A 72,089-nucleotide genomic window follows, 5' to 3' on the forward strand; every position below is an offset into this window, starting at 1 on the left:
GGGGACCAGCCCCGTATTCACCCAGTAGGATGCGGAAAACCGCCTAAAAATCACATCCAGGCTGGCCAGCACACCGGCCCTCGTCGGTAATCCGCCTGGCGGATTCGATCCAGAGCCAGCGCGCCTACCCGAGTCCAGGAAGCGGCGCGTTAGCGTTGTCGGCTAACTTGGCTGGTCATTTGTCAGAGTCACTATGACTGTTTCTGGCATTTTCTACATATACACTTAGTTGTAAGTGGTTCTTGACGGTTTTAATGAACTATCAAAAACACAACATACGTAAGTTAACTTCTTCAAAAACAAGGCAATTTTTGTTTCTTTTTTATATTAATTTAAATGGTAATTACAACCAGCTGTGAATTTTGGAAAAGTGCTCATTCCTTCAAAAGCAGAAACATTTTACCATGTTTATGACGTCAGCAGTGCCAGCATGAATGTTCTTCCTAATTACCATGTGGCTTAAATAACAAAGTTCTGTGGAATTCGAAATTTGTTACCTGCGTGAATATACGCAAATACGTATATCTACCAAATACGTATACCGCTAAGAAATACCTTCATCTCCTTGCAGTACACTCTAATAGCTGAAGACGTTAAGAGGAATCATATCTGAATGACACGTTTAATCAACGCTTATATAGATTAGTTTTAACAGTATTACTAACCTGCTGTACACACAAAGTGCGCGTTTTAATGCCCGTAAAATAGACAATTATAATCTGAATTTGTAATTTTACTGTCTTTTAAAAACTATTTTAATAACTTGATGTGTTTTTTTAACTTTTATTTCTGTGAACGCCCGAAAAGCATGTGATATTTGCCATAGTTTTGTGACAGTAATGTTTTTCGTATTACAGTAGGGTTCATGCAGTAGTTCAACGAAAGCGCATATCGATAGGGCTTTGACTCGCTCGACAATAAATGACATGTGTTGCTGTTTAATCTTAGAATATATCTAACCAGGAAGATTACGTTAACTGTACACAACCAGCTCACTGCAGCGATATACAGTCCGATAGTTGTAATGTGTAGCCGTGGACTACATAATTTATCACGCTGTAAATTGGACTTATGAATTTATTTTATTGCACGCTAGTGTAGCAGATTATATTTCCAGAGTTCTCAAGATGCTCGTGTCGGTAGAGTGAAACATGTCAAAATAAAGAAAAAGTTACGTGGTACTTGTGGTTGCTCTGCAATTTTAATTTATAACGGTCGCTGTTACCCTGCAGGCTGTGTTTGTGCTCATCAAAGAAGTTTGTGTCTAAGTTTTCAATCGCATTAATCGTCAGATGTGTTCCGTTCATACATGAAAATACGAATATTATTCCAGTCAACGAGAATTTTGTACGTGTTCCGAGTAGATTATCGAGCACGTACATTCACTGCTAATATATCACCCAAAATTACCAGGGCAATATCAGAGTATGGGACAAGACTTTTAAATAACATGAAGAGATTATTAAATCCTTTTTTACACAAAACTGATACTGTTCTACACCTGTGTCCTACCTGGTCTCTGTCTTTCAAAGTGCTTGTCAGCCTGCTTTCTAAACAGCATACTGTGAGCAAACGTTTCCAGCAAATAATACAGTCACTGTAAAGGACAGCTGGATCAGCTACACAGCGTGGTTTTCAATATGGTCTTCCATTGAAAAAGAAGACAATCACCAAATTTGACAAAAGTTTAAACGAAACAGCAGCTTTTATTGTGGTCAACAGCTACCCTTCTGGGTATATTCTATTTATATTTATATCAACTCATTTTTCTAAACGACTGCAAGATATTTTTTCGTCGCAAACATATAAGTTCCGCATAAAGAACAGTTATCGACGGTACGAAAAATAATCTGTGTTGCATCTGTTAATCTTTGAAGTTTCATTTTTTCTTTTGTACTTCTAATATCAAGTTTAATTTAGCTCGGCGCCTCAATGGGCATCCCACTAATCTTCACTACATCTATTGGTAGTAATGGTTGCCCATGAACGTTTAAGGTTACCTCTTTAGCGCTCAAAACTAGCACGTTATGTATCCACATAAATTTTTAAGATCATGTGCAGCACGAAAGTTACAAGAGTTCCAGCTTTTTGCTGTGGCTCCTATAATTCGTATATCATTTCAATTCTGTCCTACAAATTTACAATGTCATGCTTAATTCCATTCAGTACATATTTTCTGTTTTGTTTGAGAAATACCACCTATCGTTATTACCATTTTTCTAATATGTGTTCTCCAACTTCCCATATTTATTACATCACTTTTTTCCTTTAAACTACTCTTCAGAACATTAGTCTACAATTTAGTTATCCTTAATGCTATTTTTGTGCTCTAAATTTAATACGCTGTGGTCTCTGATATGGATGGTTATCAGATCATTCATTTTAAAAGAAACTATTCTGGCATTTACACGATACGGGAAAAAGCAAAGGAAACTTATGTCTGGAAGGCTAGATGGGGATTTGAATTTCTGCACCATCGAAAGCGAGTTCGGTACCTTAATAACTTCGCCTCACCACTTAGTCTGTTACGTGCAAAGCGCTCTTGGTTAAGATATTTTCATGAAAATAATCTTGTCATGTGTGTTTCACGTACGTGGCGAGGTATTTCAAAAGACTTACCGAGTGTAGCTGAATATGTCTGCAAGGCGATAAAATCTGTTGTTCTTAGTTTTCTCCTCAGCTCCTCTTTCTTCTTGGCGCCTAGGGGTTTAGAAAATGAATAATAGGAACAGATGCAGGTCGACCATTTTCGTTTATTTATTTTCGATATTTCCTATGAGTTGGGTAAACAGACTTGACAGTTGAGAAAACAAAATGGCTGTGCTGTGAGTTCCTTACTGCTAACGTATTAACGAACCGGTCGTTTGCCTCATCACATATGTGAAATGTGTGTATGGTATCAGTGGCCAGGGGACCCCATCTTGGATGTTCAGGTGCTTAGTGAATGCCTTTTTATTTGACGCCACTTGAGCAATTTCCACATCGATGATAGAACACACACACACACACACACACACACATACACGCAGTAGTGAGCGGAGAAAATCCCAGACACGGCCTTGAATCAAACATGGGATCTCGTGGTTGAAAGTCGGTAACACTATCCACGAGACCACGACATGCTGACATCGCACATGTGATGCACACTGTATCTTCTTTTTTATGGCGACCACTTACTCCTCTGTATTTGGGCTGATTTCGTTTACTAGTGCCAAAACATTTGGCACGTTGTTGATTTCAGAAAATTAACAAAATTACAATATTCCCCTAATATATCTTGCCGTTCCTCCTCATCTTATGCTGCAATTGTGTTTATTATGTAGATAAGAATAAGTATTATCCACCTTTTGTAAATGAATAGTTTTTCGTTTTTAGCCAAAGGTATTTTACTTATTCGTATTAAATGTCATGAATGCTCTATAATGTAAAAGAAAACTATTTGATTATACATTATCAATTAGAACTCTATAACTGTACTAAGTGATGAATCACAGCTCGATGACTATAAGTAGTTAGATTATTTAATTTTTCTGCCAGGAAACACTAGATGTCGCTCAACAAAATATGAGTGGTTACAAAATTTACAAAACGTTTTTCAAATCCGTAATTAAATCAAGATGATGAGAAAATACACATAGTTTAATTTAATATAAATGTGTAACTATGTACTGCTATGTCAATATACACGAAAAAATTTAATTAAAACTACTATCTGTGTTGTTTCCATGTGAGTACAGAAGAAACTGAAAGATCTAATGAACAATTACCGATTTAAATATATGTGTTCATAAAATAATTAAAAAATTAGATTTTTATTAGTATGGCCCTCATGTTTGACTATGTTTATAGTTATTTGCTCTGCCCCGTTATAATTACAATGACGAAAGGGCTAAAAGCCTTTTTTGAGATCCGTACAAAGATCCAGTACATCAGTGGAGTCCGTATCAGTTGTACCAGATGTAATGTAAACAACTTACATGTGTGAAATAGCTTACAGGTAATTTTAGTTGTCTGCAACATTTACTACAGATAAAACATTAATACATTAAAAATGCGGCAATGTCAATAACTTCTCAGTCATATCTAAGTCTACATCTACATCTACATTTACAAACCGCTGTGAAGTGCATGCCAAAGGATATGTCCCATTGTACCAGTTAATACGGCTTTTTCCTGTTCCTTCATGTACGGAGCACGAGAAGAAAGAGTGACTGAAGGACTCTTTGCGTGCTGTAATTAGTCCTGTTATGTTCTCAACATCCCTACTGGAGTGACCCACTGGGGTTGTAGTATATTACGAAATTCATCACATAAAGCTGGTTCGCGAAGGTTTGAAAATAGTCTTTGTCGGGATTGTTTGCATTTATCTTCAGACTTGTGCTAGTTCCGTTTCTTCAGGATCTCTGTGACACCCATGGGTCAAGTAAACAAGTGACCATCTGTGATGTCCTTCTTTATATCCGTTCGATATCACCTGGCAGTTCTACCCGGTGCAGGTCGCACACACTTGAACAATATTCTAGGATGGCTCGCGAGTGCTTCGTAAGCAGTTTCGTCTGTAGACTGCTGTTTTCCAACTATTATACCAATGAGCCGAATTCTGGAACCTGATTTATCTACGATATCTCTTGTCCCTACAATGGATATATGCACTATTTAATGTTTCATTGAGAAACTGTGGTTCGTTTTCCGGAAAACTGTTCTGTTACTTTTTCATACATTTTGAATTACTAAAGTTATAATTTTCAAAATTGCCGGACTCAGTGAGTGCGTCACGGACGGAAGAGCTAACAAATCTATTCCAAAATGACGACGATATAGCCTTCAGAAATTATAGAAAGAGGTTATCCAGCGCCAGTGAGCGAGCTCCAATTGGCTGTGTCATCCTTAACGAAATACACTGCAAATTTGGAAGAAGAATTGTTAAGCAGCAAGGAAAGTAGTTACCCAGTGTTCCAAAGAGTTATAACGATTTGCCGACAAAGATGTAGGTCTGTAACGCAGCAGACCGGACTTAACGGTGCTTGCCGTGTTTGAGAGTGCTTCGGACTCTGTGCTGCTCGCGTTGTCTAATCACTTGCTGGCAACCTGTAGTAAACACGAGATAGAAGCGAGCCAGCTCCACTGGCTGCCGCTACAGGATCCAACGGCAGCTCTCTCGCCCTCTGTGCCTTTACTAATCTAGCCTTTCAATTACATTTTACTTAATGTCCTCGAGTAAGCCGTAATAAGAATTACAACTGCAGATCAAAGACAGAATGGAGACCTTACATTTGCCTTTCTTGAAATTCTAGGAAGAATACGTTCACTCTGTTTTCATTGTAAAAAATGTGTATATGGCCTTGCGCATTCGTAGATTTCTCCGGGACCTCAATTGATCATCCCCAATCTCGGCTTCTACCAGTTCTTCACTCTTCCGTAAACAATTCGTGCCAGTATTTTGCAGTGTTGACTAATTAAACTTGTAGTTCCACAATATTCATAACTGTCAGCACCTGACTTAGAGAGACTTAACAATTATTTTCAATAGGGACTTGACAAATTCCGTTTCGTTTTCTATATCTAGTGAGTACTGTGAAGATAACTAGTACAAACATTTCACGACGACTTAGCTTGTAAAACAGAATGAAGAAACGTAAACCCACATTCATACCACTTGTAGATACAGAGAAAGTGCTGAGAATTTGATTGGAATATTCTTTGAAATTTTGAAGGTAGAAGACATAAAATACAACAGGCTGCATTCACACTATCCAGTCACATTAATGTGGCTAATTGTCAAAAGCTTGAATAAATATCTTTTGCAGCGCAAACCACTGCGAGACATTCGGGAAGACAGTCAATGAGATTCTGTAAGGTACCGATGGGGATGTGAAGCGAAGCCGACTCCAGTGCCGTGGACAGCTCCGCTACGTTTCTGGTTGAGGATCCACGGCGCAAACCTCCCTATCGGGGTGTTCGCACAGATTCTCGATTGGGGTATAAACCCGGCAGTTTTGTGGCCAGGTGAGTAAGTCGAGTACGGTATATTCATCCCTATGCTCTTCGAACCGCGCACATACACTGCAACCTGTGTGGCACGTTGCTTTGTCCTGCTGGTAGATGCCATCGTTTGGCTGCGTGTAAGGGTGAACATAGTGTCCAAGATGCGTACTTTTCTTCACCCATTGTCGCTTTTAAGACGCGATCACCGAGGGAAAGCCCTCCAACCTGTACCGTTCCAACGATTGTTGCGGGGTGTATGTTTTCAGACATTTCACGCCGCACACGCCAACGGCCATCTGTCCGTGATTCATCTGAAAAGCCCAGCTATCGCTACTCGCTTATCAGTGGACGTCAAGCTGCGGTTGTTGTTGTTGCGGTCTTCAGTCCAGAGACTGGTTTGATGCAGCTCTCCATGTTACTCTACCCTGTGCAAGTTTCTTCATCTCCCAGTATTTACTTAACCTACATCCTTCTGAATCTGCTTAGTGTATTCATCTACTGGTCTCCCTCTACGATTTCTACCATCCATGCTGCCCTCCAATGCTAAATTTGTGATCCTTTGATGCCTCAGAACATGTCCTACCAACCGGTCCCTTCTTGTCAAGTTGTGCCATAAACTCCTCTTCTCCCCAATTCTATTCAATACCTCCTCATTAGTTATATGATCTACCCATCTAATCTTCAACATTCTTCTGTAGCACCACATTTCGAAGGCTTCTATTCTCTTTTTGTCTAAACTATTTACCGTCCATGTTTCACTTCCATACATGGCTACACTCCATACAAATACTTTCAGAAACGACTTCCTGACACTTAAATCTATACTCGATGTTAACAAATTTCTCTTCTTCAGAAACGCTTTCCTTGCCATTCCCAGTCTACATTTTATATCCTCTCTGCTTCGACCGTCATCAGTTATTTTGCTCCCCAAATAGCAAAACTCCTTTACTACTTTAAGTGTCTCATTTCCTAATCTAATACCCTCAGCGTCACCCGACTTAATTCGACTACATTCCATTACCCTCGTTTTGCTTTTGTTGATGTTCATCTTATATCCTCCTTTCAAGACACTTTCCATTCCGTTCAACTGCTCTTCCAACTCCTTTGCTGTCTCTGACAGAATTACAATGTCATCGGCGAACCTCAACGTTTTTATTTCTTCTCCATGGATTTTAATACCTACTCCGAATTTTTCTTTTGTTTCCTTTCCTGCTTCCTCAATATACAGATTGAATAACATCGGGGATAGGCTACATCCCTGTGTCACTCCCTTCCCAACCACTGCTTTCCTTTCATGCCCCTCGACTCTTATAACTGCCATCTGGTTTCTGTATACATTGTAAATAGCCTTTCGCTCCCTGTATTTTACCCCTGCCACCAAAAGCTATTGGCATGGAAATTATAGCAGTCAGCATTGCTTCATGAAACAGTCACCTGCTGTGGACGCCCATAAGCAGCAACGTTCGCCGAACGGTTGTCGAGGAGACATTGTGGGTAGCCCCATGGTGCGGCTGGGCGGTCAGTTGTTCAACAGTTGCTCCTCTACTCCCCCTTACAAATCTCCGCAGCAGTGGTTGTGCGTCATAGTTACCTCGGCGCCGGTTTTGGATAGCGTTATTCTCCCGTGGGGTTTACTTTAACCACGGCGGTACGTTAGCAGCTTACAGACTTAACCGTTTCAGATATGATTCCACACTTGGCCCAAAGCCAAGGTTCATGTCCTTTTGGACGTCTAGATAAATCGCATTACCGCATTACGACAACGACCACACTATTTTTTGTGACCACTTCCTCCCGATACGCATTATACACCCTCCACTGCTAGTGCTGCCACCTGTCTTCTGGGAGTGGTTATTGCACGTAGAGGTCGAACACAGGCGGTGGTTGCGTTACTGTGTCTGGATCGTGTAGAATAGTTGAAGGACGTAAAAGGGAAGCAGTAGTCGAGAAGGGCATAAGACGAGGTTGTAGAGTCTGACAATTTTATTTAAGACGTATATCGAGGAGTAAAGGAAGCAAGGACAAATTTATAATGGCGATTAAATTCCAGAAAGAATAAATAAAAACTTTACCGTTTGCTGATGACGTTTTAATTGCGTCAGAGACACAAAGGACTTGCAAGAGCAGTTGTATGGAATGGTTACAGTCTTGAAAAAAGTTTATATCAACAAAAATACTTAAATACAGTTGTTCTGTCTATAGTTTGTACGAGGTAGTGGGGCAAACCTTGAACGTATCAAACATGTAATAAATGAGTAAAACAAACTCGCTTATTTACATTATATACCGCACTGTAAAATTATAAAGGGCAATGAGAGACAGTCTGCAAATTTTGTGATGGTGTTCCAGGATAGATTGTAATGAGGATTAATTGTTAAGAAAAAAAATTCGATACTCTGTGCCAGCCGGCCGCTGTGGCCGAGTGATTCTAGGCGTTTCAGTCCGGAACCGCGCTGGTGCTACGGTCGCAGGTTCGAATCGTGCCTCGGGCAAGGATGTGTGTGATGTCCTTAGGTTAGATAGGTTTAAATACATAGTTTCTGAGTCTAGGAGATTGATGACCTCAGATGTTAAGCCCAATAGTGCTTAGAGCCATTTGAACGATTTTTACGCTCTGCCGTTTAAGAGTTAAGTTAGGCCATCAGGCCATCGCGCGCCCAAATTTCAGCAGTCTGACGGAGACGGTGTCACCAACGTTTTCTTTCGTTGGTTTCCTAAAACTGAACAAGAGAGTGACATACAAAAATTGGACAAGGGACGGGTAGTAAGGATCGAACCCGACCCAAAGTCTGAGCAGTCTCATGCGTTGCCATCTACGCTGTGAGAACTACTGACACTCATGCATCTCGCAGGCTGCTTGAATTTGTGCGTTCAACGACCTGATTGGCTAAATTCGATTTTAATTAATTCTGAAACAGTAGAACGCATCGATTTTTTGTTTCAAAACTAGTATTTCTCAGCACAGCCTACCTTGCAACACTCTTACAAGACTTTCAGACAGTTACTGACGACCCTGTACGTGTCTTTACGTCTGCTGTGTGTCACTCAAATATATCTGTACAGTCACTGAATATGAATAACGTCGTACAATATTGGTAACTGTCTCATTGCGAGTCTTCCGAAGTCTGCCGTTGCCATCGTTGACAGAATTTCTTGACCCTCCGAGGGTGTTAGAGATCCAACACTTCGTGTTCCCCCTCCCCCCTCCCCCCCCCCCCCAACACACAATTTAATTTTTGATTTTCGTACTCGTCTTTGTTGATTATCTTCTCGCTGTCCTGTTACGGCGTAATTCTAGAAGGACTGATTATGCAGCGACTAGATGTGGCCATCTTGTACTGACTGCGCCGAATCTTCCGACCCAGCGTCCCTATCTTACTGGTCCGGGACTGCCCGCTCTTCTCGTAGAAGGCACGGGCAGCCGTTTCCGTAAACGACGCATTTCTGGTACGTCGTGGTGGAAAGCTCCAGGAGGAAAATCACTAACTAAATGCAGATCCAGGCAAAGAGAAAGGTTATGCAGAGTTTGAAACTCATTCAGAAAGTAGGGCGGTGCCTTAAAAAGACTTGCGGAGGGATATATTTGCATGCCGTGAATAGAAGCGAGACGGCGTACCTCGGCGGCGCCCGCGGTGTCATCCGTAGGAATACGGTGAGCACTATAAGTAGTGGCCTGCAGATAGCACTTGCTGGCGGAGTGTCTAAATGTGTCTCCTGCGGAGATGTGGGCGGCGTGAGGCACGCCGTGTGCGGTCGCCACAGACACCATCAATACCGCATCCCCTGCCCCTCCGCCCTCCTCTCCCCCCCCCCCAAAAAAAAAGATGCGCAGCGTCGTCACTTAGCGAAGGTGCGGGTGATGACATGGAGAATGTCTGTGCCGTGGTGCAACTGATGGATCCAGTGCGGTGACATATGGCGCCAACGAACCAGCGCTTCGACAATCGCCTTGCCAACTACCGGTAACATCTGCAAGATTCCGGTGGTAGGACGTCCATTCAGTGACAGAGACGGGTGCAGCAGAGGCTCTGCTAGGAACACCGACGACTGTGAGGCTGATGCAGGCTCGACGTGCGTGGCTGGCGACCCTGGGAATGGCGACGTGTGTGGTGGATGCGGCAGCCGTTGGGGGCGAGCTCCATGGCAGAGTGGTCTGTTGACCCAGTTAACTGCAGTCTGTTAAAAAATTACTTGATAGCTGATTTCTGTCACTTGGCGCTGCAGTGCCACATCGGCTACCGGTCGGTTAAAGGTGATACGCAAACACGGCGGATCACTTCACAAAGGTTGAAATGCTTTTCTTGTAACGCGGAGTGATGTTGGAAGCTGTTGCCATTAGGTATGGCGGGAACACGAGATGCTCTGTCCACAGTTAATTTTAAATAATCAATGACTGCACTGCGGCAAACAAACGCGATTTGTAGCACTGAATTTACCCTCAGGTCCTAACCTAACCACAGCCTCTTGATGTGCAATGTATCCTAAAAACAGCGGTCAGCAATCCGTTGCAGAGCTATTAATCACGCTTGGTTTGCTCACGGCGATTACAGCTGACCTGTACGAGCGAATTCAGTTAGAGCGCTGAAACATAACTGCAACATCCAGCTTTTTCTATGCGGGCTGACGCGATAAAGACCGATTAGTAAGCTGGAACTCATTTGTAGATTATAGGTGACACGGGAGTATTCTAAAGGAAAAAAGAATTATAGGAAGAAAACTAAGAGCAACAAAAAAGTTAATACAATGATGAAAATGTTGCGACAAAAGACTGAAAATAAAAAAAATTGATTGAAACCAATTAATTGAAAATAATTGTAAGTCATCTTGATAAATATATGGAAATGAAATGGAAATGAAGTCCCATGCTTCTTGACAGAGCGTAGGGGAACTTTGCTGTCTCTGACAGAATTACAATGTCAAGTGCAACTTAACTGTGATAAAAGCAATTATATTACAAACAAGTGGCAAATCGTCGTTTTCATGCCAGAATCCAGCCACATAGCGGTCAGACGGATATCCCCCTCCCCCCCCCCCCCCAAGTGTGTTTAAGACCGCTGTCGGATACCGATTGCCTTTGCTTGTTGTCTCAATCAGGCTAATCCTAATTGTGATCGTTTTAATATCATTCACTCAGCTGCCACGGGGGTCTTTTAGTGTACAAGGCCAGGATCTTGTATTACCGGATGTCACGGAACTCAGTCTTTACTTACACTTGATACCCCACATAAAAATAAGCATGATCATAACCAATTGGTGATAATGATCATTGGCAGAAAACAAAACCAGTATTACAACAGCAGGAGCAAGCACAGTAGCTGACTTGACGTGTTCAATGACTCTCGTGTTGTTGCATGTACAAAGCTTTGCTCAATTACCTATTTCCGTCTACACCTCAGTCATTGTCACATATTAAGATAAAGATTCATTCATAGTCAAACTAACTTCACCACTTATGCGAACGTTACTTTGTCATGATGTTATGCAGATTTAGCCAAAAAGCAAAGCTTAGTTGGTAATCTTGCGGGAGCGCAACTGCCAGCCATCCGTACTGCTTCCCGGTCTAACCGCTAGTCCTCAACAAGACGAACTGTGCGCTCCTTCTCGTCCACTAAACCACTTGTGACGTCAGCCACCATCTCAGCCCTAAAAACACACACATTTTACCTTACACTTTCCCTGTTGCTTTCTGTGCAAATAGACTTTTGATTTTCACTCTCCTGCCAATTTTACTCTGGCCTTCTGCTCTAATTTACTGTTTTTTTTTTTTTCAAACGAACTACTTGTTTACCCTTCAGTTGCCTCTGGTCGGACCAGTCCACCTTCTCCATCCCCAAGGGGTGTCCACCTGTGGATGCTGCGTCGTATTTCTAAGCTACCCCCGGCTTTTCTGTGTCCTTCCGCCTTCACGTTCTTGCAAGTCACCGTGCTGGCCTATCGCGCCCGACTCAGCTCTTATCATAGCCACCTCTGCTCTTGCCGTCCGTCAGTCTGCCATCCCGCTGCATTCTAATCGGCGCTCGCTTAACTAAAAAGGCTGGAACTTCAGTTTCATTGCCCGTACAACAATCGGGTTTATTTCTGAAGCCGCCTCATATTCTTAGGTATCACATGACGTTATTAAAACTATTCCTTATCTGAAGCGTGGTCATTCGTGCATAACACATTGCCACGTTTCAGGCAAATGATAAAAAGTTTTTGCATAATGAACCGCATTCGCAGTCACTGAGAGCTTCGATAATGGGTAAACAAAACTCACTTTTCACTCTATTGTTGTAGGTATGGACATCACTGTTGTTGTCAGGTTTTGTTGGGCTATTTATGACGGATTTCCCCTTTGTGAATATATAGGGTGTTGGTGGCATATGTGCAGACACTTTTATTGATGACTGTGGACAGTGTACTGACCAATATTATATGAGTATTTACTTCATTTGCTAATAATTATATCTATTAGCAGTACTATACATTTAGACTTGTTAGTAACTCAAAGTGACAAGAGCAAGCCATAAATGTTTATTTTCTCCTGAGCATCTCGTTAGATGTTGGTATGTCTTCGCATGGACACAGAACGTCCAACATATATAATAAGGGCTGACAGTCCAACCCCACGACGTCTGGACATAGTTTCATTTGCTTTCGCCACGTGTTGAAGACACTCACCACAGCACTCCTCGAACACCAGACAAGTCGTGCAGTTTCCGAAACGCTGTTACCCAGCCCCCAGGCCATCACAATCTGCCTTCGGTCAAACTCAAATAGATGGCACACCTTCCCCACTCTATACTCGGACAGCACACTCAGTGATACTACACTCCTGGAAATGGGAAAAAGAACACATTGACACCGGTGTCTCAGACCCACCATACTTGCTCCGGACACTGCGAGAGGGCTGTACAAGCAATGATCACACGCACGGCACAGCGGACACACCAGGAACCGCGGTGTTGGCCGTCGAATGGCGCTAGCTGCGCAGCATTTGTGCACCGCCGCCGTCAGTGTCAGCCAGTTTGCCGTGGCATACGGAGCTCCATCGCAGTCTTTAACACTAGTAGCATGCCGCGACAGCGTGGACGTGAACCGTATGTGCAGTTGACGGACTTTGAACGAGGGCGTATAGTGGGCATGGGGGAGGCCGGGTGGACGTACCGCCGAATTGCTCAACACGTGGGGCGTGAGGTCTCCACAGTACATCGATGTTGTCGCCAGTGGTCGGCGGAAGGTGCACGTGCCCGTCGACCTGGGACCGGACCGCAGCGACGCACGGATGCACGCCAAGACCGTAGGATCCTACGCAGTGCCGTAGGGGACCACACCGCCACTTCCCAGCAAATTAGGGACACTGTTGCTCCTGGGGTATCGGCGAGGACCATTCGCAACCGTCTCCATGAAGCTGGGCTACGGTCCCGCACACCGTTAGGCCGTCTTCCGCTCACGCCCCAACATCGTGCAGCCCGCCTCCAGTGGTGTCGCGACAGGCGTGAATGGAGGGACGAATGGAGACGTGTCGTCTTCAGCGATGAGAGTCGCTTCTGCCTTGGTGCCAATGATGGTTGTATGCGTGTTTGGCGCCGTGCAGGTGAGCGCCACAATCAGGACTGCATACGACCGAGGCACACAGGGCCAACACCCGGCATCATGGTGTGGGGAGCGATCTCCTACACTGGCCGTACACCACTGGTGATCGTCGAGGGGACACTGAATAGTGCACGGTACATCCAAACCGTCATCGAACCCATCGTTCTACCATTCCTAGACCGGCAAGGGAACTTGCTGTTCCAACAGGACAATGCACGTCCGCATGTATCCCGTGCCACCCAACGTGCTCTAGAAGGTGTAAGTCAACTACCCTGGCCAGCAAGATCTCCGGATCTGTCCCCCATTGAGCATGTTTGGGACTGGATGAAGCGTCGTCTCACGCGGTCTGCACGTCCAGCACGAACGCTGGTCCAACTGAGGCGCCAGGTGGAAATGGCATGGCAAGCCGTTCCACTGGACTACATCCAGCATCTCTACGATCGTCTTCATGGGAGAATAGCAGCCTGCATTGCTGCGAAAGGTGGATATACACTGTACTAGTGCCGACATTGTGCATGCTCTGTTGCCTGTGTCTATGTGCCTGTGGTTCTGTCAGTGTGATCATGTGATGTATCTGACCCCAGGAATGTGTCAATAAAGTTTCCCCTTCCTGGGACAATGAATTCACGGTGTTCTTATTTCAATTTCCAGGAGTGTATATGCACTATGCGTGTGTCTGACTAGCAGTCATTCGTCTCCAGGTGACGTTGCAGTCGCCTGGACGAGTTTATATCGATAGTAGGCTGGTGGTCATAATGTACCGGCTGATCAGGGTATAGCTGCAGCATACTCTTCTGGCGAAAGCTGGCCCACAGCTGTTATAACTTTATACTGACACTTGGGCGGAGTTGACGTTCGTGCTTATCCCACACATATTCTATCAGGAACAGATCTGGGGTCCTTCCTAGCCATGGCAGTACCTCAGCATCACACAGACGGTTCATAGAGACATGTGCCATGTGTGGACGACCAGATACTGTGCACGAGAGGTAACACATGCGGATGCAGGATGTTCGTGATGTACCGTTGACCCATCAGAGTTCTCTCTAGCACTATCAGCAAAGTGTCAAATTCATCGGCTGAATATTCGTATCCTCAGTATCGTTGTCATCCAATTAACTGGTGACCTGATAGCTCGCCACGCCACAAGCCCTGTAGTAACACTGCTGTGCCTCTCCAAATCATTGGAAGAATGGGAGCCCTCCCATGGCAACTCATCGCTGAACACAATGCACTACCATTCATCAACAGTCCTAGCTGCCTAGTCACGGCAATACTCCAAACGTAGGCGTTTGTGTTGTGCTGTTTACGGCGGTATACGCATGGAAGGTTCGGCTGCAGCTAGTCTCTGGCCACTCTTACGAGATGACACAGAACGTTGCACTGAGTCCACCACTTGTTCTCATACGACAGGCGCAGAAGTGAAGGGATTACGATGCGCTTATTGCACAATACGGCGATATTGCTGTAGGCTGTACAGATGTGGTAGACGAGAGCCTTGAAGAAGAAGATGCCTAGCCTCAACTTCCTGTGCAGTCCAACATTGCGCCACTGTGACATCTGAATACCCTACAAACCTTGGTATTGCATGATGCCACCAGCCAGTTAGTTGGAAATCCATAATGAGGCCACATTCAGACTCTGTTAGGTGCTGATAACGCCATATCACACGAATACGCTGCATCTCCGTGCCTACACAGTGGTCACTGAACATTTGACACTTTTTTCTTCCCTTACATACCCTATCAGACCTGGTAACAACATTAAACACAAATAACAGTACTGTACTCTGATGTCCCTTCTACATGTCAAAGGAAATTGCAACTTTAATCATTTGAAAACCCACTGATGGTTTGACGTGTGTGAAGTAACATTGACACCCGACCATGTCTTCTGCGCCTTTCATTTTTTCCGTGAGGCCGTATACAGACAGGTAGTACACACACACACATTATCAGGGCTTTTTTCAGGTGCGTTCAAAACTTGGTTTTGAAAACCATATGTTTACATTTTAACATTTGGATTAATTTGTTTTGCTCTCCGTCTAGAGTGGTGTATAAATTATAGCCGGCATTTGGCTTTTGACTAGTAAGTCTTTACAGTTCTTTAATTGGAATACACTCCTGGAAATTGAAATAAGAACACCGTGAATTCATTGTCCCAGGAAGGGGGAACTTTATTGACACATTCCTGGGGTCAGATACATCACATGATCACACTGACAGAACCACAGGCACATAGACACAGGCAACAGAGCATGCACAATGTCGGCACTAGTACAGTGTATATCCACCTTTCGCAGCAATGCAGGCTGCTATTCTCCCATGGAGACGATCGTAGAGATGCTGGATGTAGTCCTGTGGAACGGCTTGCCATGCCATTTCCACCTGGAGCCTCAGTTGGACCAGCGTTCGTGCTGGACGTGCAGACCGCGTGAGACGACGCTTCATCCAGTCCCAAACATGCTCAATGGGGGACAGATCCGGAGATCTTGCTGGCCAGGGTAGTTGACTTACACCTTCTAGAGCACGTTGGGTGGCACGGGATACATGCGGACGTGCATTGTCCTGTTGGAACAGCAAGTTCCCTTGCCGGTCTAGGAATGGTAGAACGATGGGTTCGATGACGGTTTGGATGTACCGTGCACTATTCAGTGTCCCCTCGACGATCACCAGTGGTGTACGGCCAGTGTAGGAGATCGCTCCCCACACCATGATGCCGGGTGTTGGCCCTGTGTGCCTCGGTCGTATGCAGTCCTGATTGTGGCGCTCACCTGCACGGCGCCAAACACGCATACGACCATCATTGGCACCAAGGCAGAAGCGACTCTCATCGCTGAAGACGACACGTCTCCATTCGTCCCTCCATTCACGCCTGTCGCGAACCACTGGAGGCGGGCTGCACGATGTTGGGGCGTGAGCGGAAGACGGCCTAACGGTGTGCGGGACCGTAGCCCAGCTTCATGGAGACGGTTGCGAATGGTCCTCGCCGATACCCCAGGAGCAACAGTGTCCCTAATTTGCTGGGAAGTGGCGGTGCGGTCCCCTACGGCACTGCGTAGGATCCTACGGTCTTGGCGTGCATCCGTGCGTCGCTGCGGTCCGGTCCCAGGTCGACGGGCACGTGCACCTTCCGCCGACCACTGGCGACAACATCGATGTACTGTGGAGACCTCACGCCCCACGTGTTGAGCAATTCGGCGGTACGTCCACCCGGCCTCCCGCATGCCCACTATACGCCCTCGCTCAAAGTCCGTCAACTGCACATACGGTTCACGTCCACGCTGTCGCGACATGCTACCAGTGTTAAAGACTGCGATGGAGCTCCGTATGCCACGGCAAACTGGCTGACAGTGACGGCGGCGGTGCACAAATGCTGCGCAGCTAACACCATTCGACGGCCAACACCGCGGTTCCTGGTGTGTCCGCTGTGCCGTGCGTGTGATCATTGCTTGTACAGCCCTCTCGCAGTGTCCGGAGCAAGTATGGTGGGTCTGAGACACCGGTGTCAATGTGTTCTTTTTTCCATTTCCAGGAGTGTATTTTATTATATTGCGACCTATGATAGATATCAACAAAGCTATCTCTAAATATATAAGAACTGGGAGCACAATCATGATACCTTTTGCCTGTTTCTAGATTTCAACAAAGCATATGACAGCATAGTATGAGAGGAAATGTGGAGCATAATGGCAGAATATGAGATACCTGAAAAGCTGTTACAACTAACTAAAATTTGTGTAATTGAATGAAAGTGTAGAGTGAAAGTGCAGGGAGAGTTCTCAGAAGCATTTGAAGTAATAACAGGAGTGAGCCAGGGTGATATTATATCACCAACCCCGTTCAGTTTGGCACTCAACAACACCCTGAGGAGAGTTACATGTGAAAGTGCAGGAGTTACCATAGGAAAAAAAATGTCCTGGTTTTTCTCGGATGATATTGTGCTGATAGGAAATAACGTGGAAGACCTGGAGAAAATGGGGACCATGCTCATGGAAGAAGCTAAGGAAGTAGGTGTAAGTATAAATGAAAGTAAAACAAAGTTCATAGTAGTAGGAAGAAGAGCTGATTTAGGACCAAACCATCTAAAAATAGGAAATCTAACAATACAGGAGACAGACACATTCACGTACCTCGGTGTGAACATTAACCAACAAAACCTCACAGAACAAGAAATACACTCCTGGAAATGGAAAAAAGAACACATTGACACCGGTGTGTCAGACCCACCATACTTGCTCCGGACACTGCGAGAGGGCTGTACAAGCAATGATCACACGCACGGCACAGCGGACACACCAGGAACCGCGGTGTTGGCCGTCGAATGGCGCTAGCTGCGCAGCATTTGTGCACCGCCGCCGTCAGTGTCAGCCAGTTTGCCGTGGCATACGGAGCTCCATCACAGTCTTTAACACTGGTAGCATGCCGCGACAGCGTGGACGTGAACCGTATGTGCAGTTGACGGACTTTGAGCGAGGGCGTATAGTGGGCATGCGGGAGGCCGGGTGGACGTACCGCCGAATTGCTCAACACGTGGGGCGTGAGGTCTCCGCAGTACATCGATGTTGTCGCCAGTGGTCGGCGGAAGGTGCACGTGCCCGTCGACCTGGGACCGGACCGCAGCGACGCACGGATGCACGCCATTGACGGACTTTGAGCGAGGGCGTATAGTGGGCATGCGGGAGGCCGGGTGGACGTACCGCCGAATTGCTCAACACGTGGGGCGTGAGGTCTCCGCAGTACATCGATGTTGTCGCCAGTGGTCGGCGGAAGGTGCACGTGCCCGTCGACCTGGGACCGGACCGCAGCGACGCACGGATGCACGCCAAGACCGTAGGATCCTACGCAGTGCCGTAGGGGACCGCACCGCCACTTCCCAGCAGATTAGGGACACTGTTGCTCCTGGGGTATCGGCGAGGACTATTCGCAACCGTCTCCATGAAGCTGGGCTACGGTCCCGCACACCGTTAGGCCGTCTTCCGCTCACGCCCCAACATCGTGCAGCCCGCCTCCAGTGGTGTCGCGACAGGCGCGAATGGAGGGACGAATGGAGACGTGTCGTCTTCAGCGATGAGAGTCGCTTCTGCCTTGGTGCCAATGATGGTCGTATGCGTGTTTGGCGCCGTGCAGGTGAGCGCCACAATCAGGACTGCATACGACCGAGGCACACAGGGCCAACACCCGGCATCATGGTGTGGGGAGCGATCTCCTACACTGGCCGTACACCACTGGTGATCGTCGAGGGGACACTGAATAGTGCACGGTACATCCAAACCGTCATCGAACCCATCGTTCTACCATTCCTAGACCGGCAAGGGAACTTGCTGTTCCAACAGGACAATGCACGTCCGCATGTATCCCGTGCCACCCAACGTGCTCTAGAAGGTGTAAGTCAACTACCCTGGCCAGCAAGATCTCCGGATCTGTCCCCCATTGAGCATGTTTGGGACTGGATGAAGCGTCGTCTCACGTGGTCTGCACGTCCAGCACGAACGCTGGTCCAACTGAGGCGCCAGGTGGAAATGGCATGGCAAGCCGTTCCACAGGACTACATCCAGCATCTCTATGATCATCTCCATGGGAGAATAGCAGCCTGCATTGCTGCGAAAGGCGGATATACACTGTACTAGTGCCGACATTGTGCATGCTCTGTTGCCTGTGTCTATGTGCCTGTGGTTCTGTCAGTGTGATCATGTGATGTATCTGACCCCAGGAATGTGTCAATAAAGTTTCCCCTTCCTGGGACAATGAATTCACGGTGTTCTTATTTCAATTTCCAGGAGTGTAGAAACAAGAACTCAAGCTGGGGGAAGATGCCTAGGAGCTAAGCACAACACCATAAGATCGCAGTTATTATCTAGGCAGGCAAAAATAAAAATATATCAGACCTTCATCAAGCCAATAGTTTGTTACACAAGTGAGATATGGATCCTAACAAAGAAAACAGAGAAGGAACTTGTCGCTTTTGAAAATAAAGTACTGAGAAAAATATATGGACCAGGGAAAGAAAATGAACAGTAGAGAATAAGGAAAAACAGAGATCTCAGACAGCTATGAACACCGCCTGACATCGTAGCGAGTGTGAAAATTAAGAGGTTAAGGTGGTATGGACATGTGAGGAGGTGAGGGGAGAACACGGCAATAAAGGCTGTAACGGATGGAAAAGCTGAAGGGAAGAGACCACTGCGAGGGCCGAAAATGAGGTGGCAGGATAATACCATGGGAGACATGCAGATACTGGGTCTGGGAGACGAAGATGCAGATGACAAGAAAATGTGGAAGCCTAGGCTGAGTGCGGACAAGGACCGGCTGCGGTTTTGTGCGGTCGGTATAAGTAAGTAAGTATCTCTAAATATCTAATGTTGATCTGTTTCCATACCTTACAGCCCTTAAAAAAATTTTGTACTTTTCTTCAGTGTCTCTCGCTCTTCTATTTATACCAGTAAACCCTGATTCCTAAAAGACCCGATCTCTCGTGTAATTCAAAATTCTGATTACTTTACAAATGAGTTAATGTGTTAGATGTTTTGCTTTAAAACTGTAAACCACGATGAGTTTCGAAAGCGTTAGGAATTATGCTTAAAGTTTGTTGGCAGTAGCTAGCTGCTCTTACCCTCAAAAATTGGATGAGCCTGGTCTGGGTAATTCGCGCAAGTTTTCAAGCAAGGGCTGGTTTTTCACGCATCTGTGTTTTCATGACGTCATATCTCCTACCGTGTAGTGATATATTTTTGTAAGTGCTTTCACTGATATATTGGATACAGTCTGCAAACTGTGTTGCGAATACTGTTAGTAGTAAAGAAGTAATTAATTAAAACGTCGTGCCTGATGGGGCGGTTTTACTGCATGAACAGTGAAAATGCAGTTTGTTACAGGTATTGGTACAGATATTGTGGTAATTGGTAATTCAGTGTCTTATTATTTTTTTATCTGCGTCTGAGAGTATTCCCGGAAACATTTCACATAATTGACTACATGATACTTTCTGCACGCTAGTAACTGTGCTACAAAATGGACTACACCTCTTAGTACAGACTATCCATTTTGCATTCGCGTGACCACACTTCATTACGGTCATTAATGAGGTCAATCACCACCTTGAAAAAAAAATAGAGTTTAATATTCCTGAAGGATTACCGTTGAAACGATAACACATATGAAAAGAAACTTCAAATAAAACTTCTTTTTCGAAATCCCTTCTCTCCCAGTGTTTTATTTTTCATTAAGACGTTTGACAAATAGTAAAACTATAGTGTCGTTAATACCCAATTCAATCATATGACGCAGATGTCATAAATAAGCTAGATGCATGTCAGAAATAAGCTATATATTCTGTACATAAGAGTGCATTCAGAATTTTTTTTCTTTGGCCTGACCAATTCTGGACTTTTCTCATTATTGTACTGACTTACAATAATGTTACAACAATAATGTACAAAAAATCTTAATATAACGTAATTATATCCGAAAATAAATTAAATGGAAAATAAAAAATATTATAGCAAATGTAAAAACAAAACACAAATAGAATACAAGATATTTTGCATTTCATAAAATTAAAAGAAAAACAGCTTGGGTCGAATATACATTTAGAATAGATTTGTCTGGAAAAGACATATCAAACAACCCAGAATGACAGTCTGCATTGAAGTGGAGACGTATCGGATGTGCATATAGTGATAAAGAGATATTTCTTGCTTATTTCTGACTTAATGCATCTTTGGAATAACGCTTTATCATATACGATTGAATTTGGTATTAACGATGTTGTACGTTTTGCTATTAGTCAAATGTCGAAATGAATAACAAAATAGTGAAGGGGAAGAGGGGATCTTGACAAATATGGGTGCACTGATGTAGCATATATTAAAAGCCATAGAACGTTTATTTGAAGTTTCTTATATCTGTTACCGTTTCGAGGATATTCAGTCAGAAACATTGAACTCAATCTTTTTCCCTTAACGGCCGTATGGGCACTATAAAAAATGTTTTTTCTTATTTTACTCTACAATACAACATATTCAAGGCCGATCAAAATTAAAGTGTATACCTTCGGTAGGTTTACGTGTAAGTGCTCGCATTCTCGTATAGTGAATTAATATAATCGTGTTATTTGCGAGTAGTGAATTAACCTGCCTTCATATATGCAGGGCGTAGCACAAAAATTTTTTTCTGCATGGTCGTAACTGCACCACTAACTGAAATATGCCTGTCAGAAGATACTAACCGTTCTGCGTCCACGCATCTGCACTTTAATGCCCGACCTGCTACCCAGGGGAAAATTAGCATTAATGGCTTGCTCTTGCCACATGTACTCACAGATATTAACATACTTAAAAATGTACAATTCCTAATAGCTATAATTATTAACCTGCAAATGACGTAAATACTGACGTAATATTGTTCAGTACACCTGCTGCTCTTATATCCATTACACGCTGTATGTACAAGGTTCATCACTGTAATATTTGTCTTACTGTGTTAAATTTTAGCATAAGATTATACTTCCTAACCTCCTAATGAGTAATTTATGGTAGCATTTTAATTTTTAATTTGTATCTGTAGCCGTACGAAGTACTGAAAGTCACATTATTGTTGCCCCTGGAAGTCTTTAGATATACAACTTGCAATGGGGACTATGAAGCATGAACTGCAATAGCCGTTCAGTAACACAGATGTTTCGTGAGTAATAAAAAATTTAAGTTTGCTTTAGTTAGTTACATGCTTTTTTGATAGTCACGCCGTAAACTATATGATGTGGTTTAAGACGTTCAGATTTCAAAAAATTACGTTTTCCTTCTGGAGTGTTATTAAGTATACTTATTCACCGTGGTCGCTACCATGTCCTATTCTACCACTCTAAGTAGTAGCTCAGTATGAAGTGCATCAATGCCTCGATCCTTTTAACACAAACAGAGCAGTGCCAATCACGTTTATACGCTCATGTTCAGAAAAAAATAGAACGCCTTGAACGACTAGACAAAGGACTCTCATATTCACAGGACGTGTACATTAGTATGTTCTGCAGAAATGATTAGCATTTGAACCATGTCGCCCTTCAGGTTCAAGACCAACATAGAGATCGCGACACTACACCACTTGCCGATGAAATGTGCCTACGATTCTGGTTGTCGCTGTAAACCGAAGCCGGCCGTTGAGGTCGAGCGGTTCTAGGCGCTTCAGTCTGGAAACGGGCGACCGCTACGGTCGCAGGTTCGAATCCTGCCTCGGGCATGGATGTGTGTGATGTCCTTAGGATAGTTAGGTTGAAGTAGTTCTAAGTTCTAGGGGACTGATGACCTCAGATGTTAAGTCCCATAGTGTTCAGAGCCATTTGAATCATTTGTAAACCGAAGGTAATGGATCAGTGTGGCTTGAGCAGACATGCGGAATGCCTCGCTGACGTATGCCCGAACCGTACCATCAAATCAGTGAGTTTGAAAGAGGACGCATTATTGGCTTGAGAGAATGTGGTGCATCCATCCGGGGAATTGCTGCTCGTGTGGTCGTACAGTGCAGTACGTTCGTCCAGAATGGGTCACGAAAGGCCGTGGAATACGAGGAGGACAGTTCTCCGACGTCTCTGGCTCAACAGTGGAATCTTGTAACACATCGTACGCTATCAGGGATGGCACTCTGTCGCCGTTTATTACTGCATGGGTACGTTAGCGTCGTCCACTTCTTCGTCTTTGAAGAAGGTGTTTATTTGAAAATGATGACCACGTTTTGATTCACCACGAACAGTGGGAGCGGCACCACAGTGGCTGCATTCGCACGAAACATACAGCTCCAGCTCAAGGGCTTATGGAGTGGGGTGCTGTTGGGTTCAACCACAAATCACAGTTGGTGCGTGTCCAGGCCACTCTGACCAGCTTGAGCTACGTGAATGACCTCCTGTGACCCGCAGCTATATTCTTTCTGCACGACACCCCAGAACCATTTTTCAGCAAGGCAGTGGACGACAGTATGTTGCCGCACGAACACGTGCCATCTTGGTGTCACAAGATGTCAGCCTTATGACCAGGCTCGCCAGATGAGCAGACTTGTCGCCAATAGAAAACGTGTGAAATATGGCGAAACGACGGGTTCAATGCTGTGACTCAGTGCCAAACACCACAATGAACTTTAGAACTAGCAAAATGCAGCATGGATGGCTATCCCACAGGACCCCATTGGTCCATCACACATGGAACAAGTTATCAGGGCCCATGGCGGACCCTGTGACTACTAGGCAACAGGACACATGTTGAATCGAGGTGACCGAAATGCTAATCATTTCTACAGAATATACTAATGTACATGTCCAGTGTATAAGAAACTCCTACCTCTAGTCATTCTCGAAGTTCTGTTTTTTTCTGAACATGAGTATAATTCGTCATTTATACTGGGTGTTTCAAAAAATTATTTTACAGACTTTGAGAAAAGATTCCCGACAAAGAAACTAGAAAAAAATATCTAGTGGGCATGGAATCTAAAATGCACATCTTAAGAGCTATGAACACTTGATCATCTTCGCTGCATTGAAACACAACAAGTGTTTATAGATCTTAAGGTATTCGTTTTAGATCTCGTGTTTACTCGACATTTTTCCTTGTTTCCGTGTAAGGAACCTTTCTCCAAAGTTAGTAAAAGTATTTTTGAAATACCCTGTGTAAAGGAGCGTAGCATTTCATGTAAATGATGAAGATTTTGTCTTCGACACATAGAATAGATGAACATGACTGACTCGACTAAGAACGGACCATGTATTGGCGTACTTCATAGTGGGCCATCGCTCGAGAGTGGCATAACCGGCCGAAATCACGATCGCGCTTAATACACACATTTAATTACAAAAAAATGGTTCAAATGGCTCTCAGTACTATGGGACTTAACTGTTGAGGTCATCAGTCGCCTAGAACTTAGAACTACTTAAACCTAACTAACCTAAGGACATCACACACATCCATGCCCGAGGCAGGATTCGAACCTGCGACCGTAGCGGTCGCACGGCTCCAGACTGTAGAGCCTAGAACCACTCGGCCACTCCGTCCGGCATTTAATTACAGTCCAACAGGAAAGTGTTGTCCTTTCCAAAATATCGCAGACTGAGGGCACAAGTAAACGGAAAATAACCGAAGGTTTGTAATTGGCTTGAACATCTTACAGGTGCAAACACAAATGAGTTATTTGCTAAAAAATTACGCTGGTAAAAATACTGTGATATTGCATTTAATATTTACAACTGAGTAAACACCTAAGTATTTATAATTGCGTGAAGCCTGGGCGTTATTGTAATTATCTTTCCCTACGCAAAGAACATGTTTTGCATAAGTGAGAAGTTATTTCGGATTACATCGCTGCGACCATCAATGAATGCAAATTTGCTGACTTGCTGATTTTTAGTTACTCATTGTTGACATTTTGCTCATGAGAAGAGCAGCTGAACTTAAATGCTTCAACAGCGTGTATCTATGGTCTTTTTCTTCAGTTGACATGTTTACCGATGAAGCCATAGCTTTATAGCAGTTATTGTTTTCTTTTGTTTCGCTACACTGATAATATAAGGTATGTTTTGTGACTCTTCAAGCTTTCCCCGCGGATGTGTTGTAAATAGTCTTGGTGAAGACTATTTACAACGTATATTTTGATAGTATAAAAGTAGTCGAACGGTGATTTCTTACTTTCTTCGTAATTTTACGCTGTTAAATCGGTGCAAAATTACTATTTGCACTGTTGATTGTTCTCTTGGCCTGACAGCAGTACCTTTCTTGTCGGTAGAAACTGATTTCACTTCCTTATTCAGACACAACGGAGAAAATAAACACGTAGAGAGAACAGTGCTGGCTACATTATCGAACACAGTTAAACGCTTTGTCTAATAACCTCCCCCCACTCCCTCTCTCCAAAATATTAAGTTGTAATTACTCTTAAGGTTGAACGTAATTTTCTCCGACCCATTTCGGAAACAAGAACTGAAATAGGCACTTACTTTTGTAATATAAGGCATCGTACATATTAAGTGAACGTTGTTTTCAATTTATTATGACTTCGATGCGAAATGGAACAGTATAATAGCCCTTCCTTTTAATATTTCAGGAAATTTTTGTACACAATATAATTTTTTATGACGATGAAACAGTTATGAAGTGATTCACCGTTACCTAATACATGATTAACACAACACCGTTTTCATTTCTGAGCTTCGTCTTCTTTTACCAAAATGTTACAATGTAATCATTTGCTAGTACCCCATTAGACCTACCCCGGAGTGGCTGGCGCAGAGACGTAAACATCCACCTGAGACTGTTTATTTGTGTGAGTGCCCTTGTCAATAGTGTTTATCTACGGTTTACTCGTATGGTAGATAAGTCGTTTCCAAGCGACTCCTCTGGAAACCAGTCATCGTTAGAAAGATAATCGCGTGTTTCTCATCCACAGAAAGCTGTATGTAGGTTTCTGGCTGTGAATCTCACACCACAATAGTGTTATGCGTCAGGTTAGAGTATTCATATCTACCATACATATGCAACAATCCTATTTCTGTAGTTATTGGGTGTATAACGTTCCCTCTCTCCTTGTATACATCTTCCCTCTGCCATTCTACAACGTTGCTACAGAAATATCAGTTCAGTGTGGAGTGGTAGAGTCCATTATGTCACAGTTCCTAAGACTAGGTTATTTGTAATATACTTATCTCGGTGCCGTATTATCTGAACGTGTGAATATTTATTCCATGCTAAAACTGTGTCACAATATTCCGAGGTATAAATTTCATTAAAAGTTGTTTAAACTATCACGTCGTATGACATTCAGGTGCTTTGAGTCTTCAGGAAACGTTGTGCATTTCTACAATTTTTGTGGAACGTCAGGTGTAGTGCGTTATCATTTCCACAAGACGACCGGAATCCTTATGTAGCAACGTTGACGACGATACATTTTCCGTATAATACATTACACGTTACCACGAGTAGTATTATCATTAGCTTGATTCGTTTGTGTCTGCAGAGGTTTCTTCACAACATGATTCGAACCAGATACGATCAAAACTTTCAAGCATAACTCCAAATTGCCGAGTCGTGCGCAATAATGCAGGTATCTGAAACTTCCATAACGAAAACATGAGTCCCCTCCTTCAGTTAACAGATATACTATGTCTGTTCCTATTTTATATTTCGTAAGGTATTTGTATTTATAGAAGTGTAAGTAACACATTTTCCTGGACATCTTGTCTAGAAAGCAACCCAAATAATAATTCGGTGTTACAGGTTTATCAACGTTTCAGGTGCTTGAGATAATTCTTATTAATTATTCCCGTTACACTAGATTTGTCACTTGCAGTGAACATCCAGAGATTAATTCCGTTCGAAGCTAACAATTTCATCCTCATTTTAGGAAACGTGCTAATTATACCACTGAAAAGTAACACCTCAAAGATGTGACGTGGAAATATACATTTTTTAGCAAAACGAGTGACACACCCTGAAGGAAACGATGAAATTAAATGAAACTTCACAGGTTAAGAGGACATGTGACGTTATTTTATTCATTACAAAACTGTGCGAAATTTACAAAGAACTTGGCAGTATGAAGCCACTCATTAGTATGACGGTGTACCCAGTCTGTTACGCGACAAATTAGTAAGGAAACGGGAGAGTGAAATTTTGTCAGTTCAAACAGCTGCCGTTACTTGATCATGCTGAATTATCAACAGCCACCAGCCGGGAAGCGCAAACATTTCAACACGGTTACTCGGTCAGCAATAGAGCAACCTCGAAACTCTTGTGTGCGACTGCGAGCGAGGTCAGCAGAAAATGGTCAGAAGAGAATAGACCGAACTGCCTTCATTACACTCGCAAAGTTATACACTGACCGGCCAAAGCATTATGACCAATGCCCATAGCGACGTTGGATGACGCCAAGTGGCGTTTCAGGCACGTGACGGTGCAACAAAAGAATGAAAGCGGAGTAGACACGGGCGGGGGATCACCCTAGCGAACATGTGGGCTGCAAATGGGGAAATCCATTGGGGAAAAAAAAGTATGAATTCCTAAGGGACCAAACTTCTGAGTTCGTCAGACCCTAGACTTACACACTACTTAAAATAACTTATGCTAAGAACAACAGAAATACCCACGCCCGAGGGAGGACTCGAACCCCCGGCGGGAGGGGCCGCGCAATCCGTGACATGACGCCTGAAACCGCGCGGCCACTCAGCACGGCAAATCCATTGAGACACGCGACTGGCAAAGGACATATTATTATTATGCAGAGCCTGTGAATTATTATCTTGAAAGCGGCAAAGCTGGTCGAATGTTCACGTGCTTCTGTCGTTAGTAACTACGGGAAGACGTAGCAGGACAGTGAAACTACCACAAGGTGCTAAACGGTCGGACTCTTCACAGAACGTAAACAACGTCCGCCGCTCGTGGTCTCGCGGTAGCGCTCTCGCTTCCCGAGCACGGGGTCCCGGGTTCGATTCCCGGCGGGGTCAGGGATTTTCACCTGCCTCGAGATGATTGGGTGTTTGTGTTGTCCTCATCATTTCATCATCATCCAGGATAGTGGCGAAATTGGACTGAGCAAAGATTGGATAATTGTACGGGCGCTGATAACCACGCAGTTGAGCGCCCCACAAACCAAACATCATCATCATCTTCACAGAACGTGGGCTTCGGAGGCTTGTCTGCTCTGTAAAGTAGAAGAGATGGTGATCTGTGGCATCCCTGCCGAAAGAGCACAAAGAGCCGGTGCAAGCAAACCGTTCATCGTACACGGAGCTCCGCAGCAGACCATCCTTAGTTGACTTTTGCAGTGGGCAGGGACCATCGGTATTCGACCGTCGATCAATGGAAACGTGTCGGCTTTTCGAGTGATTAACATTTTTGCTGCAGAACGAGATTTTCACTCTGCAGCGGAGTGTGCGCTGATATGAAACTTCCTGGCAGATTAAAACTGTGTGCCGCACCGAGACTCGAACTCGGGACCTTTGCCTTTCGCAGGCAAGTGCTCTACCATCTGAGCTACCGAAGCACGACTCACGCCCCCTCCTCACAGCTTTACTTCTGCCAGTACCTCGTGTCCTACCTTCCAAACCCTACAGAACCTCTCCTGCGGAGAGTTCGAGTCTCGGTCGGGCACACATTTTTAATCTGCCAGGAACTTTCATATCAGCGCACACTCCGCTGAAGAGTAAAAATCTCATTCTGGAATCATCCCCCAGGCTGAGGCTAAGCCATGTCTCCGCAATATCCTTTCTTTCAGGAGTGCTAGTTCTGCAACGTTCGCAGGAGAGCTTCTGTAAAGTTTGGAAGGCAGGAGACGAGGTACTGGCAGAAGTGAAGCTGTGAGGACGGGGTGTGAGTCTTGCTTGGGTAGCTCAGTCGGCAGAGCACTTGCCCGCGAAAGGCAAAGGTCCCGAGTTCGAGTCTCGGTCGGGCACACATTTTTAATCTGCCAGGAAGTTTCATATCAGCGCACACTCCGCTGCAGAGTGAAAATCTCATTCTGGAAACATCCCCCAGGCTGAGGCTAAGCCATGTCTCCGCAATATCCTTTCTTTCAGGAGTGCTAGTTCTGCAACGTTCGCAGGAGAGCTTCTGTAAAGTTTGGAAGGCAGGAGACGAGGTAATGGCAGAAGTGAAGCTGTGAGGACGGGGTGTGAGTCTTGCTTGGGTAGCTCAGTCGGCAGAGCACTTGCCCGCGAAAGGCAAAGGTCCCGAGTTCGAGTCTCGGTCGGGCACACATTTTTAATCTGCCAGGAAGTTTCATATCAGCGCACACTCCGCTGCAGAGTGAAAATCTCATTCTGGAAACATCCCCCAGGCTGTGGCTAAGCCATGTCTCCGCAGTATCCTTTCTTTCAGGAGTGCTAGTTCTGCAAGGTTCGCAGGAGAGCTTCTGTGAAGTTTGGAAGGCAGGAGACGAGGTACTGGCAGAAGTGAAGCTGTGAGGACGGGGCGTGAGTCGTGCTTGGGTAGCTCAGTCGGCAGAGCACTTGCCCGCGAAAGGCAAAGGTCCCGAGTTCGAGTCTAGGTCCGGCACACAGTTTTAATCTGCCAGGAAGTTTCATTTTTGCTGCAATAGGTCGACGGTCGTCTGTATAAACGCCGTCATCGAGGTGGACGGTGGCTCGAAACGAGCAGCCCACCATGGACGCAGGCTGGTGGGGGCAGTATTATGCTATGAGAGACATTCTCCTGCGCATGAATGGGACCTGTGGTCGTAATCGCAGACATGCAGACACCTGCGAAACTCCAGCATCTCTTCATGCTGGATGTCCTCCCCGACGGTGATGTCATCTTTCAGCAGTATAGCTGTCACTGTGTCGGTGCCAAAACCGTCCCACAGTGGTCTGAAGAGCCAGATGAAAATCCTGTGGAACCCATCCGGATCGCCATCGGGTGCCATCATCACATGAGCAAATCAGCGCCCCTTATTTACGAGAGTTACCTGACCTGTGCTTAAACATCTAATGCCGCATGCTTCCACGAACCTACCAACAAACTGTCGGATTCCTGGTACGCGGAATCAGTGAATTATTTCGTTCCAGAGATGGACAAACAAAGTATTGAGCAATAGATCATAACGTTTTGGGTCATCAGTGTAAAAGAGACTCTATGTAGGACGCAACATCCCCTAGCACGAGTGTGTCTGAGCAGCAAAACACATTGTAATAAATTCATTAAGCAAACGTAGCGGAACTGAAGACCACTGACGACTAGAGAAGAACAGAATCTATTCTTTCATTTAAAATTATGTTGTAGAGCACAGCCTCTCCTCGAAGATATAAATACTGTGTAAGTAGGCTGTTTATGTTTTCTTATTGGCAACGTTACGTAGCGCTCTATATGAAAATCACTGGCTGTGCTGTGTGCAGTCTGTGGCTAGTTTGCATTGATGTCTGCCATTGTAGTGTTGGGCAGCGGCAGCTGGATGTGAACAGCGCGTAGCGTTGCGCAGTTGGAGGTGAGCCGCCAGCAGTGGTGGATGTGGGGAGAGAGATGGCGGAGTTTGGAAATTTGTAAAAATGGATATTATGAACTACTGTATATATTATGACTATTAAGGTAAATACATTGTTTGTTCTCTATTAAAATCTTTCATTTGCTAACTATCCCTATCAGTAGTTAGTGACTTCCGTAGTTTGAATCTTTTATTTAGCTGGCAGTAATGGTGCTCGCTGTATTGCAGTAGTTCGAGTAATGAAGATTTTTGGTGAGGTAAGTGATTTCTGAAAGGTATAGATTAATGTTAGTCAGGCCCATTGTTTTGTAGGGATTATTGAAAGTCAGATTGCGTTGCGCTAAAAATATTGTGTGTCAGTTTAAGCACAGTCATGTGTACAATATTTCTAAGGGGACGTTTCAACTGCAGCCCCACTAGCTTAGAGCACTCGATCAGTAGAATCGATTGAGCCGTGCTGCAGCTCGCGTTGGTGCTGTTTGCAGGTTTCCGCCCTCTGCTGGGGGCCAGACTCTATCCTTTAGTTGGCATGGTTGCGGTTGTTTGTCTACTTCTCGTGTTGACTGGCGCCACTCGGTTTCGCAAGCGTTGCCTCTCCGCTAGTGGCAGCAGCGGCGGTTATCGATATGTAGTAGCTGCTACCCTACCTTTGGGGCGACGTCGTTGTTTTGCCGGGTAGTGTGAGTGAGCCAGTTCGGTTGGGGACTCAGGTCCGCGCAGTGCTCGAACACGCCGGGACCGCTGGCGGCACGTAGAGACTGCCAGACGGAAGGGCTCTGGTCACGAGAGTATACGATCTCGTCGTAAACCGTATCCACCAAGCTTTAATATGAGTGCATTTCAATCCAGCTAGAGAAACCCCCAACATTATGATATGTCGCGATTCTGCAGAGACTTGGGTTCGTGTTGCTGCTTGTAGTGCCTCCGAGGGAAAGAGCAGCGAGTGGAGTGCTTGGGGAAGGCGGATCTGATTAGCGTTCCTCGATATCTTATTACTATTTACTGCGTTCAACTTGTTGCAATTTGTTAAGTTCAACCAGCGGTAATTTTTCTTGTCTGGTGGCCGCTAACGCCACAGTTACCTGCACTGGGGGTCAGTGTATGTAACGGTAAGGCGTGTAGTTTTCACAGCTTTCTTGATTGTAGGCCGGTTGGTGATTCTTCTACTCTGGTGGTAGTGATTCCTTTCTGGTTCTGGGCGCTCTAAACACAGTATTCTGGGGACGTAGTGCAGACCACCGGTCCCGGCTTTGGTGTATTGTTCCATTGTTGCATTTGGTTTATTGGACGTCCGGTAGCTTCAACAAGATTATCATTAGTCATTCGTTAGACTGCCACTAGTCTGAGTTACCATCTTGTGAAGTGAATGCAACTCTTGGCTGCCTATCTCATCGCTCGCGAAAGTGTTTGTTGCCGGACCTTGTCAGATATCGATTCCTGGAGCACCGTCTGAGGTCCATTGGTCCTTGTAAGACATGTGTGTTCTAAAAGGAGGTCTGATGGCGAGTAGTTCAGTCTAACGCTCCTTCAGTGCACGCCTTCCACGGGTATAATCTGCCTCAGTAACCTTTAAGAAACTTATGTACTGGTCCTTGTGTTTTATTATTGTATTATTTATTACAATACCTTGTGATGCCTACGTTAAAGGTTATATATGTCTATTTAATAGTTCTGGTCGCCTTCTGGAATAAATCTAGCAGTGTAGTGTTCAGTGGATGTTAAGGGTTGTGTCATCTTATTTCACCCGTTTGGTGATCAGTTGCTTGTTTTTTTAATTAATCTTTCCTATTGTATTTGCTGTTTTACAGCAGGCTTCTAAATTTTTTAAATTATTGCCGTTCCTGGCGTGTACGGCCTGTAGCCGTGATTGTGGCCATTTGCCTTAAAATTCTAATTTGATACTTGTATTTTAGCAGTAAGCCTTAAAACCTTGTTTACTGCCATTCCTGGCGTCTGATGCCTTCTGCTGTGTTTGTGGCGAATTGCCTTTAATATTTAAATACCTGTAATTTGTAAGTTGCATCGAGTTTTAAACAATTCTTAATTTATTGCTATTCCTGGCGTGTAAGGCCTTCTGCCCAGATCACATTGGCTTGATTTTAAAACATTATCTGCTGTTTCTGTATTTAATGGTGATTTGCTAAATTGTAACTCACTGTAAACACTATTATTTACACAGTTGTTTATTCCTTCATTAATAACGTGTGGTATTGTTATTTATTGTTGAGTCTGGAATTACTGGTTTAAAATAAATTATGTGTAACTGTAAAAGGCAGCCAATAGTAACTACGGCCCCGTCCACAATAGTAACCGAATACTGCCTTTCCTTGACTATCAGATGTCATCCGTGGCGTTCATGTCGTTTGCACTCGATACTCTGGTTATGGCATGGTAACTTCCTTGGGTGAGACTGTTGTATTCGTCTTACACTTGCTTCCATAGGAGAAGGTCAGCGTTCTGGTGCCACTGATAATGAATTCCAGCGTCCAGTACTACAGTCAACACAACAGCCAGCGCTGATGTAGGGATCTACCAACACGGCTCTGGTCCTGGGCAGAAGCTGCCGTCACACTCACGAGTCTTACGGTCTACCGTACTGGCGGGCCAGGTTCCGCCTTCAGCAGGACGTCACGGAATCCGACTTCGCGGTCCACCTGATGGCACAACACGGGCAGTGAACTGGGGTTAAGTACTCCCTGTAACGGCTTGTGAATCAAACGCGCACGTCCTGGTCACCGCCGTCTCCAGACATGGCTACGGAAGGGGCGTGCGTACCTCGCTAGCAGGCGGCAAAGCGCTGCATCGGCCACCAACTTCCGCTCCCAGCTGATGCGGCGTCCTCAACAGCCGAGAGTCCACTGTTTGACTCAGCCGATTCCTCTTCGGATTATGCAGCCACCAGTCGTCGCAGATGACACAGCAACTACTTATATTCTGAATAATGAACAGAATATACCCGCATCGGAGACACGTTGCGTTGCATATGCACTTTAGCAACGCCCTGACGGAAACGTTTTGATCTCTACCTATACCTCACTTCATTTGGCCAGTATTTCGAATATCTTAACTCCATTTTACATTTTAGAATGCTTTTTCCAACTCGACAGACCCTAAAAAGTCTACTGATTTTTCTCCGGTCTTGCTTCGCTTATCACACACGAAGTCAGGATTGCCTCTCTGGTGCTTTTGCCCTTCTTGAAACCAACTGATCGTCACCTAACAAATTTCCACATTCTTGGTGAACATCTGTTGCATTTTCTTTTTACCTGTTCATGATGAGTATACCTTGAGCACCACCGTCTTCCAAAACGACAACAACCGTGTTCAGACGGTTGCAGACATTCGTTCCTCGTCTGACGAACAGTCAACGACTCCGTCGCACGTCGAGCGCTCCCTGAATCATTCGATCTTAACCACACAGAAAACGTCTAGGTCTACTTGCAACAGCATTTGATGCACAGCACTCAACATCCCTGCAGTCTGCTAGCTCTAGAGGATCTAAACATCAATGAGCGACTTCAGCTGGATCAGACATGCCTGGAAAAACTTGTGGACACTCTTCCTCTCCGAACAGAAGCCTTTATCAATGCCAGAGGTGATGTTACATATCATTAGCATTGAGCTATTTTAAAATTACCTAAAGAAAATAGACGGTCCAGTCACATTAATATTCCCCCCGCGTATGTTCGACGTTTGCGTTCAGTAACCACTCACACACGGCATGTAGCAGCACCAGCAGTGGAGGGTGCCTAAAATGTGTCCAGGGGACCGGGAAAACAATGCAATCGTTGTAGTAATACGGAAACGTAGCTATTTATCTGACGTTCAAAAGAGCATGATCACTGGCTGCCGGTCCGGGAGAGGGGGCAGCATTTCAGATACGGCTACGTCTGTAAACTGTTCGCGTACCGTTAAAGTACACCGTCCATTGCAAAATAAAGCTATCCAAAGCTGGCGCCGGGGCAACTGTTGCGCACCTCGGGCCATAGATCACAGCGGTGAAGCGGAGATAATACTTGCGACTGTTGAGCAACCGACCGCCCACATAAATGAAGGGTCTATCAATATGAGATTTTCACTCTACAGCGGAGTGTGCGCTGATATGAAACTTCCTGGCAGATTAAAACTGTGTGCCCGACCGAGACTCGAACTCGGGACCTTTGCCTTTCGCGGGCAAGTGCTCTACCAACTGAGCTATCGAAGCACGACTCGCGCCCGGTACTCACAGCTTTACTTCTGCTAGTACCTCGTCTCCTACCTTCCAAACTTTACAGAAGCTCTCCTGTGAACCTTGCAGAACTAGCACTCCTGAAAGAAAGGATATTGTGGAGACATGGCTTAGCCACAGCCTGGGGGATGTTTCCAGAATGAGATTTTCACTCTGCAGCGGAGTGTGCGCTGATATGAAACTTCCTCGCAGATTAAAACTATGTGCCCGACCGAGACTCGAACTCGGGACCTTTGCCTTTCGCGGGCAAGTGCTCTACCAACTGAGCTATCGAAGCACGACTCGCGCCCGGTACTCACAGCTTTACTTCTGCCAGTACCTCGTCTCCTACCTTCCAAACTTTACAGAAGCTCTCCTGTGAACCTTGCAGAACTAGCACTCCTGAAAGAAAGGATATTGTGGAGACATGGCTTAGCCACAGCCTGGGGGATGTTTCCAGAATGAGATTTTCACTCTGCAGCGGAGTGTGCGCTGATATGAAACTTCCTGGAAGATGAAAACTGTGTGCCCGACCGAGGCTCGAACTCGGGACCTTTGCCTTTCACGGGCAAGTGCTCTACCAACTGAGCTATCGAAGCACGACTCGCGCCCGGTACTCACAGCTTTACTTCTGCCAGTACCTCGTCTCCTACCTTCCAAACTTTACAGAAGCTCTCCTGCGAAACTTGCAGAACTAGCACTCCTGAAAGAAAGGATATTGTGCAGACATGGCTTAGCCACAGCCTGGGGGATGTTTCCAGAATGAGATTTTCACTCTGCAGCGGAGTATGCGCTGATATGAAACTTCCTCGCAGATTAAAACTGTGTGCCCGACCGAGACTCGAACTCGGGACCTTTGCCTTTCGCGGGCAAGTGCTCTACCAACTGAGCTATCGAAGCACGACTCGCGCCCGGTACTCACAGCTTTACTTCTGCCAGTACCTCGTCTCCTACCTTCCAAACTTTACAGAAGCTCTCCTGCGAACCTTGCAGAACTAGCACTCCTGAGAGAAAGGATATTGTGGAGACATGGCTTAGCCACAGCCTGGGGGATGTTTCCAGAATGAGATTTTCACTCTGCAGCGGAGTTTGCGCTGAAGCTGTGAGTACCGGGCGCGAGTCGAGCTTCGATAGCTCAGTTGGTTGATCACTTGCCCGCGAAAGGCAAAGGTCCCGAGTTCGAGTCTCGGTTGGGCACACAGTTTTAATCTGCCAGGAAGTTTCATATCAGCGCACACTCCGCTGCAGAGTGAAAATCTCATTCTGGAAACATCCCCCAGGCTGTGGCTAAGCCATGTCTCCACAATATCCTTTCTTTCAGGAGTGCTAGTTCTGCAAGGTTCACAGGAGAGCTTCTGTAAAGTTTGGAAGGTAGGAGACGAGGTACTGGCAGAAGTAAAGCTGTGAGTACCGGGCGCGAGTCGTGCTTCGATAGCTCAGTTGGTAGAGCACTTGCCCGCGAAAGGCAAAGGTCCCGAGTTCGAGTCTCGGTCGGACACACAGTTTTAATTTGCCAGAAAGTTTCTGTCTACCAATAGTGCCTCCTCAATGGCCGTTCAGCGAATTTTGCTGCAGTCGGCGCCTGGTTAATGCACCCATGCTGTCTGTTGTTCGTCGGTGATGAAGTCTGGAATTTGCATGCCAGTACCGCACCTGGACGTCCACCTAGTGGCGTGGGTGGCCTTTTCAGATGAATCGCGTTTTGTGCTCCGTCAGACAGATGGCCAATTGCGTGAAAGGCGTGAAACTTCTGAAAGCAAAGACCCTGTAATCAGGAGGGCGTGTTATGGTCTGGGGAATGTTTTTGTGTCATTCCCTGGGTGATCTCGTCATTCCGTAAATCACAGAACATCAACACAGTACGTATCTATTCCTGTGGATCATTTCCACTCCTACTTTCAGTTTTTCCTTGGCACAATGGTATCTACTAACAGGACAATACAATATGTCATGCAGCTTGCAGTGTACTCACTCCACTGGCCACCAAAATTCGCGCATTTAAACTCAAACAAGCATGCGTGCAATCGCCTCTATCGGGCTGATCGCTCCATAGACCCTGAACAAAGAAATCCAGCGAAACTGGCCACAACAGTGGCGTCAGTATGGCTCCACTTCCCCCTCAGTACCTTCCACAAACTCACTGTCTCTCTTCCTGCATGTTTCGTGCTACAAAATGTTGCATTCGGGCTCTTCAGAGGTGTCACGTTAATGTGACTGAACAGTGTATATCAGTGAGTCATCATAAAACTACCTCCAAAACTGTCATTCAGTTTGCTAGTCGAAGATTCGAAGCACACATATTCACGAATAAGCACGTACAATTTTTCATAATTTTGTTGTATCAAGCGCCTCCATGCGAAATGGTCATCTTAGAAATTTGATTAATACACCGAGCCGTGTGCGGCTCGCGTTCATGCCGTTTGTTCTTTGGCATTTTGTCACATCGAGTGGCGTCTTGTTTCTTCCTTACTTACTGGCGTAACAAAGTTGCTGGCTTGCCTCCTTGCGTGGCAGCAGCAATGATTATCGATACTAGTACTGTCATACTATCTTTGGTGTGACCTCTAGTATTTCCGTGTGGGGTGCTGTGTTTGGTAGTCCGTCGACTGGGATGGAGCAGCAGGGAAGTCTCCGCGGAGCGCGGCCAGGCTGGGACAGCTGGCGGCGTGCACACGCTGGCGGATCGTGAGGCGCTAGCTGCCAGAGCGACAAAGTTTGTTACCCACCGGACCTGGACGCTGGAGCTGGGTGATCAGTTAACCTGTTATGAAACCTCATCTGTTGTGACATCTCTTCCTTCATTTGTGGCTTGTTGCTCACTGGGACATTCGAGCTAGCAGCAACGTATGATGTGCTGGAGTCGGCAAAATCTTGCAGCCGTCTTCCTATATTGTGATTAATTATTAAATTGACTGTTACTTGTCAGTGAAGTGCACCAGTGGTATTTTATGCCCTGTGGCCGTTAACGCCCCAGTTACCTGCCGTGGTTGTTAGCGTAATTTTCCAGCAGTGTGCCTTTCCTCGTCTGGCATGGTGTGTAGCCTTTTAAGTTGTTTGGTTCATATTTTGCTTAGAGTGGTTATTGTTCCCTAGGCTGTTTTTAGAAGCCAATTTCTGAAGATGTAGAGCTATTCGCATCCTCGTCCTCGGCCGATATTTTCCATCGTAGTGCCGTTGGTCGGACGGAAGGGAATTGGTTAAATTGTTGGTCAGTCCTTGGGCCATCCCTAGATTGGGTTGCCATCCGATTACTTAACTTCAACTCTTGGCTGCCTGTCTCACCTCACCTTACGTTTGAGCTACTTTCTCAGGGTGACCCTTGGAACACTTCTGAGCACCACTTGTTCTGTTTGTTTTAGATTGTGATTTTCATTTTAGTTTGAAGTGTTGTTTGAGGCCTTTGGGCGTTTATTAATTCAGATGTTTTTAAATTTCACACAAAGGCCTTCAGCCGTGTTAAATTAAAATTTTGAAGATTGATTTTATTTAAAAAAATATTTTTTTGCTTAAAATTTGTTCTATCTGAAATTGTTTGTAATCCAGGCCCTAAGCCGTTAGTTGTTCGATCTGCTGTGTGTGGACTGCAGCCAAGGATTTACGTGAACCCCTTTTAATAAGGCCTTCAGCGGTGTGTTTTCTTTAAAGAAGAATTTTTTATCAGAAGGAAGAGGTTTATTTTAAATTGTTTGTCTGACTTGGTGTTCAGGCCTTCAGCCATTGTTTCAGATTTGTTTGTGGCCTTCAGCCGTACAATAAGTTAATATTTCTTTAATTAGGTTTTCGACTGTTTTGTTGTAAGTTTAAGAAGAAATTTCTTGGTTAAAAAATTGTTCATTAATGTGTTTTAATTATAGTTTTCCTTCAGACGTGTAGTGTAGGCCTTCAGCCTCTAATTATTTTCAACTGTTTTTTCTTTTAAATTTTACCTTCTATTTTTTACTACTTTTTATTTCTAAGCCAGCCCTTCAGCAGTTCTTGTTTTTGATGTGGTTTTGGGCCTCAGCCCAGAAATCATCTCTTCTTTAACTATGCCTTCAGCCGTATTGTCTAGTTGTGATCATTTAAAGCAATGTGTAAATAAGTGGTTCCTAGAAAAATAAAGTTGCGTGTTTGATTGTGCAACTCACAGCAACTGTTTACGGCACCATCCACAATCGTAACCTTATTCTGTGCGCTCTCTGAGTACCTACCAACCAGGTTTCATACCCATAAAGATCACCAAAAATGAAGAACAGTATCCCATTAAACATGTATAATTTAAACATTAAATTCGATAACATTTTCCACCAGCTTTTACAGATAACCGTCTCGTCTGGCAATCCAAATATGTTCGCTTCTCAAACACATATCCATTATTATACAGAGTGTGTCGTGTCAAGATTGGTAATGGAATTGCTAGTTTCCGTCTGTCGCCAATAGCAGTCACACGGGGTTTGGCAGACTCAATGGTGCACCACACCTCCCCTGTACTACAAGCGTCTTCTACTGCCACAACACAGGATGGCCGGCGGCGACAGTTGCCACACCATTCTACAGCCTGTCTCTTCTTACCGTTGTGTATGAACTTGTATGCAGCAGAAGGGATCACACGCCTCAGTGAACTAAAACACGCATAAAAACAGTTATACTAAATTCTTAAAATAAAAGAAGCAAATAAAGACTTTTACGTTCAAAAATAGAGGCACACGTTTGATATGAGCTCTTTGTAAAAGACAGTGAAACATTTTGCTAATGTAACTTGGGAAACAAGTAACAGTGCTAGAGCAGATTTTAAATCAAGTGCTCTGATTCGAAAAAATTTAACCATTGACTATGGCTTAAATCAATAAGATATATTTGGTCAGAATACAAGAGAGAAAAAATTTTAAAAAACTTTCCAAAAATAAGATTTCAATAGCAACTAGAATCAAATGAACCACAGGCTAGCCAAAATCTTTCTCTAAAAAAAATACATTGTTAATCTTAACCAGCAGCAAAGCTATGAAAATATATTTCCTTTTTAAACCGTTTAAAATGTTTGAAATCTCTTAGGAAGGAAAGAAGTGCCTGATTATATATAACTTTCAAAACACTGCTCCAAAAGCCGCCAAAATGAGTCAAGTTGATTAACGGCTCTCAGCCAAAATGAAACACTATTCAGTCTAACGAGCATCAACGCTCCAAACATCATCAAAGTACTAAACAGTTAAATACCAGAAGCTGACAAATGTTTGCGTCTGTAAAACTCACTGTTTGTTGGTTGCGTTCTTCCTTCTTTTAATACTATGAAAGTCCACAAGCAATACGGTAGAATCCAATCAAATAGGAAATTTACTCATGCCATACTTGCTGTCCCTGTTGATGTTTACATAATCCAGACAGCACATTCAGCATTGCATAAACAGGTCGTAATCTCTACGGAAAACTATCTGACCCGTCAAGAGTAACACTTTCACACGAATGCTCGGTTTAGACTCAAGACATAACTTGAAACACCACTTCAACAAGACACTGTGACACTGGAACAGGGCTTCCTTTTGAGGTCAAACATTCCGTGATGGAAGTGGCCCTGTGACATGGGGCGTTGTCATGATGCTTTTGTCTGCAATGTCCAGTCTCAGACGATTTGTAAAACACTTGGTTGACAGTTTGTACTGGAGGAACAAATCCTTTATGCACGACATCCCTACTGTCAAAAAAGCAAAACAGCGTTGTTTTGTTCTTTCATTTGCTCGTCCGAGCTTTTCTAGGTCTAGGAGTTGTCTCAGGGTGCCAGTCCTAACTTCCCACTTTGTCTCAGGATCGTACACAGAAATCCAGGATTCATTACCAGTGAACCATTCGTGGTCATTGATAGTCTTCACAAGAATATCCAGTCCACAGCTCGTGGTCTAGTGGCTAGCATTGCTACCTCTGGATCACAGGGACCCGGGTTCGGTTTCTGACTGAGTGGGGGATTTTCTCTGCCTGGGGACTGGGTGTTTGTGTTGTCCTCATCATTTCAACATCATCATTCGTGACAGTGGCTGAATTGGACTGTGTAAAAATTGAAACTTTGTATGGGCGCTGATAACCTCGCAGTTGAGCGATCCACAAACGAAACATCATCATCATCATCGTCATCGTCATCAAGAATATCAATGCACACATAACTTCCATTGTCCCTCTGCTCGGCTGTGACGTTTTCCAGTACCATTTCGGATCAAATTTTCGCGTGTGCAAAAGTCACCCAACATCAATATTGTTAAAGAGCAAGCACACATAAGACCGTTTCGCTGGTTTTTGAAGCTGAAGGTCTCTCTGAGCGAAGCTTTTCTCCTACGTCTTCTTGATCTACCAAAAATAATTTGTGCCAGCGAAAAATTTGTGCTCAGAAATGGAATGTTCCCCACAGGCCTGATTCAACTTTTCGATGGTCACACTCATGGATTCCCCAAGTGTAACACAGAACTTGATGGCATAACGTTGCTCTAAATTCCGCTGTTCCATTTTAGTACCGCACAACAAAAAACACAACCTCACTGATGACACTCTCAAAAATAGCGTAACGTTTGTACGGTGCTGAACTCGCACTGAGCACCTAGAAGGGATGAACACATGGGTCTTCACAAGTAGAACAACACAGCGTTGCCAGATCGCTAGCAGTGTTGCCAGTGTCATTATTTTTCTGATGTTGTTGTTGAGGTCTTCAGTCCTGAGACTGGTTTGATGCAGCTTTCCATGCTACTCTATCCTGTGCAAGCTTCTTCATCTCCCAGTACCTACTCCAAACTACATCCTTCTGAATCTGCTTAGTGTATTCATCTCTTGGTCTCCCTCTACGATTTTTACCCTCCACGCTGCCCTCCAATACTAAATTGTTGATCCCTTGATGCCTCAGAACATGCCCTATCAACCAATTCCTTCTTCTGGTCAAGTTGTGCCACAAACTTCTCTTCTCCCCAATCCTATTCAATACTTCAACATTAGTAATGTGATCTACCCATCTAATCTTCAGCATTCTTCTGTAGCACCACATTTCGAAAGCTTCTATTCTCTTCTTGTCTAAACTATTTATCGTCCATGTTTCACTTCCATACATGGCTACACTCCATACAAATACTTTCAGAAATGACTTCCTGACACTTAAATCTATACTCGATGTTAACAAATTTCTCTTCTTCAGAAACGCTTTCCTTGCCATTCCCAGTCAACATTTTATATCCTCCCTACTTCGACCATCTTCAGTTATTTTGCTCCCCAAATAGCAAAACTCCTTTACTACTTTAAGTGTCTTATTTCCTAATGTAATTCCCTCAGCATCACCCGACTTAATTAGACTACATTCCATTATCCTCGTTTTGCTTTTGTTGATGTTCATCTTATACCCTTCTTTCAAGACACTGTCCATTCCATTCAACTGCTCTTCCAAGTCCTTTGCTGTCTCTGACAGAATTACAATGTCATCGACGAACCTCAAAGTTTTTATTTCTTCTGCATGGATTTTAATACCTACTTCGAATTTTTCTTTTGTTTCCTTTACTGCTAGCTCAATATACAGACTGAATAACATCGGGGAGAGGCTACAACCCTGTCTTACTCCCTTCCCAACCATTTTTTTCCCTTTTATGTCCCTCGACTCTTATAACTGTCATCTGGTTTCTGTACAAATTGTAAATAGCCTTTCGCTCCCTGTATTTTACCCCTGCCACCTTTAGAATTTGAAAGAGAGTATTCCAGTTAACATTGTCAAAAGCTTTCTCTAAGTCTACAAATCCTAGAAACGTAGGTTTGCCTTTCCTTAATCTTTCTTCTAAGATAAGTCGTAAGGTCAATATTGCCTCACGTGTTCCAGTATTTCTACGGAATCCAAACTGATCTTCCCCGAGGTCGGCTTCTACTAGTTTTTCCATTCGTCTGTAAAGAATTCGTGTTAGTATTTTGCAGCTGTGGCTTATTAAAATGATTGTTCGGTAATTTTCACATCTGTCAACACCTGCTTTCTTTGGGATTGAAATTATTATATTCTTCTTGAAGTCTGAGGGTATTTCGCCTGTTTCATACATCTTGCTCACCAGATGGTAGAGTTTTGTGAGGATTGGCTCTTCCAAGGCCGTCAGTAGTTCCAATGGAATGTTGTCTACTCTGGGGGCCTTGTTTCGACTCAGGTCTTTCAGTGCTCTGTCAAACTCTTCACGCAGTATCGTATCTCCCATTTCATCTTCATCTACATCCTCTTCCATTTCCATAATATTGTCCTCAAGTACATCGCCCTTGTATAGACCCTCTATATACTCCTTCCACCTTTCTGCTTTCCCTTCTTTGCTTAGAAATGGGTTTCCATCTGAGTTCTTGATGTTCATACAAGTGGTTCTCTTATCTCCAAAGGTCTCTTTAACTTTCCTGTAGGCAGTATCTATCTTACCCCTAGTGAGATAAGCCTCTACATCCTTACATTTGTCCTCTAGCCATCCCTGCTTAGCCATTTTGCACTTCCTGTCGATCTCATTTTTGAGACGTTTGTATTCTTTTTTGCCTGCTTCATTTACTGCATTTTTATATTTTCTCCTTTCATCAATTAAATTCAATATTTCTTCTGTTACCCAATGATTTCTACTAGCCCTCGTCTTTTTACCTACTTGATCCTCTGCTGCCTTCACTACTTCATCCCTCAAAGCTACCCATTCTTTTTCTACTGTATTTCTTTCCCCCATTCCTGTCAATTTTTCCCTTATGCTCTCCCTGAAACTCTGTAAAACCTCTGGTTTAGTCAGTTTATCCAGATCCCATCTCCTTAAATTCCCACCTTTTTGTAGTTTCTTCAGTTTTAATCTACAGGCCATAACCTATAGATTGTGGTCTGAGTCCACATCTGCCCCTGGAAATATCTTACAATTTAAAACCTGGTTCCTAAATCTCTGTCTTACCATTGTATAATATATCTGATACCTTTTAGTATCTCCAGTGTTTTTCCATGTATACAACCTTCTTTCATGATTCTTAAACCAAGTGTTAGCTATGATTAAGTTGTGCTCTGTGCAAAATTCTACCAGGCGGCTTCCTCTTTCATTACTCAGCCCCAATCCATATTCACCTACTACGTTTCCTTCTCTCCCTTTTCCTACTACCGAATTCCAGTCACCCATGACTATTAAATTTTCGGCACCCTTCACTACCTGAATAATTTCTTTTATTTCATCATACATTTCTTCAATTTCTTCGTCATCTGCTGAGCTAGTTGGCATATAAACTTGTACTACTGTAGTAGTTGCGAACTTCGTATCTGTCTTGGCTACAATAATGCGTTCACTGTTTGTAGTAGCTTACCCGCATTCCTATTTTCCTATTCATTATTAAACCTACTCCAGCATTACCCCTATTTGATTTTGTATTTATAACCCTGTAGTCACCTGACCAGACGTCTTGTTCCTCCTGCCACCGAACTTCACTAATTCCCACTCTATCTAACTTTAACCTATCCATTTCCCTTTTTAAATTTTCTAACCTACCTGCCCGATTAAGAGATCTGACATTCCACGCTCCGATCCGTAGAACGCCAGTTTTCTTTCTTCTGATAACGACATCCTCTTGAGTAGTCCCCGCCAGGAGATCCGAATGGAGGACTATTTTACCTCCGGAATATTTTACCCAAGAGGACGCTATCATCATTTAATCATACAGTAAAGCTGCATGCTCTCGGGAAACATTACGGCCGTAGTTTCCCCTTGCTTTCAGCCGTTCGCAGTACCAGCACAGCAAGGCCGTTTTGGTTATTGTTGCAAGGCCAGATCAGTCAATTATCCAGACTGTTGCCCTTGCAACTACTGAAAAGGCTGCTGCCCCTCTTCAGGAACCACACGTTTGTCTGGCCTCTCAACAGATACCCCTCCGTTGTGGTTGCACCTACGGTACGGCTATCTGCATCGCTGAGGCACGCAAGCCTCCCCACCCACGGCAAAGTCCATGGTTCATGGGGGGAGAATTTTCCTGATACACATCGTATATTACATACAAACGATGTCGCCGAGTTTCCGTTCAAGGTAGCACTGTGGTGACCACACGGCATCAACTCCACAAGCGAACAGCTCCACTCTGTCACATTAGGCTCACAAACACTTTTATTCGCTGGAGGTGACAAGACAATTAGCCGGTCTGATTACAGCTCTTTATAGCCTCATAGCTCGATTCCGCTGCATCCTAGCGAGATGCCGACGTATCCTTTGCCTAGAGATGCGGCCGCGGTATCTTTGGATATCGATAAAGGGGCCGACTGTAGCGTGATGTTTCCTCATATGACTAATGTGTTTAGTTTTCTATCTGGTGTGCTTACATTCTACCATATTAGTGTTAAGAACACTCCATAATAAACACAAAGAGCTATCACAAGCATCGAGACTGATTGTAGTCTGCTACAGCAAATTTACCAAGCCTAAGACTAGAGTTATACCAAGGGCAAGAGTAAAGTTCTTGTACTCATCATTTACAGAAACCATGTCATAATGTAGCAACATTTGATCTAGTGTGACATTTTATGTTTCTGCCCAATACTTCATATATCTTATACCAAACCGGAAAGTAACAACTGATACTGGTTGTTTCAAAAAGTGTTTATGTTGCGTGTCTGTGTCGGTGGAAAATGTAGCGGTGCCCTTGCTAATAGAGATCATGAGACCCGACTGCACGTTATCGACACGAACGGTGCTAATCCCGAACGTAGTCCCATAAACGAGTGGTCCCTAATATTAAAGGTTACGTAGTTAGCGTGCTACAGTTCCATAATATACACCGTAACTACCGTGTGTTATGCGACACCGAAGACAGGAATAGCATTGGCTCCTTTATCTTAAACTGAAATTTGCATCTTATTTAGATCCTTTGAATTCCGCCCGAAAAAGCCATGAGGACCCAACGGTACCGACCGGCCGCCGTGTCAGCCTCAGCCCACAGACGTCATCAGATGCGGATATGGAGGGGCATGTGGTCAGCACACCGCTCTCCCAGCCACATGTCAGTTTCCGAGACGGGAGCTACTTCTCAATCGAGTAGCTCCTCAGTTTGTCTCACAAAGGCTGAGTGCACCCCGATTTAGATACTTTACACTGTTGAAAATACTTATCGTAACTCTTACTTTGACTTCCTCCTGAGTTGCTTGCTAGTTACGGTAGTCCCAGTCTCTTGTAACAATAACGATATCGATTACTATTTTTATTGAGAGTTTCCTCTGTACAAAGATTTTCTCCAACATAACAAATACCCGGAAATCATTACACCTGTTAATTAAGATCTTAACTTATCTCCTCAAGATGTCCCTCAAGGTCTTTCGATCTTATATTCCTTCTTCTACGCCAAGTCTTCTCATTGACAAATTTATATTTTGGAGCCATTTGGTCATAGGGCGTCCTCTTCTTTCCCTCCGGTTTCCATTCTAGGATCATGGCTTCCTCCATTCTTCTTACATGCTCATACCATTGTAACTTCCTTCTATGCATCACGTCATGTATTCTTTCTCTTACTTTCATTCTCTTTATTATTTCGTTGCTTCTTATTTTCTCTTTTATAGACATTCTTGCTGATCTTCTCCAGAAGTCCGTTTCTAGCGCTTGCAGATTTTTTACGTGTTTCAAATTAGTAGTCCATGTCTCCACTCCATACATAACTATGCTCTCTAGTACCAATTTAAATTTGATTCTTTTGCTTCATAAGGCTGAGTTGAGGGTCCCAATGACATTCGTTCAACTGCTAATTCTTTTATTAATTTCTACCTCTGATTTTTTTCTCCATCTCCAAAATGGCTCCCATGTTACAGAAATTATTGGTCTTCTTAATTCTCTTTCTCTATCTATGTATAATGAATCTGAATAATTAGTGAGACATTATGTTTTCTGATAATTAATCTTCAATCCCCAGTTTCTGTATTTCGTTACTAATTGATTACGAGTATAATTTCCGTCCTGCCCATCTTGTGCTATAACTACTTGATCATCAGCAAATGGTAGGTGATGTAAATAAACTACATCTTTAATTTCTAGCCCCATCCTATTGCATTTACAAGACCATGTCTTCAGAGTTATGCCTATATAGATTTTGAATAATGTTGGTGACAGATCCTTGCTTGCTCTAAATTTCTGTGAAAGTGTATTACCAATTTTCACTTGACATACCTCATCTTTGTGTAAATTTCTGTTTTTCTTGAAATAAATTTCTGAGAAGACTATCGCTCTATTTAGGGTTACTAAACGGTAGTTCGTCATGTTCTGCAGTTCAGAGATTATGCACCTTACTATTTCGATTTCATACATCGTCCTTTCTTCTGGAAGGCGTACACACATTCCGATTCCCACGTCGATGGAACTGCATCTGTATTTACATATTCAATAATCATCAGTCCGCACCAACACTTGGTTTTTCATTTCAGTCTAAGATGTTGCTCTCTGTCATTTGAATCGTATATACTCAGCTCCTGTCTTCTGTATTTATTCTTGTATGTCTGCATCGGTAAAAAAAATCGATCTTGCTTTATACGTGCATTAATGGATACTTTATTTTACCATTTTAATGCTTAGTGGTTTTGATGGAAACAGATTGGAAAAGAAGACATAGAAACTTATTCCAGCTTGTTGGAAATAAAGTTTTTGACTAAAGTGCATAACATTCATACACTGTATGCTGTGTGATGTCTTTTGTGTGCAAGGACTTCTATTCCTAATAAAGTTGTAGCCTTTTAGTTATACAATTAACATAAATTCTGTATTATGTAATATAATTCAAGGCTAATCTATAGCACAAAATTTTTATTGGAAAGTAGCAATTAGTTTATCTGCCACCGATTATAGACTTCCACACTTCGGTACATGTTTTCTGTATACTTCTCTCATGTCAATATGATTGATAACTCTGCAGAATTATCACTAGTTACTAAACTTTTATATACTTTTTAGTTGAAAAAAATAATTTTAAGTTTCATGTATTTTTAAAAAGAATAAATTCCTTATAATGTAATGGTACTTTCTCATACTTTTATTAAGATAGCTACTACATTGTCAAGATTTTTATTGTTTCTACAGCACTACTAATCAACTGTACATGTCTTGCAATATTTTATTAAGGGGTTTGTTACTGACAAAGACTGTAGGATGATTACATCTTGATGTTTATTCACTAGTTAAAAGCAGACTGTTGTTATATGGACACAGCATTGAAATTCTTATGTTTGACTTAAACTCATGTTTAGTGTCATTATATCTGAACTGTGTGACAAACATAATGGCAGTGACAATATCGATTTTTTATCAAAATGCATTTGAAGACTCGATTTTACTGTTTTGTTATCTTTGCTTCATGTATTTCTAATGTGCGCTGCTCTACTTACACTGTCAGTAGCTGTTATAGTGAGCACTATACTGCCAATAATTAAACTTGATTGTAACACCCTCCAGCTACATGCACGTCTCGCTCTTCCACACATTCTGGGATCAGACAGGAATACAGAAATGTCTGACTACATGTATTGAGACATAGAGGGCAAAAAATCTATGAAAATCTTCAGGTGTTTACTTATGCGGTTTTCGGAACGTGACTGTCATTCTAGTTGTTGAATTTTCAAATTAAGCTGTTGAACGATATCTATCGCATATGTTCAGTCTGTAATTCGGTCATTCTGTTCCTATCTGACGTTTAGAAACATATTTGACGTCACTTGTTTTGAATTTGGCGTAGAATAGTCATTATCGAAATCATTCCTACCTTAAGATGATGTTTTGTGTCAGTCGACTAAGTGGACTCATATAATGTAAAATGCCTGTTAGGCTCATTTTTAAGTTAGATTTTAAGTTAGAATTAAGTCAATCTCATTTATTTTCCAGAGCATGATGCTGACCTCGTAGACGTTAACTGGTAGTGTAATAGAGAGATTCATCTGCAGTCTGTCGGTGTGTTTCTCAACATGACTTTCTAAACCACATTCTGCGTCTGCTCTATCATCTTCTCAGTACTCACAACTGCACATAAGTTCTCAGATGTAGCAACCGCATGTTAACGACAGTCTCTGTATGTTCAATTTTCACGTTGTATATTAGTTATCTCTCTCAACAGTAATTCTCTTTTTAAGTTATCACTCAACTTTGAAATATTGTCTCACCATTAAAGAAGATATACGGCGCAAAACATTACGTCTTAATTTGAGTATTACTGCTTAGTCTACTACCACACACATGCGCTTTACAGAAGTCCATAATTCAGTAGGTGAACTTGAATGCGTCAATGATACATTTAAGCATGAAGTGAGTTGGGTGCACCAACTACAAGGTATCAAAATACACGCAACTGCACGACTTGTCGGTTGTTCTAGGAGTGCTGTGGTGATTGTCTTCGAAATGTGGAGAAACCGAAGTGAAACCATGTTCAGACGTCACAGGGTTGGGGGGCCACTAATCACTAAGCTGGGCAGACTGGTAAAACAGGACAGGCGGAGAACTGTGGCGAACCTATAATCAGACTTTAATACGGGGCAGAGGACAAGTGTGTCTGAACACACGGTGCACCGAACACTCCTGATCGGTCCCTGCAGCCGACGCCCAATGCATGTGCCAATGTTAACACAATGACATCGGCAACTGCAGCTGAAATAAGCCTGTGACCATCAGCACTGGACGTTGGCGCTGTGGCAGAGCGTCGCATCGTCTGATGAATCCCAATCCCACCTTCATAGTGCCGATGGGTGAGTGCGAATATGACGTCTTCCAAGATAACAGCTCCTTGACACCTGTACCGTGGGATGGAGACAAACTGGCTACAGCCGCACGGAGTGGCCTTGAGGTTTGAGCCGTCCTGTCACGGACTGCACGGCCCCTGCCTCCGGAGGTTCGAGTCCTCCCTTGGGCATGGGTGTGTGTGTTGTTCTTACCATAAGTTAGTTTAAGTTAGTTTAAGTAGTGTGTAATTCTAGGGACCAATGACCTAAGTAGTTTGGTCCTTTAGGAATTCACACGCATTTGAACATTTGAATAAACTGGCGACGGCTCCATTATGCTCTGGAGAACATTCACGTGGGTATCCATGGTTCCAGTGGAGCTCGTGCAAGGCACCATGATGGTCAAGGAGATCGTACACTTGTTGCAGCCCGGGTTCGATTCCTGGCTGGGTCGGAGATTTTCTCCGCTCAGGGACTGGGTGTTGTGTTGTCCTAATCAGTTTCTGTATGTCAGTGGCATTTCTCAACAAAATAATGCGCCATCACAAGGCCAGATGTCCGATGGAGTGGTTCGACGAACACAGTGGCGAGTTCCAACTGATGTGTTGGTCGCCGAGCTCTCTAGATCTGAACCCGATCGAGCACATTTAGGATGTGATTGGACGTGGTGTCAGAGCTCATCGTCCCTTCCCCGGAATTTATAGTAATTACGTGACTTGTGTGTTCAGATGTGGTGCCAACTCCCTGGAATGACCCCCAAGGCTTCATTGCTTCCATGCCACGAAGCGTCGCCGCTGTTATCCGTGCCAAATGTGGACGTATCGGCTATTACGTAGGTGGCGATGAGGTTCTGTCTGATGAGTGTATATCAGAAGTAAGTTTGATATCACAGTGACTGTTTGACCGCAGACAGAATTAATGTTTAGATTTTTATTTCGATTACAATTTCTACTAATATTTACGATTTACGAGGATACATGCAATACAATTGTTCAAAGATACAGAAAATTTCATTTAAAAGTAATTACCGTTTGATGAAATTTCCCAACTCACTAGAACAACGATTTAGCTTTACTACATTAACACTGTCTGGCTTTGCGGCAACTTCAGACAAATAGCACTGGTACTGACCCACGATGCGTACTAGCAACAGTCGTTCACTCGACTAAATACTTGGCAGCAAAGTTAACGTGCAAGATCGAAGAATGAACAGTCTGCTGTACTTGAGATGGTTTGGAACCCTCTTTATTTCACTGGCCTTTCATTCGGGACAGTTTTTCGGCCTTGCATACTACGGCACATATTGGCAGCGGAATGTGAGGACGTCTCCCCCCCCCCTCCCCTCCCCCTCATCCTTCATCCCTAAATCAAACCGACATCTTTCATCACAAACTAAGACAGTGGGCTTGTCTGTGTTGTGTGCTCTAATGGCGCTGTAAGGGCAACCTGATCTCCCACAATCGCTCGAAATGAGTCTTGCACTTTGTAAACAAACAGGTGTATATTCTATACTTAAGTCATCTCTTACTAATTACTGCTATGTGCCTTGATTACTTTACTGCTGATATTTTTAACAATAAAGATTAATAAAACAAAGCAGCTATAGTATAGAGAGCGCAATAAAGGTACACTAACAATTTCTGCCATGTTTTTGGTAACTCAGGTCTTCTTAAACACTCGATAAAGCTGGACTGAATCCACTTTCAGACGACTACGTAGGATAAAAAAGCTTATTACTTTTAGAAATCTGGCGCTTTGCCTTCGATTAAAAGACAGTAAGATACAACGTGATGTTTTGTATCACTGGTTGGATAATGATTCCAGCAGTTATAGTTTGAATTTTAATCTCACAATGGCCATCACAACAGTGCATTGGAGACAATACAACGTAAAATTTAGCTTAGAAGATAAGGAAAAAGGGAAAATTAGATTTTTAGCGTTCATTGACTTAGGGAAAGCTTTTCACAGCTTTGACTAAATACACTATTTCAGATTCCGAACGTCGCAAGGATAAAACATCAAAACCATCGCGAAATGTTTGTGTTGTGGTGCAGTTGAAGAATGTTGAAAATTAAGTAGACTAATAAGAAATGAGGAGGTTCTCTGCTGAATCGGCGAGCAGAGTAACATGTGGAAAACATCGACAGGAATAGAGGACATAACTAGAATCCCTACCTTGGTACTTAGAGCTATAGACGAAGCTGTGTAGGGTGAAAACTGTAGAGGAAGACAGAGACTGGAATATATCCAGAAAATAATTGAGGATCTTAGGTCTAAATTCTCCTTGAGATAAAGAGCTTCGGAAGGAAGAGGAATTCGTGATGGACCGCATCAAACCAGCCAGACGACTGACGAAAAGAAGTTGCCAAACCGTGAAGAAAGTGAACGTGAAATCATAAAGAAGATTAAGGTTCCGTTAGAAAAATTAAAAACTTTAAGGTTAGCCAATGAAATTATAATTTTTTCATGGACGGAAATAGATTTGTAAGATTGGGTGGAATAAATTTGCAGTGTCTTGAGAACTGGTTTTGGTGAACATGACTTATCAACTTAAAACTTGTAGCTGATAAATGTATGATTTTCAAGCTAATGCTTCTAATCAGAACATTGTTTCTTATTACCATACTGTGTAGCTTGTGCCCTTCAGCAGAAGTTTTATTTTATGTTTCTCTCTGTATAGGAGTAATGTATAGTGCGATCTATTAATTTCTAAATAATTCCAAAATTTTAAGTTAAGCTGTTCCAACTGTAATATGAAAGTCACTTATAAAGTGTGTTTTAATAAAAGAAACTATGGTGTTTCATGCTACAGGAGTACAGTGTCTCGATGTATTGTATTATTAGCGATGCTAAAGCGAGCACTCTCTATTCTGATTACATTGTCGCCAGTGATTTATGAGCTACAATAGCCATAGCTGCACTGCTTTCAGATATGAATATTGACTGTGTAAATTTCATTTCATTTGTGTGATGCTGAATCTGGCAATCTATAAATGAAATTTAATACGAGGAATGACTGTCAATAGCACACAAAATGATTTTCTTTTCTAATAATCATAACACAACAGCTAACTATCGCATATAAAATCTGTACCTTCTTAAAAAAAGTCACTCCTGAATTATACGAGAAACTTACAGGTTCATAATTACACCATACAAAGTTCGTTTTGGTCCTACCGTTGATTCTCACCAGCGAAGTGGACGACTTTGCGCTATTCTGCTTCATTGCATAATACGTTTCAGCTCCATATTTCCTAAGAAATTACTGCGTGGCAGGTAGCCTCACAGTTCATTTACACTGACATCTACATCTACATCGACATCCATACTACGCAAGCCACCTGACGGTGTGTGGCGGAGGGTACCCTGAGTACCTCTATCGGTTCTCCCTTCTATTCCAGTCTCGTATTGTTCGTGGAAAGAAGGATTGTCGGTATGCTTCTGTGTGGGCTCTTATCTCTCTGATTTTATCCTCATGGTATCTTCTCGAGATATACGTAGGAGGGAGCAATATACTGCTTGACTCTTCGGTGAAGGTATGTTCTCGAAACTTTAACAAAAGTCCGTACCGAGCTACTGAGCGTCTCTCCTGCAGAGTCTTCCACTGGAATTTATCTGTCATCTTCGTAACGCTTTCGCGATTACTAAATGATCCTGTGACGAAGCGCGCTTGTCTCCGTTGTATCTTCTCTATCTCTTCTATCAACCCTACCCGGTACGCATTCCACACTGCTGAGCACTATTCAAGCAGTGGGCGAACAAGCGTACTGTAACCTACTTCCTTTTTTTTCGGATTGCATTTCCTTAGGATTCTTCCAATGAATCTCATTCTGGCATCTGCTTTACCGACATCAACTTTATATGATCATTCCATTTTAAATCACTCCTAACGCGTACTCCCAGATAATTTATGGAATTAACTGCTTTCAGTTGCTGACCTGCTATTTTGTAGCTAAATGATAAGGGATCTATCTTTCTATGTATTCGCAGCACATTACACTTGTCTACATTGAGATTCAATTGCCATTCCCTGCACCATGCGTCAATTCGTTGCAGATCCTCCTGCATTTCAGTACAATTTTCCATTTTTACAACCTCTCGATACACCACAGCATCATCTGCAAAAAGCCTCAGTGAACTTCCGATGTCATCTACAAGGTCATTTATGTATATTGTGAATAGCAACGGTCCTATGATACTCCCCTGCGGCACACCTGAAATCACTTTTACTTCGGAAGACTTCTCTCCATTGAGAATGGCATGCTGCGTTCTGTTATCTAGGAACTCTTCAATCCAATCACACAATTGGCCTGATAGTCCATATGCTCTTACTTTGTTCATTAAACGACTGTGGGGAACTGTATCGAACGCCTTGCGGAAGTCAAGAAACACGGCATCTACCTGTGAACCCGTGTCTATGGCCCTCTGAGTCTCGTGGACGAATAGCGCGATCTGGATTTCACACGACCGTCTTTTTCGAAACCCATGCTGATTCCTACAGAGTAGATTTCTAGTCTCCAGAAAAGTCTCGAACATAATACGTGTTCCAAAATTCTACAATTGATCGACGTTCGAGATATAGGTCTATAGTACTGCACATCTGTTCGACGTCCCTTCTTGAAAACGGGAATTACCTGTGCCCTTTTCCAGTCCTTTGGAACGCTACGCTCTTCTAGAGACCTACGCTACACCGCTGCAAGAAGGGGGGCAAGTTCGTTCGCGTACTCTGCGTAAAATCGGACAGGTATCCCATCAGGTCCAGCGGCCTTTCCTCTTTTGAGCGATTTCAATTGTTTCTCTATCCCTCTGTCGTCTATTTCGATATCTACCATTTTGTCATCTGTACGATAATCTAGAGAAGGAACTACAGTGCAGTCTTCCTCTGTGAAACAGCTTTGGAAAAAGACATTTAGTATTTCGGCCTTTAGTCTGTCATCCTCTGTTTCAGTACCATTTTGGTCACAGAGTGTCCGGACATTTTGTTTTGATCCACCTGCCGCTTTGACATCAGACCAAAATTTCTTAGGATTTTCTGCCAAGTCAGTACGTAGAACTTTACTTTCGAATTCATTGAACGCCTCTCGCATAGCCCTCCTCACACTACATTTCGCTTCGCGTAATTTTTGTTTGTCTGCAAGGCATTGGCTATGTTTATGTTTGCTGTGAAGTTCCCTATGCTTCCGCAGTAGTTTTCTAACTCGGTTGTTGCACCACGGTGGCTCTTTTCCATCTCTTACGATCTTGCTTGGCACATACTCATCTAACGCATATTGTACGATGGTTTTGAACTTTGTCCACTGATCCTCAACACTATCTGTACTTTAGACAAAACTTTTGTGTTGAGCCGTCAGGTACTCTGTAATCTGCTTTTTATCACTTTTGCTAAACAGAAAAATCTTCCTACCTTTTTTAATATTTCTATTTACGGCTGAAATCATCGATGCCGAAACATAATGACTATCTGTTTCATAACGTGTTGGTCCACCTTTGATACGTAATAGGGCGCCGGCCATTGTGGCCGAGCGGTTCTAGGCGCTTCAGTCCGGAACCGCGCGAGTGTGAGACTTAGAGGGCCATAGACACGGGTTCACAGGTAGATGCCGTGTTTCTTGACTTCCGCAAGGCGTTCGATACAGTTCCTCACAGTCGTTTAATGAACAACGTAGGAGCATATGGACTATCAGACCAATTGTGTGATTGGATTGAAGAGTTCCTAGATAACAGAACGCAGCATGTCATTCTCAATGGAGAGAAGTCTTCCGAAGTAAGAGTGATTTTAGGTGTGCCGCAGGGGAGTGTCGTAGGACCGTTGCTATTCACAATATACATAAATGACCTTGTGGATAACATCGGTAGTACACTGAGGCTTTTTGCGGATGATGCTGTGGTCTATCGAGAGGTTGTAACAATGGAAAATTGTGCTGTAATGCAGGAGGATCTGCAACGAATTGACGCATGGTGCAGGGAATGGCAATTGAATCTCAACGTAGACAAGTGTAATGTGCTGCGAACACAAAGAAAGAAAGATCCTATATCATTTAGCTACAATACAGCTGGTCAGCAACTGAAAGCAGTTAATTCAATAAATTATCTGGGAGTAGGCATTAGATTCTATGAGATTGAAATTAATTTGGAGTTTTATTTCATTGAATTCTCTAAATGTTAAGTTTTCTGCTCAGCTAACAAAGAGCGGTATGGAACTACAGCGCAAATGGTGAATGGTGAATATTAATGTGTCTTGTAACACTGAGAAATATTTTCAAATGTTAATGCCTCTAGTGAAGGTGAGAAAATATTTAATACATATTTTTATTAGGAATAAAACACAGCCTGAAGCAGAATAGATAAGTGATTTTCTTATGTTAGCAGCCATCTTAGTGAAACATTGCAACTGCAGTTTTGAACTGATTTTCTTTACAGACTTAAATGTTGTTGGTTATAACTGCAATAATAATTGTGTACCAGTGGCCGAGGACCCACTCTGAGATAACAAATTCCAGCTAAACTGTGAATACATCGAAGTTATATGAATGCAAACAGTATTTTACGTGATAAGAAATTCTTATCTGTTGATGTATGAAGCCTGGTAATTTCGTAACAACTTTTATGAAACATTTTGACAGGAAAATGCATTAGTGTTGTGTACGTGTGGTACTGTGTAACAAAACCGTCCATTTTGCTTAAAGAAAAGTGTTGCCACCTCGAGATAATTTTGATAATTTTGATAAAGGATTTTCAACTATCAAAGAGTCTTTTAAATAATAGCATGAAATTACTGAAAACCATTAATCTTGTTTGTTTAGTTCACATTACTGCTCATACATTTAGCTCGTTTGTTGGTTATAAACGATTACTTTTCTGAATGAACTTAGTGACATTTACAATGCTTGACAGACAACATTGCTACACATTCACAATTGGAGAGTTCTTTAACAAAATAACTTTAATTGCCAGGAAAAGTAGTAATTAAATAAAACCTCATGTTACTTTAATAATAAGTAACAAATTTTATTGTAATCTTGCTGAACTTGTACAACACAACACACGCACAATTACACCACACGTCACAGCAGCCAGAAAAGTTTGGACAAAATAGCCCCAAAAATCGGCGCGTCAAAAAAATGTCAAATTTTAGCTTCTTATCTCTGAGGGGATAAAGGTATGATGAACGTTTCACGTTTTGAACGCTCAGCCTGTCCACAGTGTTGCAGTAGCTTCCATGATTGCAGCCATTCCATTAGTGTTTCTCTCTCACTGACGTTCTGACTTGCCGGTGGCACATTCTGCTCTGCCGTTGTCGTTGCCAGGGAAAAACTTTAACAAATTTTTACTGTCAGCCTGGAAAATTATTCTAGGGTTCAATTCGCCTCAAATTTTTCTGCTAGGAATACCTCTGAAACAATGTTTCATGCATTTTTGACAGCAATAATGAGACATTGTACAGTTTAGCTATACGTCTGCTCCGACAGGACTGATTCACACAGTTTATCTTTTGACTCTTAATTCTGTAACATTATATTGTACTTTCAGTCCATTGAACTTATCATCTTGCGTTTATTGGATTCACATGCCTACACAATCTCTCATGAACGCATTAAAGTCTGTCTATCTGTCTACTAGTTTACACATAATCAGATATTAATTCTTGGCTCTATTAAAACACTAATCAGTGGGTATCCGGTGCACAGCTAACTCTGTGCGGTGAACTGATGGTTTTTATCACTATATTCTTGCACTTGTTGGAACACTTGTCCTGCTGTGTTTCATCTTGTCTGTGCCACTACAAGTTCATCTAGCTTGTGTAGGAGGTCTGAGTTCAGGGTATTATTAGGTAAGGTTATGTTTTGGGTTGACAGCGCTTCTATCTTTATCGCTGTCCAATACCACATAGGTTATGTCCACTTGAGTGTAGGTGTACCGGTGACCATTCAAAAAATATACACGCCAGCAAGCAAAGAAGCAGGATGCTGATGACTCTAGCTGGCTCCCACAGAGGGCAGATTTTGTGTAACAAACGACATGTACACGACAAATGCCGTGAGAGGCCGCCAATCAAACAGGCACAGTCACCCACCTGACCTCTCAGCTCCGTGCAGAAGGCCCCAGCTGGCTCCCAACATGGACTTCTTCCTGCTTCCATGCCACTTGCTCCAGTGCATCGTGTATGTCCGCCTATTGTGTGGACAGCCGCCATAGCGAATGCTGCCAACCACGGCTACTTCGCTTACATCTTCTACTGATGGAAATGGTAATCCTGCCGCTGACAGGCATAAAATACACAATCTAAACAGACATTCACATAGATCCAAACCAGCAGACAGACAGTTCAGTTTGTGCCTGCAGGCAGCGCAGCACAATAGTCTGCAGACTACCTTCGAGTTGCTATTTACAGAGTAATTGGACTGCTCAATTACAGTCTGTTATAATGACGATATTTTACTCCCCAGAAAAAACAAAGTATTTAGTATCATTGTTTTAGGTTTAAGACATCAAGTGTACAAAAGCTGAGTACCATTTTGTAATATACACTTGATAAATTAAATTAAGCTAGTGATCATTACATAAAAGGAATGTGTAAGTGCAATGTCCCAATAATCTTTTCTGGTCTTAGCAGTAACTGATTAGGAATATGTTTGTTCAACAAGAATTAAGACTGTGGCTATCGGACTATAAAATCAGAAAATTCGAAATGCAGGTTCTGACTATATCGCTAGTTATTATGAACATTAGAGTTCCTTACTAAAATCCACACCACAGGAAAATAAACAGTACCTACTCTAATAATTATAAACCACAAAGAGATATTTAGTTAAATGTAGATATTTAGTTAAGTATTCACTCATACAGTACCGAGAACTGCTACATTTCATAAATAAATGATCACTTCTCATAGGATTCAAGGAAGTTTTTATGATCTACTTGAATGAAAGCAGAAATTACATAACATGATATTTATTACAGCGTATGATTACATCGTACCTTTTGTAATAAGCATCAGAACAAGAGTCAGTATTTTATTACACAGATCATTATATTACATCTTATGAGAGTCCTTCTAGTACAGAGTGCCAATACAGAGCTACAGATATGTGTGACACGATCTTTCGCTGTGTGTGTGGCAAAGATCATAATTACTGTACACAGTACATCAATGTAGAAAACGGAATGAATATTCCCACATGTCAAGAGACATTACATTCGCCCCCAATGGCAAAATACTGGGTCTATGAAATTACACATGTATTGAGCTCTTCAGTTTGTTTGCAATACAGATTTTATTTGATTAGTGCAGTAGCTAATTACTACTGTTAGTAATGACTCTCTTCAAAATTAAAAGGATCTCTTGGAGTTGTACATTATGTTGAAGAAATTTGTTAAATATGTAGTAACCAACTATAGAGTTACTCTGAGTATTTATCATTATTAAGATTCCTTAAATCTGAGTTACTGGAAAAGTTCAGTCACAATTAGTATAGGATAAGCTAATGGCTTTCGAAAAATAATTTCCTATTGCATTAAACAGAGCAGTTGCAAAGATCTTGTTACTGGCTAGTCATGATGTTAATTGTTTTCTTTTAGCCCAGGATATCATTACTTAATTGTCTCCCCATTCAGGTGCGGTTTCGTGGAAAACTGACAAAAACCACAGAAGGCACTTTCAGCTTCCTGAACATTTACTTGCAGTAGCAATTTATAAATTTCGAATTTGACTCGACTTTCTCATAATAATTTGAATCTGAGTTAACAATAATAGTAAGTTCAGGTTTAAATACAACTTGAAACGATATATTAAGGTTCATATAACATAATATAGGAGCAAAATTATAATTTAAACCCATCGATGTACGAAATTTAAAATTTATACAATATGCTGTTAAAGTATACAGCCAGTAATTTTAGTTTTGGAAGTAAGATTATCAAATACAGATATCTTATTTGACATACAAATATTCATCTCTGATACTAATCATTTAGCTACCAAATTTTAAATTGATGCCATGAGAATCATACTACTCTTCTTAATAGCAGTAGAGGCAAATGGATGGTCCAGGTTGGTCATGCTGAATTTTCACACATGGACTGTCTACGTCTGTGAAGGTACAGCTGCTTGTAGGTGTACATTGGAAGATACTTAGCTCGCCACTCCACCCCACGTTGTGAACTTGAAACATTCCAAAGAAACGTAATTAATAATCGACAATATTAAGGCTTCCTTTAGACTAATGCACTGGATTAGATAATGAAGTATTCGAGGCAGAATCTTGACCCTCTCTAATATACTTTACTCAGCTCTCAAATCGGATGCATTGTAGATTAGTTTATTAGTGGTATTTTTGGGACCTGTTTGGCCCATGCTCTCCTTGCCTGCTAGTTTACACTAGCTCTTCAAAGTTCGGTAATTGTAGTATCACAACATGCCTGTTTAGTGGCTACATATTTGATCTTGGCTACCCAGCTGTTGCCCAAATCAGCTGATCAGTCACCTTGAGAGGTTCCATGCCATCTTTTGCATGTCTCCTCTCATTTTCATCAATTTTATTAATGTTATATGTCATTGCACGGTAGTAACAGACCGAATAAGGTTACTGTAATGAGGGTATTTGTACTGAGAGCTCAAAACATACTTCTCACTTGGTTCCTATACATGTTGGGTTACTTCTCTGGGTGGCCTGTGCGAGGCAAGAATTGGAGGACGTGGCACCCGGCATTTCCGGTTGGGGGCTGCACTTCCCTCAATTCTGAGGGGTTCGTACAATAGGCTTAAGCGCCTGGCGAAAAGACTAACGTCTTCCGAGTTTCCCCTATTGTATGCAGGGTGAAACGACCTGCGAGACGCAGTTTACGTGTTTACCGTTCTGGCGCGTCCGGAACGAAGATTCCTGGCACCAACTTACTGCATTGTCCTGTTGATTCTCAGAATACTTGTGGACTGTGCCCTGCTGAGTGCGACTGTCTGGCGCAAGATGGCCAGTGGTCTAGGCACGTTGTTTTCGTAGCTGGTCAAACGGCAGGTTCAGTGCCCTCTGCTGAATAGCAGAGGCATGATTGGTCAACTTAAACTCAGGCTAGTTGACGTCATAAAGCCCTGCTCGAAATTGGAGGGAACGGTCGCTATTGGCGCTAATGGTGTTCCGAGACAGTGTGGGGGAATTTTGGAATTAGCACTGAATACTGACTTGCGGTTTTCGAGGAGAGTAGGGAGTTGAGCAATGCTGACTTCGCTCTTGCACCGCATCACAGAGTGGAATTGGGGATCTGATTTTCCTCGCAGTCGGACGGTCTTGCGACTTGGTCGCTCGTTTTCGGAAGAACTTAGAATTCTCGGACAGCCTTCGAGGCCAGGGGTTGACACAGAGTTGCTGCACGGCAGAAGTCGGCGTCTACGTCATCAGGACGCTGCCTACCGACGGCGTGCTGCAGATTTCAGTACTGGTGCAGTATCTTGCAGCTCCGGCATTGTAGGACCTTATCAATTTTATACTGGATCCCTCAGCAGCACGCGTGCTCGCTTTGCTATAAGTCCACCTTGCTTGTTTCTCCTTGTGATCCCATTTGAGCCCTCACTATTAATTGCGATACTGCTATAGAGTCGGAAGATTGATATTTGATTCATCAGGACCTCCAGTCATTATCGTCAACCTATTGCATCACAGAGAGTAGGAGCCCCTTGTTCTTGAGCCAACTCTTTGTCTCATAATATTTCAGTATGGTCTATCCTTTAACCTACTGTTTGTGTCGATAATCATATGTATTTTTGTTCTGATTTATACTGAATCTCATTGCAATATTTAATCCGCATATCATTTCGTAGATATATGCAGAATCCCATTTCCTGTTGTTTATTATGATAAAGTTCTCATTGTTTCTGTGTAGATTACGATTTTTATTAAATTATTGTGAGGCTGCACTCTTTATTTTACTGACTAGCAGGGTCCACCATGATTTTCTCCCGTTACCGTTGTGCGCATAATTAAGTAGGTGGTAGATAAGGAGGGGGTCGAGTGCATGTCTAGTTCTCATGCAAAATTCGTCTGAATGAAAGAGGTACAAACTCTTCTCCACCCCGGCACCTCGCAACCTGGCAGCAACAATGCAGTGTGTTAGCAAATGGGATACTTAATTTCACAACAGGCAAGTTTCAATTCAACGGCAACTGCATGATGTTTAGAAGACACGCTGCTTTCTCCATAATAGACACTATGCTGGTATCAATTAAATTACCTTTTACTGACAAGTTCACTTCAGAGTTGCTCGTAACTCAGCTGACATAGCAACTGAAGTGTCCTGTAACATGCCATCTTCACTTAATATGCGACACTCACAGTTCACATTTAACGTAACTGTCCATACTTACACCAGGTCCAACCACATATATGTTAAGAGTTTATAAGACTTCACGATTCACATGCCTTGTTCTTGTCCACAACATGTGTCCCAAAGATCACATAACCGAAACAGTTTGCAACTCTGTTTTTTATGTTAATAATTTTCACACTTGTCTCAAGCGTTTCTTCTTTTACTGCTTCCAGATATTAATAACTCCCAATGCATTTGGTTCATTTATACCTTTTTAGAATAACTATCAATACATTTGATTGATTTATACCATTTCAGACAGTAAAGTCTCAGAAGATAATACACTAACCAAGTTGAAGGGAGAATTCTGCGAATTAAACACAATCTGCGAATGAAACCCAAAGACAGTTTTTCGATTATTTTATAAAAGAATGACTCAGAATCGATTGTGATTCAGAATTTATCAGTTTATCAGTCTGCAGTGAATTAAGTGCTCAATAATAATAAACACTCCTTTAAATGGAGAATTACTTAACTATTTATGTTATTCGTGAGGCTCTGCAACACACAGACTAACTGATATGCTTTCACAGCCAGATTCAACTTATTTCAAAACGAAGGCTGTCACTTTTTCACGGACCTTAGTGATTTCAAGAAAATTTATCAGTGAATAAATCTAAAAAAATGTAAGGTGTATTCAGATATATAATTACAGATACATCGTTCACTGAGGAATAGGCAATTTATAAATCTGCACACCTACATCTAAACAAAATGATATACAAATTTTCGAAGCATTTTCTACTTCTCCTGAGTGTTTTCACTAAAAATATTTCTTGAGGTCTCTGTATGCATACGTTTTTTTGACTCGTTGTGTACCAGCATATGACAAAAGATACACACCACCATGAGATATGTCATTATTGAGCGGCCTGAGTATCAAAGCTTCCACTTCTTGTTTCGTATAGCCAACCTAGACCAACTATTAGGGCTTTACACGAGGCACGTTCTCCCTAAGCTCAAGTTCTTGTAGCCTACTGTGCTCAGTTTGGCGCAGAAATATAATTTTCTTTTCTCTGCTTTTCGCTTGAGTGCAGAGCTCGTGTAGCTTTCTCTTCTAAACGTAACATCTCTCCCGGGACCTTGGGTAACTGCTTGACCCATTCAGTGTTTCTTCCTTGTGAAACATTAGTTCGTTTGGCGTACACTATATGGAGTTGTGGTTTAAGTTATTAAAAGCTTCCTCGAACACTGGTAAATAATCTACCCATGCAGTCTGTTTACTTGCACAATAGGTCGATATGAATCGACATTATCTGGAGCTGTGGGATAAGTTATTAAAAGCTTCCTTCAATAATGGCAAATAATCTATATATGCAGTCGGTTTACTTGTGCGATAGGTCCAAAAACCTATTAAATTCCATGAGTACCTGTCCTATGGGATTCGCTTCAGGATGGTAATGCGATATGAGTATGTTTGATATCGCATATTGCTTCCATTTCCTGGTAGTGAGATTTTGTGCATTATTAGGCAAGAGAGTCTTTCGTTTGCCGAATGGAGAAGTGTAATTCTCTACTACTTGGCGGATACTGGGGCGCTGTTACTCTCTTCAAGGTAAATAATGTAATATGTTTCTAAACAACTCATACATCGCAATAATGCATTGGATGATTGCACGTTCCTGGAAGAACTCCACAGATGTCTATGCCAATAATCTCTACAAGTTTCTCAACAGTATTATAGTTTACTTCTCCTTTTGAGCGTCAGTTTCAAGGTTTCCCCTCCTGATACTGACAGAATTTTCATACCAATTGTTGCACCTTCTGCTTTATGCTCAGAAAGCAGCAAAAATCAGTTATCTTTGCAGCACATTTAACCACCACAGAATGCCCCTGGCTCTACTGTGAACCAGATCAGATATTCCTGGCTTGCTTCTGGAACGCAAACACGAAACTTGTTATTCCATGGGCGATCAATTAATAGGATATTATGCACAGTATAATGACTATTTAGCGCCTTCATAGGATTTGTCACCAGCTGTATTTTTAATTCTCCCCATTTGGGATCATTAACATCTAGCCGTTCCATGTTTCTACATTAATCTGAATAATTTTGTCTGTAAATATTTTCCTTCGTCAATAAAGTCTTGTATTCGGTAATTTGATTGCCATATTCATGCATACTAGGCAGTCCCTCTGGCAGACATGATAGCATGTCAGCTACTACTTATTTTCACCGTTTACATAAATTATCTCTAAATCATATTCCTGGAGTATCCATGACCATCAAACCAACCTGGCATGCACAATTTGCAACCCAGCAGAAGACTTACAGCCTCGTAACCACAATAAACCCTTGTTCAGCCACAATCTAAATAAAATTGGAACTTACTAAATGCCCAAACAATAGTAAGGACTTCTAATTCTGTTGTCGTGTAACCACTTTCACAGTTAGTAAAAACTGGACTGGAGAAGGCACTAGTGCACGTAGTAGGTTTCTTCTCAATGTCTCTTACCTGGAGAACACACGCTCCAAGGCCTACAGACGAAGCAATCGTGGCCAAGCAAAAGTCTCAACTGTTTTAGAACGCTGTCTGACACTCATCTGACCAAATATGCAGTATTTGCTTTCTCAACAACTTCAGAAATGGTTCCAAATTTAAAATATGATCTAGCACAAAAGGATGATACGATATGGTGAAACCAAGGAACGCTTTTAGCTGTTTTTTCTTTCCTTTGCGATACGGGATAGTTTTTTATAGCTCCTATTTTGCTTTCATCATGTAAAACTCCTTTAGGGTGTAATCGTACATCCCAAGAATTTAATTCCCTCTCTCCCTATGAATGAGTGCAGAGTCTCGCGGCGATAACATTGCAGAAAATGTTCTCAGGTTTCTAACTGCGTCAATTGCTTAAAACTACACGAGCTTTCGGCCAAGCACTCCTTGGCCATTGTCACGTGTGTGTCATAACACAAGGAGTGCTTGGCCGAAAGCTCGTGTAGTTTTAAGCAATTGACGTGGTTGGAAATCCGAGAACATTTTATTCCCTCTCTCCCTACCTTTCCAACTTAGTAATCTGTAAATTAATAGTCACAACATAATGCTGAAATTTGTCTAACACCTGATTCAAGATATTCCTCCCAAGTTGTGGTGACAATTAACAAGTTGTCCACAGACATGGTGATTTTATCTAATACACCTGCACCTATTACATGATCTAGAGCAGCTAAAAAATACCATCACTCTGATTCACTGTGAACTTCATGACCCTAAATTGGTACCTTTGGGTAGCAAAGATAAAAGCTGTATATTTTCTACATGGTTCATGTAACAGAACCTGCCAGTGTCGACATCTGAAGTATATAGATGTTAATCATCTAATACTTGAACCACTGTAACTGTTGTTCCAGGTTCTGAGGACAATCAAAGAGGGGTTACTAATCTTATTGATTGCTTTGTCATCCACTACCAATGGAACATTGCCCCCAGCTTTTGCTATTGTGAATATTAGGTTGCAATGTGGACCTGACAATGCCTCGATAATCTTCCAGTCTAGCATGTTTGTGATCCTTTTTGAAAAAGCAGTCCGTTTTGACCATGGAATGGCATATGACAACAAACAAACTGGTTGACAAGGTATGACACTTGGATGATAAGAATATCCCTGCATCACAACATGCTTCTATTCAGATGAAAGTTTACATGTTCTAACAAAACATTAAGCAAGTTGGTCTGTTATTTTTTAGTAAGGCATTGCCTCTCGGGTTAATTTGTTGCTCAATGTTGAGCTTGTTATTGATTCCAGATCGCTGTGGGTATGAATTATCTTTCATTTCCTATGAAATGAATTTTCATTTACTTACAATATTTGCCATGGCCTAAATCTGTCCTCAAAAGTTCAGTTGACTCCCCATGACAATCAATCAAAAGCATACACTTTTCAGCAGATAGTTTTATGGTAACTTTCTTCTCACGGAATAAAATCCATTCCGACTGTTCAGACCACAGTTAACATTTCTTCAATTGGCAACATGCTCATAATTTATACTTTTCCAACCTTACCAATATGCGACACTGCCAACCAATATTTTGAGATCGTGTGCCAATGGCTCCTACAATAGTACAATTACTGACAGGCAAGGTAGGCACTTCCACTGCCTGACACAATCTTTCATACAATTTGCAGGAGATCACACAAGCTGCAGCCACTGTATCAGTTGCAACCACCACAGGAATATTTCCTTAGGTTCAGTCTCACAACAAACTCTATAAGAACATAATTCCTCTCACATATTCCATCCGTTTCATGACGACGTAGTCTAATTTCTTCTGAGCACCCCTCTCCCATTCTGTGACCAACTGTTTGGGGCTAGATATTGGCAAAGTTAGTTTTCGAAATTATCAAATGACGGTGAATCAGTCTCAGTTTCATCATTTATGTTTCAACTATTGTCCTGCCAGTTTCTTCCTGTCTGGTAATTATTGGATTATTGCAGCCTTGGCTGATTGGTATAGCCAGAATTAAATCAGTTTTTCTTTCTTCTGCGTATGCTTATCGAAATAATTGTAACCACAGTTACCACTATTGTTATTATTCCCGTCACTATGTTCTCCGTTACCATTAACTTGACTGCTATTATCATCCACATAATTTCTGTGCCCTTACTTATGATAGGGATTATTATTATTTTTATCATTTTTGTAATATTCTTAGCATCTTCACTGATCTGGTCAGTAGAATCTAATACTGACGTCAACTCCTCAATATTCGATTAGGACATATTAATTAATTTTTCTCGAGTATGTTAGCTAGATTGGCTTCGATATCTGGGTAACATCTCGCTGTGAGATAGGATTGCCCTAATATTTTGTATTGTTCAGATACTTTTCAAAATACACTCCTGGAAATTAAAATAAGAACACCGTGAATTCATTGTCCCAGGAAGGGGAAACTTTATTGACACATTCCTGGGGTCAGATACATCACATGATCACACTGACAGAACCACAGGCACATAGACACAGGCAACAGAGCATGCACAATGTCGGCACTAGTACAGTGTATATCCACCTTTCGCAGCAATGCAGGCTGCTATTCTCCCATGGAGACGATCGTAGAGATGCTGGATGTAGTCCTGTGGAACGGCTTGCCATGCCATTTCCACCTGGCGCCTCAGTTGGACCAGCGTTCGTGCTGGACGTGCAGACCGCGTGAGACGACGCTTCATCCAGTCCCAAACATGCTCAATAGGGGACAGATCCGGAGATCTTGCTGGCCAGGGTAGTTGACTTACACCTTCTACAGCACGTTGGGTGGCACGGGATACATGCGGACGTGCATTGTCCTGTTGGAACAGCAAGTTCCCTTGCCGGTCTAGGAATGGTAGAACGATGGGTTCGATGACGGTTTCGATGTACCGTGCACTATTCAGTGTCCCCTCGACGATCACCAGTGGTGTACGGCCAGTGTAGGAGATCGCTCCCCACACCATGATGCCGGGTGTTGGCCCTGTGTGCCTCGGTCGTATGCAGTCCTGATTGTGGCGCTCACCTGCACGGCGCCAAACACGCATACGACCATCATTGGCACCAAGGCAGAAGCGACTCTCATCGCTGAAGACGACACGTCTCCATTCGTCCCTCCATTCACGCCTGTCGCGACACCACTGGAGGCGGCCTGCACGATGTTGGGGCGTGAGCGGAAGACGGCCTAACGGTGTGCGGGACCGTAGCCCAGCTTCATGGAGACGGTTGCGAATGGTCCTCGCCGATACCCCAGGAGCAACAGTGTCCCTAATTTGCTGGGAAGTGGCGGTGCGGTCCCCTACGGCACTGCGTAGGATCCTACGGTCTTGGCGTGCATCCGTGCGTCGCTGCGGTCCGGTCCCAGGTCGACGGGCACGTGCACCTTCCGCCGACCACTGGCGACAACATCGATGTACTGTGAAGACCTCACGCCCCACGTGTTGAGCAATTCGGCGGTACGTCCACCCGGCCTCCCGCATGCCCACCATACGCCCTCGCTCAAAGTCCGTCAACTGCACATACGGTTCACGTCCACGCTGTCGCGGCGTGCTACCAGTGTTAAAGACTGCGATGGAGCTCCGTATGCCACGGCAAACTGGCTGACACTGACGGCGGCGGTGCACAAATGCTGCGCAGCTAGCGCCATTCGACGGCCAACACCGCGGTTCCTGGTGTGTCCGCTGTGCCGTGCGTGTGATCATTGCTTGTACAGCCCTCTCGCAGTGTCCGGAGCAAGTAAGGTGGGTCTGACACACCGGTGTCAATGTGTTCTTTTTTCCATTTCCAGGAGTGTATTTTGGAAGATATCCCTGTTTAACTAGAAAAGGTTCTAGGACAGTGCCTGACCAGTAGCTGACGAGGAATGCACGTTCAGAGTCATCATAGCTATTACGATACTCAGCAACACTTGTTGCCCACAATTCCCACTTCCCTGACCATACCCGGTTACAACAGCAATCTTTTCTGCGTCAGTCCATGTACAAGGCAGTGCTCCTCTGAAAGCTTTAATTAGTATAATAGGATGCACACCTTTCTTATCAGGCACGTGTGTAATGATTTGAAAGTTGAGGAGGCTAATTTGGTTTCCTTTCATCATTACATTTGCAAAATATGGCACTGCCCCGCATTACATGTCATATTATGCGATGGTTCCATTGCCTGAACGGTGTACTTTCACGGCACTTTCCTTTGCAGTGGTTTATTTCTCAACTGGCCCCCAAAATATCGTTCCTCGCAATATTCTTAACTTCGGCCAAATCACATTTGACTTCTCCTAAACGTTTGTCAGCTGCCTCCCGAAAAAGCAAAAGTTCGTCGCTTATTTTGTCTATTAATCTCTGAGTTGTGTAATCTGTCGGAGTGTCCGATCTCGGTTGTAATTCAGCCACTTCCGTGGATATCTGCCCTATAACATCTTGAATCTTTGCATTAGCCAACTGCGCAATCTGCACTTCTTCGGTAGTGCACCAAGTATTAAATTCTTCAGACAAGATCTCGTCGGTGTCCTGTTTTCTCAGCCGTGCAGGGTAGCCGCGCTGTCTAAGGTGCATTGCCAGGTTGCACGGTTCCCTGGTCGGATATTCGAGTCCTCCCTTGTGCATTGGTGTGTGTGTGTTGTCCTTAGAATAAGTTAGTTTAAGTTAGATTAAGCAGTGTGTAAGCCTGGGGGCCAATGACCTCAGCAGTTTGGTCCCATAGGAACTTATCACCACCTACTTGCTCAGTGATAGTTTTATCTTACTCAGTAGTTGACTATTCTGCTTTCCAGATTAACTGCTGAACAGTTTTGGATAAATAATTTTTATCTCTCTGAAGACTATTAACATATAGTGATAGTTTCAGAACCGATTCCGGCAAACCAGTAAATGCTTGCATTTGTGCAGTTATTTCCTCCGCTAATTCTCTAGCTAGAGTGTCTTGTTCCAGTGCAAGTTGAGCAGTTTTGCATGCGATACCATCTAGCTATCTCTTTAACTAAACCAGAAGCAATAGTATCTTGCCTCCGAGAAAAATCGGAAGCAGTAGTATCTTGTTTTTGTATTAATTCTGAAGCAATGGCATCTTGTTTTTGTACTAATTCTTTAAGCGTTACGGTATTCTTTTTCTCCACCACTTCTAATTTTCGCAGTAAAGCGTAAAAGGATCTAGCATCTGACTAGGTGGCACTACATTGGCTTCCACCCCAGAAACTGTTTCAGTCTATTGCCACGCACGTGGCTCCGTATTCGTCACTTGTGGCTGGGTCTTTACCATTAGCAAAAACTCTCAAAAATGAAAACAAATAATTTACTCCATCAAAAAAGTAATATTAACGTTTCTCAACTCTTAAGTTTTGTATCAAGCAACAATGTTTCTGATGTCACAATCGGTATGCATTTAAAAAAAAAAAAAAAAAAAAAAAAAAATCTTGTTGTAGCAGTTTAGTAATGATTGCGTTACGGGACTACAAATTTACAGTTGATGGAAATAAAACATTATAGAAGCCCCAGAAGCTGAATAACACTGCAAGTGTGGTACATCCTAGTGCCCGATACAATTACTCTCTCTGAAAGAATATAAACGTACTTGCGTGAAAAGCTGCTCCACCAATGCTGACCTCCTTGGCTCTCTGTGGATTCCGTTTCATCGATATTTCGCCAATTTGGGTTTCATTAACATCCAGTAGCATGAAAAAGAAAGTTAGTTTGTGTTAGTATACAAGCATAAGGGACATATAAATTTTAAGTGCTCTCTAGTCGGTGCCAAATTAAAGTAAGCCAAAACTTAATTTACGAACGGATCTTGACGTGCAATATCTTGCACGTCTCGTCTAGTGTTGGCACTAATTGAGTAGTGCTATCTATATTCAACAATACTGAGACCGTGGCTATCGAAATAAATTCAGAACAATGGAAGTGTGGATTCTAGTTATGCCGCTAATTACGACAAACACTAGAGCTCATTACTAAAATTTACACCAGAAAAGATAATAAACAGTACCTACTTTAAAATTTATGTACCGCAGAGAGATATTGGTTAAGTATTTCCCTCATACTGTACTGATAATTACTACGTTTCATAAGTAACTGATTAATTTTCGTAGCATCCAAGCACGTTTTATGGTCTACTAGAACGAAAGCAGAAATTACATAACATGATACTTATTACAACATATCATTAAATCGTACCTTTGATAGGGGAGCATTAGAGCAAAAGTGAGTTATCAAAGAGACTATTATCCTTATATCTTACGGAAGTCCTTCTACTACATTGAGCTAATACCACATTACAGCTATATGTTCCACGATTGTTCGTCGTACATCATGAAGAATGTAATTACTGCGCACAGTACATTGGTGAAGAAAACATAAATGCATGCTGCATGTTAAGAGACATTTACAAAATGTTACTTGTTATTTCTCATTGTGTTATCACATCTTTGATGTAGTGTCCATCCACAGACAAGTGTTTGCTTCCAACTGCGCAAAGTCAGTCGCCATTAAGGAACCATAGCAGGGAAACAATTTTCTGTTACCACAGATGTTTGGACTGAATTGATGGTAGCATTCAGTTACTACATTCACAACAGTTAGTATTTGAATGTGACTCTGTGTAAGTGCCTATGGCTAATACAGTAGGCCCTGCCGGTAGTGGTGTAACCTCTGCTGTTTGCATATCCGTCTGCAGACACTATCTGTTGGGAACAATGGGGACATCATACTCATGTCCGGTCCTCTTAGTAAGAGTAGAGTTTTAAGGCGGTCAATGTGTTGATTGTTCAGTGATGCCTATATTTGTGTCCCTATTCTCAGCAGTTACTGACAACATGGGAAATATTTTCATTGATTCTGATCGTCAGCCATCATCAGAGAATCCAATGCTTCTGACTTCGATCCTGCATGTAAACTGAGTAAAAGAGCACATTTTGAGAAGAATGAATTTTTATGCTTCCTTCGCCATGAATGCTTTTTTCGCAGTGTGAAACGTAGTCCCGAAAATCGTAGATTTGCTTTACTCAAAATGTTATTAGTAAATAAAACTTAACATTCGGATGGTAGAAGAACGATATTTTTAGTAATCAATGGAAACATGGATAAATTTTTATCTTTCCTAGTGATAAGCTTAAGGGTATCGATTATTATGCTTCCGGGTTATCCGAAACGCGAATTATTTGTGGCGGATTATGAAAAAATTATAAATGAAGAGTGAAATATTCTACTATAATTACAAGCATAATTTTGTTTAGAATACATATCTCTGGTTGTGAAAACATAAATTGTGAGATTTCTAGCCTATTGTTTGTATTTAGTGAAAGTGATGTGTGCTCTTTTGTTATCTGATGTATCATACTTCACATATGTACACTGTATTTTTCGGACAGAAGTCTTTAATACTCGCTTTGTTACGTCACAGAGGTTCTGAGTAGAATCAATGTGATCTTTGGTCGTCAGTAGCCAAGGTGCGATTTGTGCTTTTACCAGGGGGGGGGGGGGGGAGATGTCTTAGGGGGTTAGTAGAATTATGTATGTTACTAGCTTGGACCATGGCGTTACGCATGGATAAACAGCTATTTATAAATAGATGTTAATGCCGAAACTCACTATTCACGCGTGTGCACTATCAGAAAGGCCATCCCTTGTTATATGTTTAAAAGTACATTATACGTAAAGCTTATTTACAAAATCATCTATTACAGGTATACGAGGGGAATTCAAAAAGTAGAGGCACATTTGTGAAAAGCTGTACTTATTCTGATGATAGAAAACTTAAACATATTAATAGTATTAATAGTAAGACTTATTAAAAACGTTCAGTGTTCGGCTCCACAAATTTAAATTATATGTAAAGTTTTACTCCAGTGCGTGGGAAATAAACATCCCAGGTTGGGATGCATAAACTAAACCCAGAGGAGGGGATGGTCTGATGCA

The 72,089-nt window shown here is 42.8% G+C and overlaps 5 non-coding genes across 5 annotated transcripts; 1 reads left to right on the forward strand and 4 right to left on the reverse strand.

Moving 5' to 3' along the window:
* Positions 1-34,633: 34,633 nt before the first annotated feature.
* Trnas-cga (transfer RNA serine (anticodon CGA)) lies at positions 34,634-34,708 on the reverse strand. The gene has a single exon. It is a non-coding gene; the product is annotated as a tRNA-Ser (tRNA).
* A 226-nt stretch (positions 34,709-34,934) lies between these two features.
* Trnas-cga (transfer RNA serine (anticodon CGA)) lies at positions 34,935-35,009 on the reverse strand. The gene has a single exon. It is a non-coding gene; the product is annotated as a tRNA-Ser (tRNA).
* Positions 35,010-35,235: 226 nt separating this feature from the next.
* Positions 35,236-35,310, reverse strand: Trnas-uga (transfer RNA serine (anticodon UGA)). Its single transcript has one exon. It is a non-coding gene; the product is annotated as a tRNA-Ser (tRNA).
* A 226-nt stretch (positions 35,311-35,536) lies between these two features.
* Trnas-cga (transfer RNA serine (anticodon CGA)) lies at positions 35,537-35,611 on the reverse strand. The gene has a single exon. It is a non-coding gene; the product is annotated as a tRNA-Ser (tRNA).
* A 524-nt stretch (positions 35,612-36,135) lies between these two features.
* Trnas-cga (transfer RNA serine (anticodon CGA)) lies at positions 36,136-36,210 on the forward strand. The gene has a single exon. It is a non-coding gene; the product is annotated as a tRNA-Ser (tRNA).
* The last annotated feature ends 35,879 nt before the right edge of the window (positions 36,211-72,089 follow it).

The sequence above is a fragment of the Schistocerca cancellata genome, chromosome 2, assembly GCF_023864275.1.
Source record: "Schistocerca cancellata isolate TAMUIC-IGC-003103 chromosome 2, iqSchCanc2.1, whole genome shotgun sequence".
Taxonomy (NCBI): Eukaryota; Metazoa; Arthropoda; class Insecta; order Orthoptera; family Acrididae; genus Schistocerca; species Schistocerca cancellata.